The sequence below is a fragment of the Helianthus annuus genome, chromosome 11, assembly GCF_002127325.2.
Source record: "Helianthus annuus cultivar XRQ/B chromosome 11, HanXRQr2.0-SUNRISE, whole genome shotgun sequence".
NCBI lineage: Eukaryota > Viridiplantae > Streptophyta > Magnoliopsida > Asterales > Asteraceae > Helianthus > Helianthus annuus.
In genome coordinates, this window is record NC_035443.2 from 135,343,510 (window position 1) to 135,415,598 (window position 72,089).

A 72,089-nucleotide genomic window follows, 5' to 3' on the forward strand; every position below is an offset into this window, starting at 1 on the left:
TGTCAAGAACTCTTACGATCAATCTTGGATCCCAAGACGACTCACACACTCTATGATGGACAATGGATGATGGTGGTGGATGATGGTGTTGTGATGGTGGTAGGTGGTGGGTGAAGTGTGAGAGAGGTGGTGTGCCAAGGGATGCCTTTGAAGTGAACCAAGCACCCCTATTTATAGCCTGCACAGAAGCCTGGACACGGCCACGTGTCCACCCTTTTTGTCTTTCTTCATTAATTACAATTTGTCTTTAGTAGCTCCACACGCCCCCGTTTCCGCTGGGCACGGCCCCGTATGCAGAAGCGTATCTGTACTATCAGATTTGGCAAGATTCTACGTATCTTTGCGTTGACCACGGCCCCGTATCCGCTGGGCACGGCCCCGTGGTGGGCGTAGAAGCTTCTACAGGTTTGTCTTTTGTGCCAAGGCTGACCATGCCCCCGTGTTCGCTGGGCACGCCTCGTGTTGAGCGGGACACGCCCCGTGTTGAGCTGGGCACAGCCCCATGCTCAGCTGGGACAGCCCCATGCTCAACTTTCTTCTTATTTTTGCTTTGGGAGATGCTGTCGAGGAGTCGGGCATGCCACGTTTCTTCCTTTTCTTTGTATTTATGTTGGTTTTGGCTGTGTATTTGTTCCTTTTATTTGTTTAAGCTCATTTGACCCTGTAAATTCAAAAGGAAGACAAAAACACACTTCATTAGTACTAAAAAAGGGTTAGTTTTATGCCTTATTTGATGTAATTTATATGTTGCATTTTACACACATCAAATACCCCCACACTTGAATCTTTACTTGTCCTCAAGCAAAACTCTTTATTATGTGGCTTACACACCCAAATGGAATGGGTAGAAGAGAAGGTTTGGGCTTGTCTTGAGTGCCGGGAATCCAAGATCTTTATTGGGTTTTATTTTTATATTATTTACAATCCTATTCGTTATGATTTATTTAGAACGTTTCATAAGAGAAATTACTTATTTGGGCATAACATGCCTCTTTAAAATTCCAGTTATATACAAGTTCACATACCTCACGGGAGATCACTCAACACTCGGCCGAAAATGTATTTTTGTGAAACACTCGAGAGCGGCATGGAACTTACTCCTACCATATGTTTGCCAAGCAATCAATCCTCCCCCTTTTAACTATATACCTTTGTAAATATCAAGAGGACTTTTGGGGTGAAGGGTTAGGCTTGGGTTAAAGGTAGGTGGTTGGGTTAGTGGTTAGTAGAAAAGGGCGAAAGGCGTAAAAAGCATCCGTTTGTCCTCACGGGTTGGGTTATTTTGATGAAGCAATTCTTCAAACAAATTTTTTATTGATAAACTTGTTTGTGTATTTCTTTTGGCTTCATCATTATCATTTTTTTTATAAGGAAGTCATAAGAAAAACCGAGCTTTGTTACTAAAATAAAGGGTTTAAAATGAAAAAGGTTTTTGGTGGGTAAAAAGGGTGTTTGTTTTGTGGGGTTTAGAAATGAAAAGGTTTAGGCTCAAAGGGGTTAACTAGGGGGATTTTGGGTAGGTGGTAAAAAATGAAAAATAATGGTGTTGAAAGGAAAAAGGGATAGTCCTAATGCCTCCATCACATACTTACTTGGGCTTAAGTTGGTAAGGAATGGGAATGTATTGTCATGGCAAGTTCTAGAGTCGTAAGAACCAAGCGGCTATTCACACAAGAAACGAAAAATGAGCATTTAGTTAAAAGTTATGTATTTGTATGCTCAATAAAGGCTCAAAACTCACTTGTTGTGGGAATGGGTTTATAATGTGATCAGGTATATATAATCAAATTTTAATTAGATTTGTCATGCCTTTTCATAATCTTCTTATTTGGTTCTTTTTATCACGACGCTATCGGTTGTAAATTTATAAAAATATAACCTTTTTAGAACTTGTTATTCCCAAATTAAACCAAGACAAGTAAAAAAAATGAAAATTTTTTGAAAACATTTTGGGGTGATTAGCTGTTCCAATAGAGTTTTGTGTAAGGCTTGTTAATAGGACTTGCAAAATTCAAGGTTTTAGCATCCCTCCGCACTTAAATTACACATTGTCCTCAATGTGTCCCAAAAATAAGTTTTTTCGATTGATTAAATGTGTAAAAGTGGGTTAAAAACAAGATTTTATGTTACTGGGTAGCTGAACACGGGGTGGTGTTGGCTGAGCACGGCCTCGTGTCCAGACTGCCAGTACCAAAAGTAAACAGAAGGCTGGGCACGGGGGCGTGTTCAGTGAGCACGGCCCCGTGTCCAGTTACCTGAACTGGGCATTTTCTGCAGAACCTCGGGCACGGGGCGTGTTGGGGTGTGCATGGCCCCGTGCTGAACTTGCTGTAATGAAGAAAAATTGTCGGGAGGCTCTGTTTTTGTGCATGGGGTGTGGGTTCAAGTTTCCCTTAGTAACCTCCACCATTTCGAGTGTGTTTTATTCCTGAAAAGTAAAACTAAACTAGAAAACATAAAAGTTAATCTAAACTAAAACTTAGGATAGTTCCGCGGAATGCCTCCGTGGTACGCCACGTTTATAAGGGTCCTTGGCTAGACCCACCTTATCAGGTGGTTCTGGCTCATCTTCAATTAGGGGGTCGTCATTGCCGATTGGATATTTCATTGATCGCTCAAGATTGATACTCTTTTTAAATGCCCCTAATTGAATGGATAGATTATTGTACCTCCGGTTTTTCAAAGCTTCGTGTGTTTTTACAATAGGTCGTCCCAACACTACAGGAGCGTCATCAAGGATGACAAAGTCTGTTGGGATTACCATTTGATTTGTTTGGACCAAGATATCCTCAACTATACCGATTGATTTTATTATTTTCCGATTAGATAGAAAAATGGGTATTTGAAGTGGAGAAAAAATCATTAATACTTAATTTTTTGAAAATGTAGTTTGGCATTATATTAACACAAAGATCTTTATCAATTGTAATATTACTAATAAAGGAGTTTTGAAAAAAACATGGAACTGGTGTAATGTTTATTTCAAATGGGTCTTCTTTTATTAGCGAAGTTTGATCATTTGTTAAGTTAATGCTTACCGTTTCGTCAATTTTAGTGCTAGTGTTTAACTCTTTTAAAAACTTAGCATGAGTGGGAATTAAACAATGATTTTCGAAAGAAGGTGACAAGAGATTAATTTCTTGAAAATTAGACACTTCTTCAATTTTTACGTTATTGGACTCACCTTTTTTGTTTTTTAACTCATGTGTCGGTTTTTCACTTATTTGTTCTTCCATTTTCACACTTTCAATTATTTCTTCGTTATTATTTCCAGTTAATTCTTCTCTTGATCGGGACTCCTCTTCCCTTGCGCGAGACTCTTCTTTTATGCAACGTTCGATAGTTTTAATGTGTTCTAATATCCTATGGTCACTTCGGTGATAGAGAAAGGATCGGGATCCTCAAAGCTTGAATCCGGTTGTTCGATCCTTTGTTCCTCATAGTACTCATATGAAGTAGATGGTTCATACCATTGTTCTTCATTGTAAGCATATGATGGATAAGGTCATAATTTTGTTCTTCATAGTACTCATATGAGGTGGGTTGTTCACGCCATGGTTCCTCATAATAAGAGTATGAAGGTGGTGGCTCATATCTTGATTCCTCAAAGTATGAGTATGAAGGCTCATACCTTGGTTCATGAAAATATGAGTATGAGGGAGAAGGTTCATACCTTTGGTCTTCATAGGTTGTGTATTAAGTCGATGGCTCGTACCTGGGCTCCTCATAATAGTTGTATGAAGTGGATGGTTAAGATGAGTTGTAATATTGAACCGAGTGCGGGTTACCACAATTAGTGCAATAGTTTCTCCTATAATCATCCTCCTCATAGGTGTAGTTGTAGCCTCCTGAGTATTGATCCATAAGAATCACTCAACAGACCACAACAGAGTCTCGGGACCAGAAAATAAAAATAAAGACGGAAACAGAGGCTGGACACGGCCCCGTGTTCAGTTGACACGGCCCGTGTTCAGTATCTGTATCTGGGTGTTCTAATTAAAGTTACTGGTTTCGTTGAGCATGGGGGCGTGTTTAGTGAGCACGACCCCGTGTTCAGACTCTGTATCTGGGTGTTTTATCAAAAATATGCAGCACGGCCCCGTGTTCAGTGAACACGGCCCCGTGTTCAGGCTACTGTAAATGCAAACTAAACCAAAATGTAGAAAAATGTGCGCGCGTTTTGAAAAGGTTTTGAAAAACTGATTAGGCCGTCGATTTTAAGCTTTCTTAAAATCCTTGTGTCCCCGCAATGGCACCAAAAACTTGATGCGTGTGAAGTATAGTATATTTTAGGTGTATATTTTAAGCCCTTTTTACATTTTTTACCCAAGTTTTAAATTTATAAACACGATATTCACTAACACTAAACACACATATGCGCAAGTGCACCCATCATGGACGTAGTATATTGTTGGTAAGATACCGAGGTCGTCCAAGGACACAAGAGCTTTTAGTACCGGTTTATCCTCAACATCTAATCAAATCAAAAAGTTTGAAAAAGGTTTTTAAACTAGAAAAATAAAACTAACTAAAATGCTGAAAAGTAAAACAAAAGTAAAAACAGATAGACAAGATGAATCACTTGGATCCGACTCGTGTGTAGTGTAACCTTTGATTATTTTCGCACTTTTGCACTTGTTTAAGAGATTATCTTAGTTATTGTAGTAGGCCCCTCTTTTGAAGGCGACGTTACCCTCAACCCAGTAGTTTGAGTCAGCAAGGATACAATCCAAAAGGGTCGGATTATTGAAAGATAATTAATTAAGTTATTAATGCATAATGTGGTACGCCCCTCTTGTGAAGGCGACGTTACTCTCGGCTAAGTAGTCTGAGTCAGCAAGGATACAGTCCTAAGTAGTCGGGTTAAAGTTTTAATAGTAGTTTAACTTATGAGTGGGTCAAAGAGTTTGGACTCCCGCCATCCAATACCGTTGGGTATTGAAGGAGGTCCTAATAAATTTGACCCAGGTCCTTTGCAGGATCTATACACTGAACAATGGCAAGACTCTTACCAAACCGTTCCCTTAACCCCCGACCAGGTAGCCAACATACCCCCATATAGACCGTGGAGATATGAATGGTGAAAATCTTATATTTTATATAGACAGTAAAATAATGCCATGACACCACGGACAAATGATAAGGAAGAATCACCTTCAACATAAGAAACTAGTTATTAAAGTCATTAATACATAACCAATTAAAAAGTGCAAAAGATTAAAAATAAAAAGTATTACACTAAACACTTGTCTTCACCAAGTGATGTAAGAGACTTAGGCAAACATGGCCTTTGATTGTCAAGAACTCTTACGATCAATCTTGGATCCCAAGACGACTCACACACTCTATGATGGACAATGGATGATGGTGGTGGATGATGGTGTTGTGATGGTAGTGGGTGGTGGGTGAAGTGTGAGAGAGGTGGTGTGCCAAGGGATGCCTTTGAAGTGAACCAAGCACCCCTATTTATAGCCTGGACAGAAGCCTGGACATGGCCCCGTGTCCGCTGGACACGGCCCCGTGTCCACCATTTTTGTCTTTCTTCATTAATTACAATTTGTCTTTAGTGGCTCCACACGTCCCCGTGTCCACTGGGCACGGCCCCGTGTACAGAAGCATATCTGTACTATCAGATTTGGCAAGATTCTACGTATCTTTGTTTTAACCACGGCCCCCTGTCCCCTGGGCATGGCCCCGTGGTAGGCGTAGAAGCTTCTACAGGTTTGTCTTTTGTGCCAAGGCTGACCATGACCCTGTGTTCGCTGGGCATGCCCCGTGTTGTGCTGGACACGCCCCGTGTTGAGCTGGGCACAACCCCATGCTCAGCTAGGCACAGCCCCATGCTCAGCTTTCTTCTTGTTTTTGCTTTTGCTTTGGGAGATGCTGTCGAGGAGTCGGGCATGCCACATTTCTTCCTTTTCTTTGTATTTATGTTGGTTTTGGCTGTATATTTGTTCCTTTTGTTCATTTAAGCTCATTTAACCCTGTAAATTCAAAAGGAAGACAAAAACACACTTTTTCCAACATTAGTACTAAAAAGGGTTAGTTTTATGCCTTATTTGATGTAATTTATATGTTGCATTTTACACACATCACGTAGCCCATTGCGTAAATGGCTGGGCTGCATGACCACGGGTCACCAGCTCAGCCCACACTTTTCAAAATTGCTGATTGGACTGGGTGGTTTAAGGATTGAGTCGGCTGAGTTAATTTGAATCATTAATATGCGCCGCGAACTATGTTAATCATATAGTGGGCCGCACAAGTTAAAGAGGGAGGGATTACTGATTTGTATATGGCACACTTTCGGACATTAACGGGTTAACTGTTGCGTGTTCTGTACATATGAATTAATGTGGCAGACCGGCTTATGAACTAAGCCTATGCTAGAGACTATTTGATTGACAGTTATGGCTTGAACTTTATGTGTGTACTACATGTACGTTAGTTATGTGTTATGTGAATAAGAAATGCGAGAATTAATTGTATATGAAATATGCAATTTGTGTGCACATAAAAACTGATCGTTACTAATAACCATGATAGGACGCGTTTGATCACTTTTGTTAAACGAGTAACTAATCATACCGAGCAAACCAAGGTGAGTTCACTCTTATTTTTCAAGCATGCATCCCGGGGAGGGATATCGGGTAACGTTCCAGGGAGGAATGTCAAATTATTGGCATGTTTGTTATTATTACTCAGTTTATATCATATAAGACCCCTTACATCTACCGACAGTTGCCGGGGAGGCAACAAGGTTATTAGTTGATAACGCTATTAGGTTTGGCACCTTCACACCGTACCGGGGAGGACGGGCGTGAACAAATTTCCTTAAAGCATGACCAATGTTTTGATAGAGACATTGGGGTTGGGCAAAAACATCTTGTAGCCATCTGCGGTAATCGAGTTAATAACAACATCAAATCGAATTGTTGAACTATTGAACTGTTTTATACACATACTTGGTAACTAAACGTATTAACAAAACTTTAAACTCACCAGCGTCATCTGACACACTTGTTTGCATGCTTGTAGGTTGTTAGATGTCTTGCATTGGAACTTGCTGTCTGGAGTAGCTGGAGTGGTCAGGGGTCGACTGGAGGGATTCATGTTATTGATTGGTTTTGAAATTGTTTAACTTTGCTTCCGCTGAACACTTTGGTTTTCACTTAAACTTGTTGATGGTATTTCTATTAATAATTGAGAACTTTATTTTCAAACATGTATGGGTTCAATGTAATTAGTGGCTCGTTGTTGGTACGTCACACGCCTAACAGGGACATTCCCTAGGGGTATTTTGGGAGTGTGACAGGAATGGTTATCAGGATTAGGATTACCAGGGTTTGGTTGATTATTATGTAACCCCATATTAACGCCAGTAGTTACTTGGGTAATAATTGTAGGAATTGCGGCCTGAAGTTGTTGCGCTATTAGTTGGGCTATGTCCACCTCGGACATCACATTAGCTCGTTTTGGGGCTATTTCTAAAATCATGCAAACACACATTGATTGGTATCGTATCAACCCATTTGCACATGTTTCACACATAACAACCGCATACATGCCAGCATATATGTCAAACATAGCAACCATGTGCATCCAAAACATAGCAAATATGTGCATCCAAAACATAGCAACAACGCATATATATAACGCATAAAAGAAACCACTATCATACATAGAAGCCGCTGTACATGACAAAATTCGGTATACGACTGTAATCCACTAAGGATTGCAAACAAAAGCTAGCCACTAAGGCATCGTACATACAAGATCACTAAGATCCGAAAAGGAAATATAATATATATAGTATCCCCAATCTCAACATAGGCATGCAAGCCTAGTGCTTGAAAGGGTGCAAAAGATATATATATATATATATATATATATATATATATATACGCATATGCTACCACTGTCTACTGTCCCCCCGTACGCATAACCAACCACATCACCAGCGTCACTACAATCGCTAGTACACCCATGCAAAGCTGCATCTGCCCGTCTCTACGACCATCACGATAAACTAAAAATGACATAGACTGATGCATCAATATAACCGCCTGCTGCATAACTATAATGTAATCGTAGATCTCATTCCTAAGGTGTATCTCATCAGCTAGAGCTATGGTGTTCTCTACCACTCGATCAAAAAGGAACCCTAACCATCCAATCCTAGGTGGCGTAGGAGCTCCAGTTCTCGGTGGCATAGGGATACCTCGAGCTACGTAGGATAGCTCTCCTCTCTCATAGGCACGTGGGGGTGGTGAGAATGTAGGGATAGGTGTAGGAACCCTACGATGTGCAGTCTGACGAAAATACCTACGTGGTGGATTGGGTTCTCTAGGTGGAGGTGACCTATGTGCCTGACTCAGTGTACGCTCACTACTGGTATCCTCATGGGAAACTATGTCATCACTAACATCATGGGCATGACTAGATTGTCGTGTAACAGGTGGGTGTCGGGGAGGTGGAGTACCACACACATATCCGGATAAATCCAGAGAATATCTAGGGATAACCTGATCACCCTCCTCCTCATATCCTTCCTCCTACTCCGGATCCATCATCGGCTTATCCTCAGATCCACTACGACTGTCAGACATGATATCTGCGAAAGGACACTAATGACGACAACTTCTAACAGCCACTAAAACAATTAACAGTTTTATACACGTATGCATGTTCACACAAACAATCAGATTCATGTATATGTATATGCAAATTCATGTTATCTAATAATCCTCTCTTAGTGACGTTCACAAAACTCTCAAGTACAAGCAGATAAGTTATTACGTTCCGGACCATAATAATTTATTTTCTCGACCAGATCATCCCAATAATAATCACATTAATAAGCAATTTTAATTGGTTGTGGCCTTGTTGAGCTAATGATTATATTCTAGGTTTTCTAATGACAACCTCGTTCTTTATAAACAATGGCTCTGACACCATCTCCTGTCACATCCCGACTAGCAGCGGAAACGATAAAAAGGATGCAACAGACACTTCTGGTTTGAGTCATTGTTATAAAGATACTCTATTAAACATTAATTAAACAATATGATACATCATTGTTTTACGTATCGCTATTACACATTACTGTTGCATATTTTAGCTAGATACTACGCAAGTTTTCATGAACCGTTTTATTTAGCTAAGTAGCATGCCTCTATCCACATAGTATCGCACATAAACTTCACAAGCAGCTAACACAAAGGGGGTCGTCACGTAGTGTCCAGGTTACCTGAAAAGTTAATTTTTAAAAGAAAAACATTAACAAAAAAGCTGGCGAGTTCCACAAGTTTGTTTGTTTTCAAAATATATTTGAAAATGTTTTGTTGCACATGTGATGAAATCTCTCTAAGTTACAAGTTAAGCCGAGACTAGTATCCAATCACCGTGGCTGTAACGACTGCAAAAATGTCCCTACACGACCTGTAAGTGAAAACCCGAACCCCTGAAACCTTAACGTACATGAAAAATCAAGAAAACAAGAAATATGGTCCTCTCGCAGGCCGCGTAAACCATAAGCAGCCTTTACGCGGGCCGCGTCAACCTTAAGCTGACCGGATAAGCACGCCGGACCAGGTGTCTCACTCATGGCGACCCTACTCGTGACACATATGCCCTACACGTAGGATAGGTGGCCACGCGGGCTGCGTAAGAGTTATGTATGGGTTTATGCGGGCCGCGTAAAGCCCAAATTCAGGTTATAAATAGCCTGTGCATGGGACTTTCATTCTGTGTCAAAAACTTTTCTCAAAAACGAATCACACTACCTAATTTCGAAGATTTAAGGTATTGAAACGCTGCCACGATACCGGGTGTTAACTCGATCTCTATTACGATTCAATGTCCGATCGATTGGAACTATCCAATGGATGTTTAAGTGTTGCACATATTAGGGTTATACTTTGTCATTCGTCATGAATTCGATGGATGTTAAGTATCGCACTTTGTCATTTGTTGTGAGGGTTTGTATCTCGTGAGTTATCGTAAATGTTGTATTAGTTACTAACCTAGTTCGTGTGCATTGTTGTTTAAACTAGGTTATCAGGCTTATCAGTAGGCAAAACTCTGCCCGTATAAACTTGCAATGTGAGTCATTCTCTTTTATCAAAAGTATTTTACAATACCTCAATTTATTTTCAAAGTTATAATTACAGGGATTAAGTCGTAGTTATCTTGAATCACTGCCTAGTGGGGTATTGTGCACATTACTAATTTCTCATAGTTAGGCTAATCAATCCTAACAGTGATAATCATCACTACTTGGGTGAAAGGACCCAATAGTGGTATGACCATCGTCACACGGCTATGACACGGCGCCAGATAAAAATAAGATAAAGGTCATTGTAATCGCTCTTATGCTGTAATTAATAGCTATGTGTCGTTTTATTAAAATTGAATGATTCACCAGTATTTCCCCGCTGACAAAATATTTTTAAAAACATGTTTCAGGCGACCTCCTGTGAATCAAGGAAAAAGTGCTACGAAGCATTAATTAAGCTTGAAGTGGTGGCTCAGTAAATAAATAAACATGTTTTGTAAATCAGGGAATTTCCTCGGGAAATTCCTCTATTGTAAATTACGGGGTTCGTCCCAAGTGATGAAATAAAATAATCGGGCATTTTCAAGTTTAAAAGATCCTGTTGAAATCTTCTACTGCCAAATCAATTAATAAATACCACGAGTTTTCTGCCCCATGGCTCCTGGACCGGGTAAAACCGGCATAGGGGCCGTGACAGAAAAAGGTGGTATCAGAGCCACTGATTTAAGCCAATTAAGTATTTAAAAATACTTAATTCTTCTGATTGCCATTCTGTGATTCTGTGAAATTTTAGTTACAAAATTTTAACTTAAGGTTGTGTGCATCTTCGTGTGTGCTAACAGCATGAATGAACTAACAGAAGCCCTTCAAAACTTTACTATCCATACTACAGATATGGATACTACCACGGGCTATCAGGCTGATGTTGAGGAACAAATGGTATTCCGGGCTCAACCCGAGGATAAACCAAAGGTGAAAAAGAGAAGAAGGTTTGTTGGTTGGAGGCGTATGCGTAGGAAGAAATCAACGATACCGAAGACGAAAGTTAAAAAGGTCGAGGATCCCAAGGATAAAGGAAAAGGGATAGAGATTGGGGAAAGTTCTAAGCAACCCCAGGAAATGCCGCCCTGGGAGGAGTTAGATCAGAAACTGGCACTTAGTGACCTCATCGGACCTGCCGATGAAGACTTTTTCTATTACCCCGTTGGATCACAACTCCCAGTAAATTTGGAACCTGCTATCCCAGATTCCATTGTGAACCCCCAACCTCTACCCGCAGAACTGGAAGAATGGTGGACCACTGACTGGGAATTTCAGAACCTTTTGAATAACCCTAACACCTTTTTCCCTCAGTTCGACCCGGAGCCTGCACCAAACCCACCAATGAGCAATGAGAACTTAGCTAAACTCCGCCACTATGGCAAGGAGTTGGTGGATGCAGGGAATAGAATTCGGGAAGTGGGAGAACAGATCTCCTGGAAGTACGACGAGAGGGAACGTCGTTTCTGAAATACCAGCTGACGGGGAAAGTGTGTGATGGTGTGTTTGTTTAATAATAATAAAATAATAAATAATATAATCTTGTAAAATATCTAAAATAAAACTTCTGTAAGATATTCAGTGTGTACGGATGCATACTATTCAAATATATAAAATCGGATAGTCGCAAGGTCGACAATTTTGACTGTACGTGTTAGTGTGATTATGTGTTTTTCTTTTTTGTGGTATTTGACTATTTGTTAATTTACAGTATGGGTAAGCAAAGAATTTCGGACATCTATCACCAACTAGATAATTCACCAAAAGATAAGGGAACCTCATCTCAATCAAATTCCTCTAGATACTCAGCAGATACTAAGGAAGGAATATTTATTCGTAAGGCACAGTTTGAGGAACCACTTACCGCTAAGAAAAGACGTCGGATTATTAGGAAAAGTCAAAAAAAAGAAATGATAATTAATAAGGAAACTCAGGAAATAAGCAATAAACCCCCATGGGAAGACAAATTGGATGAAAAATGGGCAGATCTCTTTATGTTAGCCACTACAGCAGTAAATGTCAACCTTTAATTAAGTTAAACTTGCCAAATTTGGACCGACCAATAAAATTTGATCTCAACACCCTAACCCAGTATTATTACCCATATTATCTATGAGCCAGAAACTTTGCCCACTATATAAGCAACTTAGAAAAAGGAGATAGAAGCACGATAAGAATAATATTCCTAGCTAGATTAAAATAATAAATGCATAAACCCTAGTATATGTTGAAATTCAGTTGTAAAATGTAATAGACATGTATATAAATAAAAGTCGGAAATTTTAGATATACCTGTTTTGTGTAATTTCATGCAATTACTTTAATTATATTTGATAGTATTTATTTATACCAATAACTTATATACATATATATTGTTAGTTATCAGATGGAACATGCCGTGAATGAACCAGTTAATGAAGTTAATCAATCGGAGAACCATAACGAGGATCACTTCTTAAATCGACAAGATATAGAAAACATTGTCGCTTAGGGAATAGCTAACGCTATTCCGGCAATCGTCATTGCGGTTAAAAGTCCTGTTGAGCCTTCGCAAGCTCACCCTAGGAAAAGAACGCGCGATGATAATTTCAGTAATAGTGTTAACGGAGGAGGCAATGATGACAACTTAATTCAGGCCCCAATACTCAAAAGAATGAAAGCTGCAACACCTGGTTGCACTTACAAGGAATTGCTTGCCTGTAAACCAACTGAATTTGCAGGCAATGAAGGGGCGACTGCTGCACTACATTGGTTAGAGAAAACTGAATCGGTAATTAAAATAAGTAAATGCGTGGAGGAAGATAAAGTCATGTACGCTTCTCACCTTTTTAAGGAAGAAGCATTAGAGTGGTGGAATACGGTACTGCAAGCCAAGGGAAGTGACTTGGCCTATGCTATGAATTGGGAAGAATTCAGACAAATGGTGGAAAGAAAATTGTGTCCTGAATATGAGAAGGAACAATTGGCAAACAGGTTCCTGAGTCACCGAATGGTGGATGTTAACTGTCGAGGTTATACTTCGAAATTTTTCGAGTATGCCAGGATCGTGCCAACTCTGGCTTCGCCAGAACCAGTACTTATTTCTCGCTACATTTGGGGTTTGATTAGCGAGATTCGTAATATCGTCAAAGCTGCCAGACCTCGCACAATTGATGATGCGGTGGAATTAGCCAATACCTTGACAGATGAACTAGTACGCACGCGAGAAGAAAACAGAAAGAAGGACCTGGCTCAGAAAATTTCCCAAGGATTCCGAGGAGGTAATGCTAGTAACAACTTCAGGAAAAGAGGAACTGGGCAATCCTCCACTATCCCATTTTGCAGGATTTGCAAAAGAAAGCATTCTGGAAAATGCAGAGGGTATTGTAATTTCTGCAAAATTCCAGGGCATCAAGAAGAAGATTGCAGGAGGAAGAAATCGACGATCTGCTTCAACTGTGGAGAAGCTGGACATTTTAGACCAGACTGCCCTAAACTGGTCAAACCAGCTGATAATAAGGCTAAACCTGCAGAAGGAACGACCAAGAAGAATGCAAGAGCCTTCCAGTTGACCACACAAGAAGCGGAATTGATTCCAGATGTGATAGCAGGTACGTTTTTAGTTAACAACGTTTATGCGAAAGTATTATTTGACTCTGGTGCAAACCAAAGTTTTATAAATACTTCGTTCTGCCAAGCTCTTAAGTTACCTTTAACCAAACTTAGGCAAATTTATACAGTAGAAACAGCCGATGGTAACTTTGTTAGTATAGATTAAGTCTTGCAGGAAGGAAAAATAGAACTTTCAGGCTATAAATTTTCTGCAAACTTGTTACCCATGAACCTAGCTGGATTCGATGTTGTGTTAGGCATGGATTGGTTAGTAGCCAACCATGCTCGAATCCTTTGTGACAAGAATTCCATAGAAATTCATACAACCACAGAAGAAATAATTATGGTTACATGGGACAAGCCACGAAAGCCAATGAAATTCATTTCAGTCATGAAAGTGGCCAGTTATTCCAGAAAGCAGGGAATAGCATATATGGTTTCGGTAGTTATTAATACCAAAAGTAAAGAACTTAAGGACATTCCAGTAGTATCGGAATACTCGGATGTATTCCCAGAAGAACTACCTGGATTGCCACCCGATAGGGAAGTAGAATTTAGGATTCATCTAAATCTAATTCCTGGAACTACACCGATAGCCAAGGCACCTTATCGGTTAGCACCCACCGAAATGCTAGAATTGAAAAAGCAGTTAGATGAATTACTAAGCAAAGGATTTATACAACCTAGTTCATCCCCTTGGGGAGCACCAGTGTTGTTTGTGAAAAAGAAAGATGGCTCAATGCGAATGTGCATCGATTATAGGGAATTAAATAAAGTTACAATTAAGAATCGATACCCATTACCTAGGATTGATGATCTTTTTTATCAGCTTCAGGGAGCTAGATATTTCTCTAAGACAGATTTACGCTCCGGATACCATCAACTGAAGGTACAAGAAGAAGACATACCTAAAACCGCTTTCAGAACTAGGTATGGTCATTACGAGTTTACAGTCATGCCTTTCGGATTAACAAATGCTCCTACAGCATTTATGGATATGATGAATAGGATCTGTAAACCGTATCTGGATAAATTTGTAATTGTCTTCATCGACGATATACTTATTTATTCCAAAAGTCAGGAAGAACACTGTCAACACCTGCATGCACTCTTAACTTTGTTAAGAAAGGAGAAGTTGTACGCCAAATTCTCCAAGTGCGAATTTTGGCTACAGGAGGTGCAATTTTTAGGGCACATGGAGAATCATGAAGGTATTCACGTAGATCCCTCCAAAATAGAAGCAATCACCAAATGGAAGGTCCCACAATCAGCTATGGAAGTTAGAAGTTTTCTAGGATTAGCAGGGTACTATAGGCGATTCATTAAGGATTTTTCTAAGATAACTGTACCATTAACTAAGCTAACCTGCAAAGCGGTCAAGTTTGAGTGGGGACCTAGGCAAGAAGAGGCTTTTAAGATTTTAAAACAAAGGTTAACAAATGCCCCAATTCTTGCCTTACCAGAAGGAACTGAAGATTTTGAAGTTTATTGTGATGCTTCTAAATTAGGATTAGGATGTGTGCTAATGCAACGCAAGAAGGTAATTGCGTATGCCTCAAGGCAATTGAAGAAGCACGAGGAAAATTATACGACTCATGATTTAGAGTTAGGATCAATAATTTTTGCCCTTAAAATTTGGAGACATTATCTGTATGGAAGTAAGTTTACCGTTTATACGGATCATAAAAGTTTAAGATATATATTTGGGCAAAAAGAATTAAACATGAGACAAAGGAGATGGATGGAAATTCTAAGTGACTACGACTGTGATATTCAATATCACGAGGGAAAAGCAAATGTAGTCGCGGATGCTCTCAGTCGTAAGTATCATGAAAAGCAAAAGCGAGTTCGTGTTCTTAGATTAAATCTTCAAGTAGATTTAATGGAACAACTAAAGAATGTTCAAGAAACAGCAATCAAGGACGATGCTGAAGAAATGAAAGGAAGGATAAAGGAGTTAGAGCAAGGAGCTGATGGAATTTGGAAATTCCATAAGAAAAGAATTTGGGTACCTAAACAAGGAAACTTAAGAGATAAGATTTTAGAGGAAGCCCATAAATCTAGGTATACCATGCATCCAGGAAACAATAAGATATACCAAGATTTAAGAAATAATTTCTGGTGGATAGGAATGAAAAAGGATATAGCTAGATATGTATCTAAGTGTCTAACTTGTTCGCAAGTTAAGGTAGAACACCAGAAACCTTCAGGGTTACTCCAACAATTAGAAATGCCTGTTTGGAAATGGGAACTAATCACCATGGATTTTGTTACTAAGTTTCCCAAAACCCGAAAGGGTAATGACGCGATTTGGGTAATAGTGGATCGATTAACCAAATCAGCTCATTTTCTACCCATCAAAGAAACCTTTAGCATGGAAAGGCTAGCCAAATTGTATGTAGATGAAGTAGTAACCTTACATGGAGTCCCACTCTCCATTGTATCGGATAGGGATAGTCGTTTCACTTCACATTTCTGGACAAGTTTCCAAGAAGCCATGGGGACGCGATTAAATTTAAGTACAGCCTATCATCCCCAAACTGACGGACAAAGTGAAAGAACGATTCAAACCTTGGAAGACATACTCAAAGCATGTGTAATCGATTTTGGTGGTAACTGGGATAACCAACTACCATTAATTGAATTCTCCTATAATAATAGTTATCATTCAAGCATTGAAGCTGCCCCGTTCGAAGCATTATATGGACGCAAGTGTAGAACTCCGGTTTGCTGGGCAGAAATAGGAGAAAGCCAATTATCAGGTCCTGAGATTGTGCAAGAAACCACTGACAAGATAACTCAAATCCAGGAAAGACTAAAGACGGCTCGAGATCACCAGAAAAGTTATGCAGATAATCGACGTAAGCCGTTAGAGTTTCAAGTCGGAGATAGGGTACTCTTGAAAGTTTCTCCTTGGAAAGGAGTAATTTGGTTCGGTAAGAAAGGAAAGTTAAGTCCAAGATACATAGACCATTCCCAGTAATTCAGCGCATAGGACCAGCTGCCTGTCATTTACAACTACCAGAAGAGTTAGCCGGGGTACATGACGTATTCCATGTAGCTAATCTCAAGAAATGTTTATCGGATGAATCCCTGGTAGTACCTCTTCAAGATATACAAGTAAATGAAAAGCTGATGTTTGTTGAGAAACAACTTCAAATAGATGACAGAAAAATCAAGTTTCTTAAACACAAAAGGCTGGTACTAGTCAAAGACAAATGGGATTCAAAAAGAGGACCCGAATATACTTGGGAGCTGGAATCGGAAATGAAGCGAAAGTATCCTCACTTATTTCAATAAATCTCGAGGACGAGATTTTAAATATGGTGGGGAGGATGTAGGGACTGCAAAAATGTCCCTAAACGACCTGTAAGTGAAAACCCGGACCCCTGAAACCTTAACGTACATGAAAAATCAAGAAAACAAGAAATATGGTCCTCTCGCGGGCCGCGTAAACCATAAGCAGCCTTTACGCGGGCCGCGTCAACCTTAAGTTGACCGGATAAGCATGTCGGACCAGGTGTCTCACTCTTGGCGACCCTACTCGTGACACATATGCCCTACACGTAGGATAGGTGGCCACGCGGGCCATGTAAGAGTTATGTATGGGTTTACGCGGGTCGCGTAAAACCCAAATTCAGGCTATAAATAGCCTGTGCATGGGACTTTCATTCTGTGTCGAAAAATTTTCTCAAAAACGAAGCACACTGCCTAATTTTGAAGATTTAAGGTATTGAAACGCTGCCACGATACCGGGTGTTAACTCGATCTCTATTACGATTCAATGCCCGATCTATTGGAACTATCCAATGGATGTTTAAGTGCTGCCTACATTAGGGTTATACTTTGTCATTCGTTGTGAATTCGATGGATGTTAAGTATCACACTTTGTCATTCGTTGTGAGGGTTTGTATCTCGTGAGTTATCGTAAATGCTATATTAGTTACTAACCTAGTTCGTGTGCATTGTTGTTTAAACTAGGTTATCAGGCTTATCAGTAGGCTAAACTCTGCCCGTATAAACTTGCAATGTGAGTCATTCTCTTTTATGAAAAAAGTATTTTACAATACCTCAAATTATTTTCAAAGTTATAATTACAGGGATTAAGTCGTGGTTATCTTGAATCACTGGCTAGTGGGGTATTGTGCACATTACTAATTTCTCACAGTTAGGCTAATCAATCCTAACAGTGATAATCATCACTACTTGGGTGAAAGGACCCAATAGTGGTATGACCATCGTCACACGGCTGTGACACGGCGCCAGATAAAAATAAGATAAAGGCCATTGTAATCGCTCTTATGCTGTAATTAATAGCTATGTGTCATTTTATTAAAATTGAATGATTCACCAGTATTTCCCCGCTGACAAAATATTTTTAAAAACATGTTTCAGGCGACCTCTTGTGAATCAAGGAAAAAGTGCTATGGAGCACTAATTAAGCTTGAAGTGGTGGCTCAGTGAATAAATAAACATGTTTTGTAAATCAGGGAATTTCCTCGGGAAATTCCTCTATTGTAAATTACGGGGTTCGTCCCAAGTGATGAAATAAAATAATCGGGCATTTTCAAGTTTAAAAGATCCTATTGAAATCTTCTGCTGCCAAATCAATTAATAAATACCACGGGTTTTCTGCCTCGTGGCTCCTGGACCGGGTAAAATCGGGATAGGGGTCATGACAATGGCCAACATCAACCACAACCAATAACCAAGTACCCCATGTGGCTATGCCTAACACATCATAGCTCGTTATGAATATGTGCGACCGCGTGTTTGCGCAACTGGCATACAGCCTTGTATTCAGCGGTCTAGGCTTGTCGGGCCAAATAGTACTATCCATAGTATTCACCGGCATTGTATAACTTGCTTGTGGGGATTTAAGCATGTTAGGTGTCTACTCAGATAAATAGCATCAAACAGTTTGCATGTGCATAAGTGTGTTAATCAAATGGACCCTCTATGAAAACAATAAAACATGTATTAAAAAGAGAGGGTTAGTGAATCATAGATTGCACAGGTACTAGGCAATCAAAGCATGCTACTCCACACCTAATACCAGTATCATACGGTTAATGTCTGTAGGCTAGGTTAGACTAGGTTTCAAGGTCTATGAACAAATTAGGGTAATTAGAACATGAAGTTGGACATGGTCGGCGTTTTGAAATCAGGTTTGGACACCGGACACTGTTTACCGTGTCAGACAAAGTTGTTTGTTCGAGGTGTTCGGATAATGATATGTTTAAACAAAGTATACTTTATTGTAATATATGAAAAATGATTAGTTTTATATTTAGGGAGTTCGGGTGTTTGGAGGGTCTAGGTCGCCCAAATAAGCGTTTCCGTATTTAAAGTCGGTTAATTACCGGATAAGCGTGTAGTATACCTGTGTTAATCCAATTTAGTCTGGAAGGGCTGGGATTTATTCTTGACCTTCCAATTATTGCCAAATATCAATTTAGTGGTATAATACTTTGGCGGGTTCGTTACGCGTTTAAATTTTGTCGATTATTATTTAAAAATAATAATTAAACGCGTAATTTTATAAAAATAAACTCGCAATTTATAAAGTTTCAAAAATTTTTGCAGATATTATTTCTGATATAAATTTCTCAGATAAATTATTTTTATAATTTTTAAACATTATTTATTAATTTTAATCAATATGGTTTATATCGTATATAATCCGTTTAATTTGGCGAACCGACCATCCAAACTTTAAAAATTCCAAAAATTTTACTAAACACTCTCTATATGTATATAAACTCCCAGTAAAAATTTGAAGTTCACGAAATGTTTCTAAACCCGGTTTTAAAATACCGAAAACCTCGTAAAATATGCGATTTTAAAACTGTAGCTCGGGTTATCCATTGAGCCCAATTTTTTGTAAGGCTTACCCATAGTATGTGTGATCATTCTGCAATAATTAGGAATTTATTGAAATAGTTTACTATTTTCTTCGATTTAATTGCGTTTAAACGTAATAAATTCGCCAAATATTCCTCGTTTGGCCAAACATTCCCAAATTTTGCCGAGATCATTTTTATGTAGTCCCAAACCATGTCCTAAAATCTCAAGTTCAAATAGTACCCCCCCGTCCAAATCTGTAGGCAAAACAATTCCTATAAATCTTAAAATTTCGCTTAATTATTATACCTTTCCGCGTATTACTCGTTAGGCCTAGATTCCGAGATCCGTTTGCGCCAAGTTGCTGGGTATAGTACCTACACATGTACAAAACAACCATGCAACTGGAATCGTAAATTAAGCCCGCTTAGTATACATTTTCTATTATTTTTTGTTAGACGATTTCGGTGTCGTATAATTTCCGTTTTTGATGCAAAACTCTATTTTTTCACCCAAACCAATTTCAAAACTCTTTGTGGCATAAAAACCACTTGAAAACAGATTATATGGCCATGAGGTTGGCCTTGTATGGATCAAAATAAACATAATTATGGTATAATAAAATAAAAAGAAAAAGAAAAGAAAAGCTTACGAAATTTATGTTCTTGAGCTTTGTTGTGCAAAAATTCTGCTCTAATGAGATTGTGTGTATTATATAATTGATGTTGGTGATATTGGTGGTTAGAAATAAGGTGATGGAGGTGTATGTGTGTTTGGTTTGTTGTGTGGAGATTAATCAGCCACAAAGGAAGACTTTTGTCCCAAAGTCCATTTTCCCACCAATTTTGATAAGGTTAAACAGATTTTTAGGCACAGGTTTGTTATCGGGTCTTAAACGCTCCCCGGGTGCGGTAAAAAATCGTAAAACGGGGCGTTTTTATAGGCGTTTTTGCGCAGAAAAATAAAACAAACCCAACCGACGCAAAAGATCGAACACTTGGACGTTATTACTCAAAACATCTTGTATTTAGGTTATATTAGTCTTTTTCGAGCTTAACTGACATTACAACGCATGTTTGGATTGTACAGTGCGAGTCAAAATTAAAGGCGTTCCGCTAACCGGAAACTGTTTTGTTTAACGCGTTTTCTACCCAATAAAGCATCAATGATCCTATGTTATAGTTTACGGATCACGTCTGAGCATTTCTGTACTCCTTGGTTCGCTTACGGCACCTACGACAGTTTTAACCCGTTAAAACCCCAGTTATCCAGAGTTTCTTCGGTTTGATCGGTTTTCTGAATTCAATGGCCCCAAGGTAAATGTTTTTGGTCCTTTTTCTCATATGCTATGTATAACGTGCCTTTGGATTCAACCGAGGCATAATCAGTATCAGTTTGTTAATCGTGTAAGCTGGGTAATTCAAATTAGGATTTACCTGGTTTTGTGGCGAATGCACAGTTTACGTCTAGCCTCTTTGAACAAAGATTTAAACAATCTTTTGTCGGACACTGCTGCAGTTATCAGTTTCTCACTGCCTGCTAGGGTGTATAAACGAAGAAAAGTCATCAGTAGTTCTAGTTCTTCTATTCAGACTTTGAGTTCTCTTCCAGTTGTGACTGCAGCTGTTCTAGTTGAATCCACATGTGTTGCTTCCTCCATAGCTGCTTTACCTCTAGTTTCATCCTCTCCTATTCCTTCTACACCTCTATTTAGCTCGCTTCGCACTTCTATGAGTTCTAGTAATATGTTTATTGTTTCAGAAAGTGCAAGCTTGCAGCCATTGCCATCGGATTTTTTTAACAGGTCGTAGGTTATTCAAAGTCCTTCAGGTCTTCGAATGATTATGCCAACTTCAGCAATGGGTGCAGCCTCGTCTGGTGGTGGTCGCCCGAAAACTGCTTTCGGTTCTCGACCTCCCACTTCTGCTCTGAGACCTCGAGGTACAACGAGTGGTAATGGTGCACAGAGCTTTCCTGAATTCGTCCGTCAATAGTTTGCGGATGTTCATTTAGTTATGAAGGAACATCGAGATCTGATCCAGCTTCACAGGAGAGAGATTGCTTATTGGAAACGGAAAGATGAATTGAAGTCTCAGCAGATAACTCATTTGTTTAGTCTGACAAAGGAACAAGGCTCTCAGTTACGTTAGCTCAGTAGAAAGGATGCTGCTACAACGGCCAAACATGAGAATCCAGTTAAAGCTACTAATCAGCTACATCAGATCATTACGGATCTTGTAGAGCCCCTCGCTGCCCAGGGGGAGAATTCAACTCTGCAAGTGCAAGCTCAATGCAAGATTGATGAGCTTAAGAAAATTCGTGATGATTTGGACAAAGACAAGGATCCCGAAGCCGCTAGGCAGGGGGAGCAGCCAAGGAGCTCACAACCATCTGAAGCTGCTACCATTGCTCAGGTTGAGGGGGAGTCTGGTTCAGGAGCTGCGGCTGGACAAGACATGGGTCCTTCTGCTGCTGATGATTCTAGTTCTCTTTCTGATCCTGATGATCATGATTTTTCTACTAATGTGATTTTGGATGAGGGTGATGTTCTGATTGGTCCAGTGGAAGAGTGGAGGACAGATGATGAGATTGTAGATAAGTTTGCTTATGTTGAAACTTGTAACGGAAAGAATATTGAATATGACTTCGTGGGTGTGAATATGAATGATCTAAGAAGCTATGTTTTTGGAGATGCTCCTCCTGACGAAATTACATATCCCATACAAATTCCCGAAGAGATCCGTTTGGCGTCTCACAAATGGTTCAAATCTCTTCCAGATCAGACTCAAAAGAAGAGGTATGTGAACACAAAAGGGGAATACACGGGTCAGATAATAAGTTGGGATTTCGACGAACAACATAGTCTGGTTATGATCAAACGAACGGATGCGGTTCAATATTTCAGGCCGTGTGCCATAAATTCTTGCAAACCTTACCTGCACGTGATCTTCATCATCTGGCACAGTTAGATTTAAACAACCATACCAATGTAGCCAACATTAGAGGTTTAATTCCTCATCTGGTAGCTGAAAGCCGCGAAAGCAAGTGGAAGACTTTCAAACCTGCAGTCGGCCGAGCCGTCAAAACCAGAGTTAAGTTCACTGGTAAACAGGTTTTGAAGATGGTTTATCCACCAGCCAAATGCCTACGTAAAATTCCTATGCGCAAGTTCGATCTTGACAAGATTCAGGGAATTGGGGATTGGTATTATGATGGGAAAACTGACGAAGTAGTTATAACAAAAAAGAAGCTGACTGAAGATATCTTTCGGATTTTGGATCCGATTTGGCTAGTAAGTCTGAAGATGGAACATCTGAAAGTCTTTGTCGTCTGCCTCTGCGCTACAATAGAGAAGATCGTCCTTTAGCAGTTCATTTCATCAAGGTAGTGCAGTTCTGTGTGAAGAATCAGGTTTGTGCAGGCAGCGATTACTCAAGCATTAACGAAGAGAAGATTGCAAGCTTTGCATTGAAGATCCTTCACTGATCAAGGGGGAGTCTGTAAATGCACTGTGGGTGATAAGTGCAGGCTCTCAAATCTTCAATGGTCTTTTATGTAATTTGTTAAAAAGTATTATGTTGGTCAGAATTTATGAGGGTTTCATGATCAGGACTTAGTTCCTCTACTATAGTCCGAATTTAGGCATTTGTTAGTCAGGGTTTGTATTATCTTGGGCTTTGGGCCTTTCTATGTCCTGACTTGAGTAGTCAGGACTTTCCTTTGTATATAAACTCTTAGTGAAATGTTATACATGGCGATTTCTTTTGTGGAAAGTTTGTTCTTCAAGAAACCCTAATCATTGTCACTGTGTGTGAATTGACGGCTACTGTGTGTGACGTCATTCATCATCTTCATCATTCTTGTTCTATACTTTCTTGATCCAATACCATACAGTAGTGATTGCTAGATGGATTCCACACACCTGGTGATTGTTGTCTGAGTGAGATCCTTAGGTAGGAGACCTTACACATATATTGTTCAAATGGTCAAACTTTTGTTACATTAATATAAAAGATAGATGTTTATTGTAGCATTTGTACCATATTTATGAGATATGATTTAACTACGTTTTTTTATGTAACTAGGAATAACACCTGCGCGCGTTGCGGCGCGGGCACATTTTAAACATCGAATAGATTAATCTAAACGTTATGTGATGCGTTAACCATATGAAAACGTGCATTTCGACATATCTGATCGAACTCAATGTAACCTATAAAGCATGGCGATTAGATCAAAACATAAAGTAAATCAAATTTATACCGTACAATCATAACGTATTATATAGGATCCGACTTATACATAGAAAACGTAACGGGTATAACGGAAAAGATGACACCTATAATCAAAAGAGATTAATTAGAACTTTTGAAAAAAAGAAACCACAATTTGACTCCACTCGATTTGAAAAAAAAAATTAACGAAACATTAAAATAAGCACGGAAACAGATTATATTTGACCTCACTCATTTCCCAAAAAAAGTTTACGTTGAAACATATGTCAACTCGAATTTATACCGAAACATACATAAAATATGCACATAAATATGTTTTTTTGAAACAAAAAGTATTATATTTGATCTGACTCGTTTCCAGAAAAAAAATTACGTCAAAACGTAGAGCAAATCGAATTCATATCGACACATACATAAAAATATGCACGTAAAAATAGGTTTTTTTTAAGTAAAGGAGGTATAAGGGTGAACTCGAAACAAATTATTTTTAGTAAAAAAATTAATAGATTAAATACGTTTGTAAAATCATGCCAAGTATCCCCAATGCCACACAACCAACAACAAAAGAGCTCGTAAGATAAAATAAAAAAAAGAAAAAAAAACACTGAACGAAAAAACATATGTAAAATCGTTGAATCACGCACACCCGTTGCGGTGTGTTAATACGAAGAAATTAAACCAAAACGTAAAATGTAGAAAGAAAAAACTAAGTTGATTTAGGGCCCCATGCGTTGGAACGAACTTGCCAAACGTAGAATAATAGACATGTTGCAACGGGCCTGTCAAACGGGAAAAACAGACAAAAAACGTTGAACCACAGAAACACAGTTGCGGCGTGTTAACTCACGAAATTTTATACGAAACGTAAAACGCAAAACTTGCAAAAGATGAAAAGTATAGGGGATCAAAGTTGAAAATAAAAAAGTGTTAGGGATTAAACTGAAAATAATGAAAACTTTGAGTTAAAAGTTATAAACTTAAAGGAATAAAAATAAAAAGATAAAAACTTTGGATTAAAAATGAAAAATCAAATTTTTTTTTTGAAACACTCCCAATGCCTATAGTACAACATCAAAAGCAACAAAATGTTGCTTATTTATATGTGGTAATTATCCCCGTATTTATGAGAGTTGTTCAACTTAAATGATATTACGTATATGTTACATAATCATTTAGATAAAACTCTTACGTACCACATTTACTAGATATGATTTGACTATGGTTTTTTAATTATTCCCATGTTTATGAGAGCTATTTAACTTGACCACTTGAATGATATTGCGCACATGTTATATTTTCTTTTAAATGCCAACTCTTACAATCAATTTGGGATGAATATTATATTATCATTATCCTATATATTAAAAACACAACCTTGTGAATATAATATATTAAAAATACAACCTTGTGAATAGTCTTTTGTTGACTTTTTTTCCCTATACCCTTTTTAAGTGTGTATATATATCCCATATATTAAAAACACAACCTTGTGAATAGTCTTTTGTTGACTTTTTTTCCCTATACCCTTTTTAAGTGTGTATATATATCCATTTTCTTTAAAATTAGTTAGATTATTGATCATGATGGAGTGGTTTTGTGGTTGTATGTGTTTTAAGGAATACTCAAGTTCAAATCATGGGGTCTTTTTTTTTTTTCCATTTTATGCTTATAGTGTAATTTTGTGTTCAAACTAAAGATTATACCGTGCTTATCCCTACCGTATCGTACCGAGCATTTTCGGTGTCGGTACCTAATTTCGATGATTTTCATGATCGGTACTTTCAGTGCCATTATCGGTATCGAGCTCATCCAGATTTTAACGTGTTAGTACCATAACAACTGAACTGAAAACAACCAAATTTCCAACGTGTATGACATGTGGGTGCTACTATTATATATTAGATTATTTAAAATCTTTTTTTATGACGGAGTGACTATCGTTACTACGTCATTTTTATCTATGTTTTGATATTCAGTATCTGCTTGCTATTGTCGGCACACGTTTTGCAGACACTGGATCCCCGCCGCAACAGGCGGGCGAAAATAACTAGTTCAATTAGTTTCACACAAATTACAGTTTTACTTTCAAATGAGTGTTGGTAAAAAAAAAGTATTTATTAAAAAGAATAATTTGAAAAATATTTACTAAAACTGATGTTTTACTTTATTTATTTCTTTATTTTCTTAACTAACTAGTGTTTTTTAATGACGCGCGTTGCGCGAAAGGCATTGGTGTTTTCGACCGACATCATCCTGCAACTCTTCTTTTAACTGTTTCACTTCTTGCAAAGACTGAACGTAGACCTGACGGGTGGTCCGTAGGACAACCCTTAAAAGGCTTAAACATAACGCACATTCTACATTTTATCCGGTTATTTGCGTGAATTAGGTAATCACAAGTTTATGATGGTGCAGGTGTTAAAGTGTACAAAATGCGGGTTTAAGGAAGCTTGAAGGATGCGAGAGGCTGGCGTGATCGAGATGTGTGGAAATCAAGGAAAATGAAGGAATCGGAAGCAAAAGATCACTCAGAGCCGTAAGCTACGCCACCAGGCCGTAGCTTACGGCCCCTATAACCCACAAGAAATAAGCACCGTAAAACAGGAGCGATGAGGCGTATGGAACAACTGCTCACCGTAAGATACGGCCACCTGCCGTATCTTACGGCTCTGACTTGAGTCCGGAGCAACACTGATCACCGTAAGCTACGGCAGGTGGCCGTAGCTTACGGCGCCGATCGAACCAAAAATGTAACTGACACATTAAAGAGCATTTTTGAAGACACTTTATGATGGCTAATCATGCTAGGTCGGTTACCACTTGAGGAAAACGAGTGGGGGACTATTTAGGAGGCACTTGGGAGTTAAGAAACACATCTTTGGCTTGATCTTTTCACTAGAATTTGGGGAAACAATCTTTGCACTATATTCTTGTCTTTGTTGGTGATACTTGTGAACTTGGTTTTTATTTCTTGTTTATCATGATGTTAGCTAAAGCCATGAGTGGCTAGACACTTTAATGACTATCTTGTGGTGAAGGTTTGTTTAGACTTTTGTGTTTTATTTGCATTTCTAGAATATCAATCCTTTTCATTTGAATTGATTGTTATGGTGTGTAATTGATTGCTAGTAACAGGTTGATTCTTATTTTAAAACTAATTAGAAACCATACGTTCTTGGTGCCGTTGGCAATCGAGATATCATGGGTATAGTTAGGTTTGGGTAAGGTTTGATTGATCATCGGGTGATAACCTCACGTTCTCGGAATCTGAGTACTTCGTCCCCTTTCATCACTGCAATTGTTTATACATGAACTATGTCTATGTAGTTCTTTCTAGTTGAATAATTAACACAAAAGTTGAAGCAAACCAGACACACAAGATAGTTGTTTATTTCTCAATTGTTTACAACTTCAAAATTTTCAGTTTGCAAATTAGTTAATTAATCTTAGTTTTTAAAACCAATCAAATCAAACCAACTCTTGAATTTTACTTTTTCTTGCAATTAGTTTAATTTTAGTTAACTTAGATACACTTCTAAATAACACATTTTCCACAAACTCCCTGTGTTCGATACCCACTTGCCACTATTTACATAGTTGTTTTTGGGATTAAATTTGCGTGACCACGACATCACGTCAAATTTTGGCGCCGTTGCCGGGGAGTAGTGCGCAACGTGTGTTATTTTTGTTTTTGCTTTAAGTTTGTTATTTTTCTGGTTTACGCGAGGTGTGTTAGTGTGCAGGTATTTACAGGTGCATGCGTACTAGGAGCTCTCACAAGCTATCACCTTTGGCGTTTGATCCGGAAATCGAGCGAACTTTGCGAGCAAACAGAATTTTGCTAAGGGAAAATACAATCAATAGTTCACCAACAACACCAGTTACACCAATTCGATACATGGATCCACCACCACCACCACCCACTACGGGTGAATTTACTTCATCATTCATACCAACATCCACTCAACCTTCACCTAACACTACCATTCCACCAAATACTACCGAACCCACCATACCTCAACAGGTTACACCAACCAACACCACACAGCCCATTACTACCCAAGAAGAACCAACCGTCACCTTTAACCCTTCCACTACTATACCACCATTATCCCATTTTTTCCCGGGTGCAGGTCCATCATATTCGAGCCATACTATGGCACCAATTTCGTCTATTGTCCATGCTACACCGTATCGACCACCAAATCAATCGGGTTTCCAATACTCGACTATTCCATTTGGGCAATCATCGGGAATTCAAGGAGATGGGTATGATGAAGGTTATGAGGAATTTGAAGGTTTTGATGAAGAAGGATACGGTTATGGGGGTGATGGAGAGCAAGGGGAGTATGGTTATACGCAAGGCCAAGTACAAGTGATTCCCAATGTTGGTGGGGTTCAACAACAACTCATACCTCAACATATTAGGCCAAGGCCACAAGGGCCGCAAATGCAACGCCCGGTTCCTTTGCAACAAGTTCGACCACAACAGGTGCAACCGCAAATTCAAAGGCCAATTCAACAACCAATCGTACCACAAGGGCCCATGCAAAGGCCAATGGGTCAAGTTCGTCCAAGAGGTCGATTTGGTGTGCCAAGGAGGCATCTTAGGGAAAATGCAAGGGGAATTGAAGCACATTTTAGACCGGTGATAACGCACAATCCTTCACCGGTGGTTATTCCTCATAACAACCAAGGGAGAACTTTTGAAGTAAGAACCAATTCGTTACAAAGTTTGCCGAAATATAAGGGGCTAGCAACGGAGGAGCCTTATTTCCATTTGGAAGCCTATGACTCAATTTGCAATACTCTTGGGAGTCAAGGTTTTTCGGCCGATGATATCAAGTTGGTACTATTTCAATTTTCTTTGGAGGACAAGGCAAAGAAGTGGTTCTACACTTTGCCTTCAGCATCTATTTATACTTGGGCGGAGATGCAACAAACATTCTTAGACGAATTCTATACCGCCCAAAAGACCAATGATGCGAGAAAAGGATTGAGGAGCTTTCAACAACAACAAGGCGAAATGTTCCATGAAGCATTCGAGCGTTTGAACATGATGATTAAAAATTGTCCACATCATGGGATTGAGCTTTGGGAGTTAATGAACGCTTTTCATGAAGGGTTGTGTGCCGAAGATGCACGAGATTTGATGTCCATCACAAATGGAACTTTTGGCACAAATTATGAGTATGAGGATTGGGAATTTTTGGAACAAATGGCGATCACCTCAAAGAGAAAAGCTCAAGCTTCAAGGAGAGCACGACCGGCCGTTACTCGAACACAAGTGCACGCGGTTGATGACGGTAATATACAAACTTCTAATCAAATTTATGACGTTTGTGCATTGTGTAATGAAATAGGTCATGCGGCGGAAAATTGCCAAGGAATGGTTGAAGGGCAATTTGAAGAAGTTCATGCCATTCAAGGTCAAGGAGGGGGTGGTAGAAATTACAACATGAATTCTAACACTTATCACCCCGGGTTGAGAAATCATCCGAATTTTCGTTATGGGAACCCTTCGAATCAATCAAACCCGAACTTTCAAGGTAGCCAAGGGAATTATGGTTCGCGCCAACCTTACAATAATCAAGGTGGATATAGAGGTGGGAACAACCAAGGATACCAAAGGCAATACCAAGCGGGTCAAGAAAAAGGGGGGTCTTCGGGTGGAAATGAAATGATGGAAATGTTGAAGAGTATGCAAGCGGAGATGCAAAAGAGGAACCAAATGGATGACGCACGCATACAAAAGGATGAGGCGCGAGACAAAGCAATCCAAACTTTGACCACTCAAATGGGTCAACTTGCAACCGAAGTGTCCGAATTGAAGAAGGGTAAAGGTCAATTACCAAGCGACACTAAGGTAAATCCATCTCACGGTACGTCAAGAGGTAACAATGTTAATATTCATCATGTGAGTGTTTTGAGAAATGGGAAAGAGTATAAAACCAATCCTTCACCGGATTTGGTTGAAGGGGTGGTTGAGGATATAACGGGTCAAGAAAGTGAGGAAGAAAACGAACCACCCATTGTTTCTTCTAAAAAACCCAATTTTGAAAAACCCGAAATTATTAAAGAAAAAGAAAAAGTAAATGAGGGTGAGGGGTCTAGTGAAGTACCGTTTCCTTCGGCTTTGCTAGATCCGGGTAAAAAGAATTTTATTTCAAAACGGGGTCCTCAAAAAGAGGAAATGTGGGATGTTTTCAAACAAGTTAAAATTAATCTTCCTCTACTTGAAGCTATTAAACAGGTACCCGCTTACGCCAAATTTCTAAAGGAATTGTGTACTCAAAAGAGGCAACAAAAAGTGCCTAAATTGGTAGATTTGACGGAGCGGGTAAGTGCGGTATTGAAAGGAGACCTTCCTCCTAAGTTACAAGATCCGGGAACGCCCTTAATAAATATTCAAGTTGGAAATTTTCAAACCACAAGGGCATTGTTGGATCTTGGAGCCGGAGTAAGTATCCTACCGGGGGGGTTATATGATCAATATGATTTTGGTCCATTGAAGCGGGTTGAAACAACGGTTGTATTAGCCGACTTGTCTCATAAGCTTCCCCGGGGTATCGTACGGGATGTTATAGTTAAAGTTGATGAATTTTATTATCCCGTTGATTTCCTTGTGCTAGATTACTCATCCGCGGACCCAATTCAACAACAAAATGTTATTTTGGGTCGGCCATTTTTGAACACCGCACATGCTATTATTGATTGTCGTTATGGCACAGTTGACATGACATTCGGTAATAGAAAAATGAGGTTGAATGTTTTTACTAACGGTACTAATGTGTATGGTGATGAGTGTTTTTTGGCAGATTTTATAGATGGCTATGACCCGAAGGTGTTCGAAGAAGAAATTTTGGGCTCTTGTGTTTGTGATATGTCTTTGCAGGTTCATACATGCGAGTTAGAGGTTGAAGAGAAGGAGCAAGAAGCTCTCGCGGTGAAGGAAGGAAGTCCACCATGGACTTACCAAACGGATACATTACCGGTGGAAATCGATTCGGGCACCAAGCCTTCTTTGGAAAGTCCACCAAGTGTGGAGTTGAAGGAGCTACCAAAGCACTTAAAGTATGCATTTTTGGGGGAGAATGATACCTTACCGGTAATCATTGCTTCCAACTTGGAGGTAGCTCAAGAAGAAGAATTGATGCGGGTGTTGAAGGCTCATAAGGCGGCGATTGGGTGGACGATAGCCGATTTAAAGGGTATTAGTCCATCCATTGTGATGCACAAGATTATTACAAGCGAGGATGCAAAGCCGACCCGTGAAACACAAAGAAGGTTAAATCCGAATTTGAGAGAGGTGGTGAAGAAAGAAGTCATCAAGTGGTTGGATGCGGGGATCATTTACCCCATTTCGGATAGTGCATGGGTAAGTCCGACACAGGTAGTGCCTAAAAAATCCGGCATCCAAGTAGTGAAAGATGAACAAGGTGAGCAAATCGCCACCCGCCCGGTAACCGGGTGGCGAGTGTGTATTGATTATCGCAAATTAAATGCGGCTACCTCAAAAGACCATTTCCCGTTACCTTTCATTGACCAAATAATTGAAAAACTTTCCGGTCAAAAATATTATTGCTTTTTGGATGGGTATTCGGGATATAATCAAATTGCTATTCACCCGGACGACCAACACAAAACCACGTTTACATGTCCATATGGTACATTTGCTTTTCGGCGAATGCCATTTGGATTATGTAACGCCCCCGCCACATTCCAAAGATGTATGATGAGTATATTTTCGGACATGGTCGGGGAGTCTCTTGAAGTGTTTATGGACGATTTTTCCATTTTTGGTCCAAGTTTTGACTCTTGTCTTAATGAATTAGAAAAAGTTTTAAAAAGGTGTGTTGAGACAAACTTGGTACTAAGTTGGGAAAAGAGCCATTTTATGGTTCAAGAGGGTATTGTTTTGGGGCATGTCATTTCGGACCGGGGGATGGAGGTAGACAAAGCAAAGATTCGGGTAATTTCATCTTTACCCCCACCAAAGAATGTCAAGGGGGTGAGATCTTTTTTGGGACATGCGGGGTTTTACCGAAGGTTTATTAAAGGCTTTAGTGTGATCACAAAACCTTTATGTAACTTATTATTAAAAGATGTTCCCTTTGATTTTACTGATGAATGTTTGCAAGCGTTTCATGTGTTGAAGGAACAGTTGGTGAAGGCTCCCATTTTGCAACCATCGGATTGGTCAAAGCCGTTCGAGATTATGTGTGATGCTAGTGATACAACTATTGGAGCGGTTTTGGGGCAAAGGGTAGATAAAAAGCCGGTGGTGATATACTATGCAAGCAAAACATTGTCCGAGGCGCAACTTAACTACACCACAACCGAGAAAGAATTATTAGCGGTGGTGTATGCCTTGGACAAGTTTCGATCTTATATTTGGGGAAGCAAGGTGATAGTGTATTCGGATCATAGCGCGGTCCGATATTTGATGGAAAAGAAGGATGCAAAGCCCCGGTTGATTCGTTGGGTGCTTTTACTACAAGAATTCGATCTTGAGATTCGGGACAAAAAGGGATGTGAAAATGTTGTTGCGGATCATTTGTCCCGAATCCCGTTAGAAGGTGTCGATGACCCAAGTGAAATAAATGAACGGTTCCCCGATGAAGACTTGTTGGCCGTCTCCACTTATGTTGCACCTTGGTATGCCCATTATGTCAATTATTTGGCTAAGGGTGCAATTCCAAGTCATTGGACTAGGAAGAGACGACAACAATTTCTTAGTCAAGTGAAGCAATACATATGGGACGAACCCGACTTGTTCAAAATCGGAGCCGATCAAGTGATACGAAGATGTGTTCCCGAAACGGAAGTTCTAGAGATTTTGATTCATGCTCATTCATCGGCGTGTGGTGGGCATTTTAGTGGGAACAAGACGGGTTATCGGGTGTTATCTAGTGGGTTTTATTGGCCCACGATTTTCAAGGATTCTTGTGAGTATGCTCGGAATTGCATCAATTGTCAAAGAATGGGAAGTATTTCGAAACGTGATGAAATGCCGTTAAACCCGATTTTGGTAGTAGAAGTATTTGATGTTTGGGGAATTGACTTCATGGGTCCTTTCCCAAACTCAAATGGGTTCTTATACATTTTGGTGGCGGTCGATTACGTGTCAAAATGGATTGAAGCTATTGCCACAAGGACCAATGATCACTCCGTTGTTTGTAAGTTTGTGCAATCTAACATTTTTGCTCGTTTTGGTGTGCCTAGGGTGATAATAAGTGATGGCGGGTCACATTTCAAGAACTTCAATTTTGGGAAGTTACTCAAGAGATACAATGTGAACCACCGCGTTGCTACACCATACCACCCGCAAACGAGTGGTCAAGTCGAAGTATCTAACCGGCAAATTAAAGAGATTTTAATGAAGACGGTGAGAACAGATCGGAAGGATTGGTCAAGCAAGCTTGACGATGCGTTGTGGGCCTACCGAACGGCTTATAAAACTTCACTTGATACCACTCCTTATCGGATGGTTTATGGGAAAGGATGTCATTTGCCCATGGAGTTGGCACACCGGGCGTATTGGGCAATTAAGACGGTAAATGCAAACTACGATGAAGCGGGTCGGGCGAGAAAGCTTCAATTGAATGAAATAGAGGAAATAAGAGATCAAGCCTATGAATGTGCATCCGCGTACAAAGACAAACTTAAAAAAGTTCATGATGCGAAGATAAAGAAAAAGAACTTTGAAGTGGGTCAAAAGGTGTGGTTGTATAATTCAAGGCTGAAATTGTTTGCGGGGAAACTAAAAAGCAAGTGGATGGGTCCTTACGTTGTCCGAAGAGTGGGAAGGTTCGGAGATGTTGATATTCAAGACGAACGAACAAACAAGCAACAAACGGTTAACGGGCATCGCCTCAAACCGTACTTGGAAGGGAATGATATCAACAATCTTGAGCTAGATAAAGTGGGCTACATTTTACGCCCAGTGGATGATGAGGAAACGTGAAAGAGGCCCAGGTTTGGTTTTTGTAAATATTTAGTGTAGTTTATTTCGTTTCGAATAAATCTTGTTCAAAACCGGTGTTCGAAACAAGTGTGGGGAAATTTTCACGAATTTCCCGAGCATAGTGTTGAGGACAACACGGGTTTTTAACGGGGGGTAGGGTAAAAGTTATGTTTTTCTTAAAAATTATGAAAACTCAAAAAAAAAAAAAAAAAAAAAAAATAATTACAACAAGTTTTTCCAGCCCCCCTGAGCCCAGTACTCGCCGTAAGCTACGGTGGGGGGCCGTAGCTTACGGCACCCATTCAACAAACAAAGCCATACGGTAAGCGGCCCCTGTCTTACGGTACACCATATTTTCCCAGTGGTCACCGTAAGCTACGGCGATGAGCCGTAGCATACGGCGACGAGCGAATTCTGAAGGTTGGCTTTTGGTCGCTGCTTATATAAAAAAAAAAAAAAAAAAAAAAAAAAAAAAAAACAACAAATTCCGAAAAATAATAATAATAATAATAAACCCTTCTATTAACCCCAACCACACCTTTTCACTTATCCCCAACCACACTTTTTCTTATTCTTCTTAACCACACCTTCTCTTCTTCTTTTTCTTCTTCTCTAGAACCTTAAGAACCCTAATTTCACACTTCCATATCTCACCCAAAACAAGTCCGATTTCGGTGATTCTTGGGACCATTTTGGGTGGAATTTCACAAGGAATTCAGATTTAGTATTAAATCTTGAAGATTCCTTAGTTTTCTGGGTCGAATTTAAAACCCTAGGTGCCGAAAATTTGGGGCTTTTTGGGGGTTTTTGTGTGAACTTCAAGCTTTAGTGATTCTCATCTTCTACAACACCAAGGTATGCAATTTTTGTTCATTCTTTGAAGTACATTGAGGTTTGTAAGTTTCCATCATGTTTACACACTTGCTTGTATGAGATAGATGATAGAATTTGTAAACCATTGATTGTTATTAGTATAAATGTGTTGATGTTTTATAAAACTTTGTTGGAAAATTCTGATTTTAGGAGACATCATGCCAAAATTTTGTTTGAAAAAATTAAAATTTTGGGTTTTTGCACATTTATATCTATAACATGAAGCAAGTGTGGGGAAGATGGGATAAAAATAACTAACTTGAATTGTTTGCTTGGTGGTGAATGTGTGTAGGTATGGCATCTAGGAAAGGAAAGGGAATTGCAAGTTCTTCCCAAGGGGATGCGGCACAACAGAAAAGGAGGAAATTGGCTCGGATTGGTGACCCGGATTCGGAGGAGGATGCACCGCCAAGGGGGCCAAAGCCGGATTGGACAACCGGTTCATTGTTAGACCAACCCGCGGAATGGAGAGAGTAACTTTTTCACGATCAAATGAACAAGTTAAAACAAAGGGGAGAAGCGTTTATTTGTGAAAAAGAAATCCGGGAGGCGGATTTTGCCCCGTTTGGGATCATCGCCAAGTTTAATGCGTTGGGTTGGGGAGCGGCCACAAAATGCTATGATGGTGAGACGAAGAAAATGTATGACAAGCAAATTCAAGAGTGGGTGGCATCACTCGAATGTCCCCCATTCAAGGCTCCGAACAAGATGCGATTAGTTGGGAAGTGTAATGGTGTAAAAGTGGAAATGTCATATGATTCTTTGCGCCGGGTGGCAAAGTTTGATGATGGGCCGGCCAATGAATATATCTACCCGAGTCTTAGGGATCTTTATCATGAGCCCGCGAAACATGAACAATGGCAAGCCATGCTTGATTACCTCTTCCTTCCGGGCACAACACATGGGAAATTATATAGAAGAAATTTAAGGATGGAAGCAAAGTTGTTATTGACGTTGTGCATGTACAATGTCATGCCTAGGCGGGGTGATAAGATGGAGGTGCGGTTTCAAGAAGTACCAGTTTTGTATATGTTGATGAATGGGTCACCCAAGGTTCCCTTCCGATTTTTGGTACTAAACAACATTTGGTTGAGCAAGATTAGCGGGGAAAGGAAGATTATACCCCATTGCCGGTTGATTACGGCATTACTCAAGAAGTATGGGGCAATCAAAGGAGATGAAAGAGGTTCTTACAAGAGGTTTAGACCATTCGACCTTAAGAATCTTGGGTCGGATTGGACGTACACCGAATCGGATAGGTTTCATAAGTTGAAAACGGATGGTAGAAGGTGGAGAGCGTTAAAAGTAGATGCGAGACCGTTACGACCGGGGGAGGAAGAGGAGCCCGAGTCAACGGATGATGAAGTGAGTGGGGATGATGATTACCGCGAAGACACATTCACGGTAGATGCTCAAGTAAGAGGTGTTGGTCAAGCGGGGGTTCAAGGAGCCGGTGTACAATCTGGCTATGTGGGGAGTGCATTTGACTATGCACAACAGGCGTATGACCCGTATTGGGCCCATTCGGGGGATATGGGTCAAATCATTCAACAAAGGCGACCACCCACATTCGGTGATTGGAGTGAACCGAACCAAGTGTTATTTGATCAACAAACTTTTTTGGGTGCTAGTGCGGAAAGGGCTATCAAAAGAAGCTATGATAGGAATGAGCAATTGAACCGTGCTCATAGATATGCCCATGAAGAAGAGATGAATAACCGTTACTTGGATGATCGGCAAAGGCGCATGCACGACCAATGGCATGCGGGGCAACCGGTTGTGGGAGATCCACCCGTTGTGGACTACACCACACTTCCACCATATGATGGTAGTGTGTCATACCCCACCCCACCATTGCACCACTCTCAATGGGTGGATCCGCATGCTATGAGTTACCAACAAGCAAACCCAAGTAGTGATCAAGGAAGCAGTAGTGGCGGTGGAGCATTTGGTTTTGGTGAATGGACGGATGTGATGACATCCATCTTTGGGCCTCCACAGCCGAAGTATTACTAGCCAGGTCGTATTTCGCTCCTTTGTACATTTTTGTATATATGTGTATGTGTTTATGTTTATGTTGCGGATGGGAGGTTGGGTGGTGTTTGTTGGAGTATGTTGTTGGATTGTGAGAGTCGGTGGAGTTTCTAAAAAAAAAAAAAATAAAAAAAAAAAAAAAATATTTGGGTTTGAGAATATAAGCCATTGGGGATGTTTTTGTTGAAAGCGATCTTTCCCTCAAAACCATACATTGGGACAATGTATCCCAAGTGTGGGGATGGGGGAAATTTTTGAGTAAATTCAAAAATTTTTGCAAATCCAAGCGAAAGTGTAAAATTTTGAACACTTGATATTGTTCCATTTGACACACCGACACCCATCTCTAATCCTTTCTTGGTGAGAATTGAGCCACGCATGATTGTTAGTGATATTACCTTGTTTGAGTGGCGTTGTGTGTTGTGTGTTAATAGAACTTGTGTGTGAATACTTGTTAAATCATAGAGTCAACATGCTTTTGAAGATGATAGGGGACTTCTAGGATGCCTCGTCTAGATGAGTGCGAGTGTGGGATTTGGGGGGTTGGACCTCATTAATTATATATATGAGCATGGTTGCAAGAAGGGTGGGGGTTTGGACATTTAGTTGCCCATTTTGTGCTTAAAGCCTATCATTTGTTACCCCATAGTTAGTTACCTAAAATTTACCCGATTTGACCCGGTCTTATAATATTAGTGGTTGTTTAGTAGTTTGTGATTTAGTTGTGTTCAAAAAAAAAAAAAAAAAAAAATAAAAATAAAAATAAAAAAAAAAAAAAAAAAAAAGAGAAAAAGCAATGAAAATATGAAAAAAAAAAGTGATGTTTAGTTGTTTTGTATATAGTAGTTAAGTTTGATAGTTGTGTGTTTATTCCATTGTGTAATAAAAGACCGGGTAAAATCCTTCGCTACTACATATATATTCCTTTTCCTACCCTTGCACCTAGCCCCATTACAACCCGTAAGTTTCCTTGATTCAAAAGCATGCTAGACATTGGTTAGGAGGCAACTTGATTTTCATACAAGCTTATTGTCGCACACACACATATACGCATTGAGTGGTTTAGCATAAGTTGCTAGTTTTTCTTGTCACCGAGAGTTTGTGAGGGGTGTGTCTTGTGGATTGATAAAAAGCTAGTAAAAGGATGGCACTTTGGTTTGGTTTGCATGATTGGTCGCTTATGGTTAAAACAGTTTTTGAAGTGGTTGCTTGGGACAAGCAACGGGTAAGTGTGGGGATGTGACGGGTGGTCCGTAGGACAACCCTTAAAAGGCTTAAACATAACGCACATTCTACATTTTATCCGGTTATTTGCGTGAATTAGGTAATCACAAGTTTATGATGGTGCAGGTGTTAAAGTGTACAAAATGCGGGTTTAAGGAAGCTTGAAGGATGCGAGAGGCTGGCGTGATCGAGATGTGTGGAAATCAAGGAAAATGAAGGAATCGGAAGCAAAAGATCACTCAGAGCCGTAAGCTACGCCACCAGGCCGTAGCTTACGGCCCCTATAACCCACAAGAAATAAGCACCGTAAAACAGGAGCGATGAGGCGTATGGAACAACTGCTCACCGTAAGATACGGCCACCTGCCGTATCTTACGGCTCTGACTTGAGTCCGGAGCAACACTGATCACCGTAAGCTACGGCAGGTGGCCGTAGCTTACGGCGCCGATCGAACCAAAAATGTAACTGACACATTAAAGAGCATTTTTGAAGACACTTTATGATGGCTAATCATGCTAGGTCGGTTACCACTTGAGGAAAACGAGTGGGGGACTATTTAGGAGGCACTTGGGAGTTAAGAAACACATCTTTGGCTTGATCTTTTCACTAGAATTTGGGGAAACAATCTTTGCACTATATTCTTGTCTTTGTTGGTGATACTTGTGAACTTGGTTTTTATTTCTTGTTTATCATGATGTTAGCTAAAGCCATGAGTGGCTAGACACTTTAATGACTATCTTGTGGTGAAGGTTTGTTTAGACTTTTGTGTTTTATTTGCATTTCTAGAATATCAATCCTTTTCATTTGAATTGATTGTTATGGTGTGTAATTGATTGCTAGTAACAGGTTGATTCTTATTTTAAAACTAATTAGAAACCATACGTTCTTGGTGCCGTTGGCAATCGAGATATCATGGGTATAGTTAGGTTTGGGTAAGGTTTGATTGATCATCGGGTGATAACCTCACGTTCTCGGAATCTGAGTACTTCGTCCCCTTTCATCACTGCAATTGTTTATACATGAACTATGTCTATGTAGTTCTTTCTAGTTGAATAATTAACACAAAAGTTGAAGCAAACCAGACACACAAGATAGTTGTTTATTTCTCAATTGTTTACAACTTCAAAATTTTCAGTTTGCAAATTAGTTAATTAATCTTAGTTTTTAAAACCAATCAAATCAAACCAACTCTTGAATTTTACTTTTTCTTGCAATTAGTTTAATTTTAGTTAACTTAGATACACTTCTAAATAACACATTTTCCACAAACTCCCTGTGTTCGATACCCACTTGCCACTATTTACATAGTTGTTTTTGGGATTAAATTTGCGTGACCACGACATCACGTCAAGACCCTAACTCTTGTTTCACCACTTAATCATTGTAAAAATTACAGGATTCATGTTTGGGGCATGGGTTGACACGTGGACTTCGAGCCTCCCCGCTGGTGAGTGACGTGTTGGGTCGGTTAAGACAAAAAAAGCCTAAAGCGTTAGGTAGATTTCGAAGAGGGCGAGCTTGTCAAACGGCTTCCGCTCCTTGCCCCGGAACTCGATGTTGGCCACAGCCACCCGGTTTTCGTGACTTATATCACCACCTGGGACGCTATCGTAGTAGGCTTTAAAACGTTCGAGCTTCGTTCGTAGCTCGCGCCACTTGTGTTGGCACACGTTTAAATTGTGCCGGTCGTTCCCCACGTTGTGCCGATAGCTAGCGAAAGCTTCCGGCCAGTAACGGGTCTCACCGGGTTGGCGGCCCTTCATCGCGTTGTGCCGGTATCAAGTGTGGGTAGTGGGTTCGGGTAGGTGGAGTGAAGGGTTGGGGTAGCGATGTGGACAGGAGTTGGGGTTGGGGGGTTTTATAGTGACTTGCCAAACGGTTATTTTTTAAAATTTTAACCTAGCCGCTATGGCCTAGCCAACCAAGCCAATGAGAGCCGGCCACGGAGGACCTAGCGCAAAACGGTTATTTTTTTAAATTTAAACCTAGCCGCTATGGCCTAGCCAACCCAGCCAACGAGAGCCGGCCACGAAGGACCGCTAGGCATGCCCAACGCCCGGGCTGAAACTCCCGCCCAAGGGGCGACGCCGAAACCCAAACCCACCCGGGGTGGTGACTTGGGCATTCGTACCCAAACCACGGCCCAACCCTCGCCCCATACCTCATAGTCTAATAGTCTAATAAATGAATATAATGTATTGCTCAATATTAAAATTTTAAGCAAGCCGTTATGGCCTAGCCAATCAAGCCAATGAGAGCCGGCCACGGAGGACCTAGCGCGAAACGGTTATTTTTTAAAATTTAAACCTAGCCGCTATGGCCTAGCCAATGAGAGCCGGCCACGGAGGACTGCTAGGCATGCCCAACGTCTGGGCTGAAACTCCCGCCGAAGGGGCGACGCCGAAACCCAAACCCACTCGGGGTGGTGACTTGTGCATTTGTACCCAAACCACGACCCGACCCAACCTCGCCCCATACCTTATAGTCTAATAAATGAATATAAGGTATATCACATAATAAATAAAGGATTAAAAAATAAAAACTGAATGACACTGTTCATTCAGTTTTCATTTTATCATATAGTAATAATTCTCATTCTCATTCTCAACATATACAATTCCCAATGGCGGGAATAGTTGTTGGCAACCATATTGGCTGAAATGGGCGGTCGGCCCTCCCCTATTGAACCAACCAGTTTATTATTTTATACACGCTTTAAAATTACATTTCGCCCCGAAATAGTGTTTCCCTGCCATTGGTTCAAATGGGCGGCGAGCAATACCCATCGGACCAACCAGTTTATTATTTTCTACCCACTTTAAATTTACGGTTTTGCCGCCCGTTAAAAAATACGATTTTGCCCAAACTTCAAAATACATTTACCCTTTTGACTCAAGCTCAAAAATATGATTTCGCCCTCGGTAAAATTACGCTTTTACCCTCAGCCAAAACTACGTTTTCGCCCCAGTTCAAAATAAAATTTTGTTTTTCCCCTGGCTCAAAATTACGATTTTATACCTGTTTATTATTTTATACCCACTTTAAAATTACGGTTTTTACCCCAGTTTAAAATTACGTCTTTGCCCGCAATTCAAAATATAATTATGTTTTTGCACCCAGCTAAAATTTATGATTTTCACCTCGGTTCAAAATTACGATATCACCCTCAATTCAAAAAAAAAAAAAAAAAAAAAAAAAAAAAAAAAACTTTTGCCCCCAATGCAAAATAAAAATATTGTTTTCTCCTAACTAAAAATTACGATTTTACTAAAAAAATATATGACTTTGCCCCTAGCTAAAAATCGTGTCAAGGAGCTGCCTAACACTCGCTCATTAGTCCTTGCAAATCACTGTTTTTTTCCTATGCTCAAAATTACGATCTTGTCATCGTTTTACTTTTTCTTTCTAGCAAAACTATAGTACTGCTTTTTTATTGATTGAGAATTATTCGGTGATCATCCCACAACGCGAGCGGGGCATCACCTAGTATGTTATAATTCTTTTCTTTTATTCAATAAAACTATTATCATTTTTTTCCTCACTCAACTCAACATAGTTTTTTTTTTCTTTTCATTTTAACCAACTAATTATAATTCTAACAGCGTTGCCCCTCTTGATTTTTTGTATCAAACTTGTGACGTTTTTGATAAAGTTAGATTTTTGGATCGGATTGTTGTTATCCCTTCTCATTTTTTCGATCAGTGTGTCACCATATTTTCGATTAGTTTTCTGTTAGATGATGAACAATTGATTAGTCTTCTTCAGATAATGCATTTCTTTTACGGTGATTTTGAAAAATGCAACGAAAACATATTCAAAGCCATTAAAGCTATTGTTAGTGGACTTGAATCAGATCAAAACTTATATCAAATCAGTGGACTTAAATTAAATCAAAGCTAAGCATCACACAGTCTGCAGCATTCGTTTGTCTGATAACGAACCAACCATACAACTACTCGAAGTGTGTGTTCGAAGGCATGAAGAGGAATGTCATTGGTGTGCGAAAGGATAAGTTTTTTATGTATCCCAGGTTCTTGCAGATGATCTTCAACGCTCATTATTCGGATTTGGAGAGAACTGGTAACACTTTGGATCTGAAACCAATGGGTTCGTGTTTTGTTGCTCTAACTCCTAAGAAGGGTACTACAAGCAAATTTGAAGGAAGAATTGGACTGGAGAAGTTTGGTCAATTTGCTGAAACGGAAGAAATGTGCTAGTTAGATTTTGTGATTTTTTTAGTTTTATCGTGTTTATGAGATTGCACATCTAAAGGACTTGATAGTACCAACTTTAATCTTTTCAACAACGGAGTTCAAAGTGTTGATTTCATTTCTAACAAGCTTGCTCATTTCTTTATATCACGGGTCAAGTTTTGATGTTTGCTTACTTTTATTTATTTATTTTTATGTGTTTTACATTTAATTTCTAAAATTTAATTCGGGTGATATTTTTAGTTGTGTTTGACATGGTTTTAGGGCCGGCCCGAAGGGGGTGTAGGGTTGTGATGGCTCAGGGCCCAAACCCTCGGAAGGCCCAAAAAATTTTTTTTTTTAATTACGTTATGCTGTAGAACTTAAAATACATAAGTGCTGAATTGGAAAATGACATGATTAGGCATATGGTTTGGTGGTTCCTATGTCACTGTATTAGCAAGCAGACCTTTTGTTCTAAGACCTTTTGTTCTAATGCTGATAGCTTTATTTTTAGTTGAATTTTTAGGAAAAATGTTACAGAATGGTAACCAAGTTTTAAAAGTGTTCTAATTAGGTCACTCATATCGTTTTTGTCCCAATTAGATAACTTAACATTAAAATCAAGTCATGTCCTTTTTCTATGTGTCAAGAAAAAAAATGAAGCATAAGATGTTGGAGTCGGATTATTTTAATATATGAAATTATATTTATTAAAAACAAGAACACTTTAATTACATTTTTTTTTGAACGGAAAATTTGGATCACTGACGGACCACTGGAAGTTAATTACATAGAAAAAACAAGTTACAATCCACGTCCTCACTCGAAGTTAACATCAAATAAAAGCGAAAAAAGAAACAAAAATCCACATCACTATGGTTACTTATGAAATAGACAAAAATGCCCTTAATTTTAATGAAAATTGAATGTTGCTTGACCTGATTGGAACATTTTTAAAACTTGAGTGACCTCATTGAAACACTTTTAAAACTTTGATACTATTCTACAAAGTTACCCCTTTTTTTATGTTTGTTACTATGCATTAAATGCAAATGACGTTAATTGAATAATTTTGTGTTACACTAAATCAATTGGAATCATAGTTTTTTTTTTATTTTTTTTTAACAGCAAACTCACTTTATATATATATATATATATATATATATATATATATATATATATATAGAGAGAGAGAGAGAGAGAGAGAGAGAGAGAGAGCCAGCCAGAGGCTGAGAACAAAACTAAAAGGAAAGCGACAGAAAAACAAAAAAACGGAACAACGAGACAAAGCACAAAACAGATTACAACATAACTGAAATGTTGAACATCCTCCAGTTTTCCCGGCTGGCCTGGATCAGTTTTGACCGATTGCTAATCCACAAATAAGCGTCTTCTTTCACCTGCTCCACGATAATGCCGACCGGAATGAAACGACGCTCAAAAACCATCTCATTTCTAGCTTTCCAAATCCACCATACAGTCGCCAACGCAACGGTGTAGACCACCCGTTTCCACTTAGAACTCCCCGGCCGATTCTGGATGAATCCAAACAGATCTTTGATATTAGAAATCTCAACCGGGAAATTGATTCGCATCCAAATTAACATGTTCCACCAGACGCTACGCGACCAAATACAATTAAAGAATATGTAGTCCGGGTCTTCCGCATTCATACCGCAGCGAGGACAGGAGCAGTCCAGAAGAGGGATACCCCTTCGAACCAAACCAACTCTAGAAGCGATCTTACCGATTAGAGCTCTCCATAGAAGATAGTTGACTTTCGGGGGAGGCCAACTGTTCCATCCGAAAATGAAGTCATTATTATCAGATTCCACGCTTGCCAGCTCCAAATCCAACCGGACCTGTTTAATTGAGAAAGCCCCATTAAGATCCGACCTCCATTTCCACGCTTCACCGTTAGCCATCAGATTTTCTTTCAAGTTTACCTCAATTTTCTCCAAAGCTGATTCGATCGAGCTAATATCTTTCCAAAAACCCGGAATAGATTTTTTTTACCGGAATGGAAGGCGGCACTGAAGAACCATTACCCCCATGAATCGCATTCACAACCAAAGCCCACAAGTCGTTCGGATTTGACACGTATCTCCACCACCATTTGGAAAGCATGGCAAGGTTGAACTAATGAATCCTCCCTAACCCCATTCCTCCCAGTTTCTTCGATTGCATCATAAAATCCCACCGGATCCATCTCAACTTGTGGCTCGACACAAATTTACCCCACACAAACTCTCTTCTAATCTCTTCCATCTTTTGAATAATACACTTAGGGGCAGCGAATAAAGAAAGGAAATAGGAGGGGAGGCTATCGAGAACAGATTTTGCAAGAGTCATACGGCCCGCGAAAGAAAGATGTCTCGCTTTCCATTTGGAAAGCTTAGCCGAAAATTTGTCAAGCACCGGCTTCCAAAATTTAGCTCTTTTCATATTAACTCCAATGGGTATGCCTAAGTGCAGAAGAGGAAAGGAACCCGCCTCGCAATTTGCCACCCCCGCTAAAGCAGAGACCTCAGAAGGCGAAACACCCACTCCATATAATTTACTTTTGCTCCGATTAACTTTAAGACCGGTAACTAAGCTCAGCCATCTTAATAAACAGTTTAAAGCTAAGATATTTTTTTCCGACCATTCCCCTATGAAGAGGACGTCATTCGCATAGCAGAGATGAGAAATAACTGGGCCTCTATTAGGAAGCTTACACCCATGAAAAATACCCAAGTTACACGCCCTATTCATAAACATACTGACTATCTCCATAGTGTAACACCCTTATTATTATTTAAAGGTTTTCGCATAATTTACGAAAATAAACGGGTAATTATGATTTCAAATACATTAAAAATACGGGTTTATTAAAACTTTTACAGAATTAGAACTATACAACATAACATGTGTGAGTTTCGTCATTTAACATAACAACGATACATAGTGCGGAAGCTTGTAACTTAATCGTGTTCGGTTCTTCGTTGAGCTTGATCATCCTCCGGTACTGTAAATATACCTACAATCCATAAAACATGAATTGAATCAGTCATATGTAGTTTAAAACGTGTCAAAACGAGTCCAGGAAGCTGAACTGATTGAAATACAAATTTTTCAACAAAAACGGGTTCTTTCACGCCACGTGACGGCGCCATGTTGCTCCCTCGCGTGGCGTGGGGGAGGCACTTTTCCAGCAGGTCTGCAGCTCAGTTTCAGCTATGCCAGTTTTCACGGAAACGGCCATAACTTCTTCGTTATTGATCCGTTTTACCCTATTCTTTTTCCTACGAGTCCGTAATTTAATCCTCCATCTTATAGAGTTAAAATCCTACATCCAACATAAGAAATTTTGAGACTTCTAAGCCTTCGACTCGTTACCTTTTTACCGAATTTTTAACCCGTTTATGCATTTTATCAAACAAATGTATTTGTTTGATTCCTATATCTCATACATTTCTTCAAATTAATGTTACCTACCATATTAGGTACTAATCATAGGTTTATTACACAATTTAAACCCGTTTTCGCTCGTATGCTTATTTTGACCCGTTAAGGGTATTTTAAGCACTTTAAAGCATGAAATCGCTTTCATTCATTTCTAGCATCTTATTCCTACATTTCTTATCAAGTAATCTTCCACTACAACTATATATGTGTTGGGTTTAATGTGGATATCTATATATTCCGAGTTTTACCCCTCGGATTATCATTTTACGGCAAAGATTCATATAAAGTCTTTCGACCCAAGAATTTACATCTTTCACTACTCATACTCATTCTAAGCATTTATTTTATCCTAAAACTCGTTTCCAAACCACCTTTAAAGGTTGTTCGTTCGAATTAGCTTACAAGGGCAATTTGGTCAATTTTCACCCTTCTTTTACTACAAGGACCTTTAAATACTTGTTTGACTCAAAATCCGACCTTTTAACTGTAATTATTGTTTGTAAACTCATGTGCTTCTAAAACACTATATTCTTAACTCAATTTATTCGGTTTACCTAAAAGATAACCGAATATCTATATTTTAACCTTGTCTAACTCTTATTGAACACCAAATTCTACATGATGAGTTGTGTTATTATACATACCTGGCTCGGATCAATATATTGACCCATTTCAATACCTTGCCTTAGTGGAGGCTAAAAGATAACGCCGTAAACATCCATGTGCTATTTATTCCCTAAAATCATACCACTCGACAACCCGTTAGTCGATATTGTCAAAGGGTGATAATTTCACCTTTTGACCCGTTTGGTCTAAATGACCGATTATATTAGCGAGACGACATGTATTTTCATCTCGACTATATGACTCGCTCCGATTCACATCGTGCGGTCATTTTACCTAAAATTCATTTCTTAACACCTTTTGGCCTATTAAGGCTTACTTCATAAGTGTCCTTTAAGACCAATAGTTATGGTCAATGCGTGACCAATTACCGTTTTACCCTTATTGTTTGTTTTGGTTTACCCTATAAGGTAACCATTTAAAAGTTCATTTTCCATTTGTCATAAAATGATCGAATCACCGATTTAACTCCTTTTAAACCATCAACATGGTTTCTTGTCATGCTCGACTATCTTGTTCCGTACGTCTACTCCGGGAACATCATACCTCAACTATGTATTTATCTTATTCGTAACTAAAACGATAAGAGAATATTCTAAAATATAAGACTAGTGTAAGCCATACTTACCTTACTTCCAAATTATGCCTTTCCGTCATTCCTGCTTCGTTTGACCTGCTTCGTTTCCAAGCTTTCACCTAGCTTGTTAATCGTCAAACTATCATTGTAAATTGTAAGATGGTTAGATTAGTCATAATTATTCACGACTATTCCATCTCACTTATTTCATATGTCGAAACTACTATTCGACTTCATGATTAGTTAACTTAGCTTATTAAGGTTAACTACTTTAAATCACAAGGTTTACAACATTAAGTCTAAATCAACACAATATTTAGAACCCTTATCACTTCATATTACGCGTAATCGCCATATCATTCAAATACGCGTTTTCGCTCTAATTTCAACACTTTAGTTTTCATTTAGGCATTTTAACAAACTCCTAGTGTGCATAATTTGACATATTTACTAACTAGTTCATAACTAGTTATCTTTACCATGGTTAACATCAACACATTCAAACCTCAAAGTCTAGTGATCATGAATTACGTCTAGAACTTATATCATAACCTCAATACTTATCAATCTTACATTCTAATCTGAGTGTTCATCATATTAACATAAAACCCACTTAGCACATAATAAGGTAATTACCAAATCCCTAGTTTTGACAACAATTCATCAAATTTTCTACTAGGGTTTGTTTCTAAACCAAGATATAATCACAACAACACTCATAAACATTCATTCCAGAATTTTGATTATGATTGTTCATCATAATCTCAAAGTATCACCAAATCATAAAATTCAACATACCTTGTAATCCCCATGACTAGGTGATCACGAATTTGTAAACATGCAGACGATTTGGGTTTGATTTGAGCTTCAATTTGAGAGATTATTTGGATTTAGGGCTAGAGCTCCATGGGGCCATCCTACGCACGCACACACACACTTTTTAGTGTGTGTTGTGTTATTATTTTTTTTTTTTATTAAAACCATTTTCAAGATATCTCAGTTTGGTCCCTCATATTTGGTTAGTTATTAAGTAGGCCACAATCTAACTATTTCTAACACTACTCCCACTTATTAACTAGGTTAAATATTCCTAGTTAACTTAGTGGGTTCGGGGAATTATGACTCAGATTATTTTAAGTCCCGTTAATTCAGGCTTCTTATAAACTTTATTTCCTTAAAAGCATTTACTCTCGTTTTATTGAATATTAGGTTTATTTATTTTAAATCCTAATATTTACCGGGTTACCTTTACCGCTAACGGTATTTTACCCGTGTTTAAGCATTAACAGAGTTTGATTACCAAACCCGTTTTCGGGGTGTTACACATAGCAATGACAAAGAGGAACGGGGAAAGAGGGTCACCTTGCCGTAAGCCTCTCTTATATTTGAATTCTTTAGTGGGAGAACCATTGACAAGAATGGAGCCCATCCCCGAATTCAAGCACCCTTTAATCCATCCAATCCATTTTAGGGGGAAATTCATCTACTCCATAATTCTCCAAAGGAACTTCCAATTAATAGTTTCATACGCCTTTTAGAAATCCACTTTGAAAATTAAAAATTTCGACTTCATTTTCTTTGCCCAAGCCACCGTTTCCCCCACAATAAGAAGGCTATCCAAAATATCCCGACCACAAATAAACGTAGATTGGGTCGAGGAAGAAAAATTATTTATAACAGATTTCAGACGATTTGCCAAAACTGTAGCCAGAATTTTGTAAACCGAGCCAACAAGTGAAATCGGGCAGAAATTCGATAAAGCTTGGGGATCACTTATTTTAGGGATAAGAGCCACGAAAGACGAGTTACAGCCTTTGCTGAATTTACCCGAGATAGAACTCATTCATCATCCCCAATATCCATGGTTTTAGCTTATCCCAAAAAACCTTAAAAACTGTAAGGAGAAACCATCCGGGCCAGGAGATTTGCTACCATCACAATTTTTTATAGCCGAAAAGATTTCTGATTCGGAGAACCGATCATACAGAAAATATCCCGTCTGCTCTGACACTCTAGGGAGGCCGAAACTATCGAAATTTGGTCTTCTCTTGATTGGTTCCGAGAATTGTTTTTTGAACCAGCTTCTTATCTCATCTTTCAGAGCTACCGGGTCCGATATAACCGAACCATTAAAATTCAAACTATTAATCCGGTTACTGGCAATGTTCAACGAAACCACTTTATAAAAGAACTTACTATTCTCGTCACCAAACTTTAGCCATCTTATCCTTGCTTTCTGCTGAATGTCTTTCGCCTTAATTAATTCCAACTTGTTTACTTTGACTTTAAGCTCAATTCTGTGCTTCTTTTCCGCAGCCGAGAGAGGACCGAGAGAGGCTTTGGATTCCAGACGATCGATGCTTTCTAACATATAGTCCAGGTCCTTATTTTCATTGAGTTTTATCTCCAACCTCCATTTTTTAATTTCTAACTTCAAAGCTTTTAACTTCCCCGCGAGAGCAGCGTCCCACTTAACCCCTGCCTGAACCGAACCGAAGACTAAATCCACCATCTCATACAATTTCTTATCCCCAAACCAGGAATTAAAGAATCTAAATGGGACAGGGCCAAAATCGGCAGAGAGGCAAGTCAAAGAAACAGGGCAGTGGTCCGAAAGGCTTCTTTTATGCACTTCCACAATTGCTTTAAGCCAACGAGACATAAAAAGATCATTAACCAAAAATCTGTCTAATTCACTCAATTTTACTTCCTCATGACCCGAAAAGAAAGTGAAACTACCCCCCCTACCATAGAATATTCCAATAGCCCCGAATTATTAATAAAACCATTCAAAGCGTCAGCAAGACCATAATCAAACCTGGAATTAACACGTTCGCATTCCGCCCGTACCTTGTTAAAATCGCCCATTAGCACCCAGATCCCCTCCTGGGTAATCACTTCAGTAAGATCTCTCCAAAAAGACCTTCTCGAGGAAGCATCATTTGGGGCGTGTAAATTTATAATATTAACTATTCCTTCAACAACCGAAATATGCCCCGAAAGAATAAGAAAGCGTTGATTTTTAGTGACATGCACAACACTAAAAATCACAGGATTCCAGATCGCAGCCAGACCCCCAGCTCTACCGAACGATTCAACAACATCATACTCCAGCTTAGAGTTGTCCCAGAAACTGCGAATCACTCTATCCGGCACCACATCGAGATGCGTCTCCTGCACAACAATAAAGTCCACTTTCAATTTCTTTTTCAAACTCCAAATCCACGGACCTTTACAGGAATCGGAAACTCCATTCAAATTTATGGTGATGAAATTCATTTGGAACCAGTAGGCAACGCTTCCCCATTAACAAGTTTTTTGATGTGGTTCTCAAAACCATCCACCTTGATACCCGAACAAGATCCAAATTCCATGGTACGCTCAACTTTAAAGTCAAAAGGAGAACGATCCAGCTCACCATCCAGTCTGCCGACCGGCGATTCCTCCATCTTTGACTCATTCTCACCACCCCCCTCTTGTTCACGCTCCTTCCTGAATATAGCTTCGATGTTGAAAGGGTCTGAACCCACTGAGTTCTCCGCCTCCAAGTTTAAATCAGGGATTGGAGTCTCCTGGGCCTGATTACGTTTACAAGTCATCCGCTTGGGCCTAACAGTTATTAGACTGAGCCTAATGTCCTCTTGTGGGCTCCCATAAAACTCCTCCTCAGTAAAATGATTTAACCTTTGCCCCACACTTTCTCTCTCATCATAACTGTTAGACAACGGCTGATCCTGGTTCCCATGCACAACATTTGTCACACCCCAACCGATGGCGGAATCATCAGGGCATGGCACTGAGCGAAACAGATTGTCCAGAAGTTTCCATAATAACTATCATTACTATTCAATTTATATAATACGTCCCATACCGTACCTCAAATAGCAAACAAATTATTACAGATAAATATCCAGGAAAACATTCTGTTCCGACAACTCAAATTTATATATAAATATCGTTTATATATGTCTAAAGACTCAAGCTGCAAGATTTACAGACAACTATGCTCTAGACTCTTATTCTAGCTTCGCCTTCCTAGCAGATAAGCATCTTAAACACCTGTCACATACGTTAAAAATAAAGTCAATACATAAAATGTAAAGGTGAGCATACAAGTTTGATATATAGCATATTTGAGTTCGAAATAGTTTACGCATAACCAGCACGTACACAGAGGAAAACGAAGCATGTTAATTATCGACATGGATCTATCGATACCAATGACTGCGGGTTGATTACCTGAGGGAGTTCGCAATACATGATTACTACCGTATTCCATGCAAGTAATTGTCCTTAACAACCCCCGTGTAAACGGGTGCTGAGTCCAAACTATAGTACTATCGTCGTTAAGGCAGGTAGTCAGCATTCCACGTGTAAACATAACAATAAGCATTCATTTAGTCACGTATTACATGCGGCAACGGTTAGTGTTTAAAGAAATTGAGTAGTGTGTTCGATTGTGATTTTGAATAAGTAACGTATGTAACACCCAAAAGTGCTAAAGCAAAAGGGGTTCGAGTATACTTACAGCGATTGATGGATTGAAGGGAGCACTTGAGAGTAGGGTTAGCCTGAATAGTTTGATAGTATAACGATAAGCAACGCGTAAAACGGAAAACAAGTGTTGGAGGGTCGGACAGCTGGTCGATCGGACGGTAGTCCAATCGGACGGCTGACCGTTCGGTTTGCAGTCCGTTCGAACAGCTGTCTGGTCGGTCGGTAGGCCGATCGGATGGCTGTTCGAGTGGATTGTTTCCTTCTTTGAGAAGGATGTGTTTGTGTATGATGGTTTGACTTTTGAAGTTTTCGTTGTAGCATTTGAAAAAATTGAAGTATCTTTACCTTTCAGGTCGATCGATCGAACGGTCGTTCGATCGGCCGGCTATCCGATCGGTTAGGTACTTCAGTAAATGGGTTCTCAGCAGGATGTCGCCTGATCGGACGACTGTTCGATCGGGTGGCACTCCAAACGCGTTGAACATGTTGAAAATCGACTAAGTGTTGAAGCATAGTATCTCATGATCCGAAGAGTAATCCGATCTGAACGGTTGTCCGATCGAACAGCTGTTCGTTCAATACTAGTCTTCAAAATAATTGATTAAGAGTGGGACCTTGTGCTAGCCGATCGGCTGGCCAGTCGATCGGCTGACTGTCCGTTCGGCTGGCTGTCCGTTCGGACAGCAGTCCGATTGGTCAGCATCCTGACCTGGTCAGCCTGTTCAACACTTGGCTGTTCTGGTTTGTTTTTCGTTATATCAAGGTATTTTGACAACAAGTAGAACCATAGAACCCTCGTTCTTACTGGTTTCTCCTGCTCGGACAGGAATCACCCAAATCCGGCCGGTGAACTGTTCGGAACAGAGTTTAACGTTTAACCCGAAATCGATGAACCTCGTCGATAGGTTCCGGATCTTGAACCATGTAACCACAGGAATGATTAGGAAGTCGGCACAAGCTCTGTTTCTATCGGTTCTGAAGGCATTGATGTCTGTCGTTATGGACATGCAAAACCGAAATAAACTAGTAGCTAGAGTAAGTCGGATATCGAACCAGAGGAGGATTGTGGAAAGTGTTATTATGCTAAGTATTGATTAACTATTACTAGAAAAATAAAAATCAATTGAGAGTTTGATTGTTTGAGAGAATTGTCTAAGTTAACGAATAAAAACTAAGGTTTAAATCAATAGGTGAGAAAATGGTTCCTCCAGATTTCAGGTTTTACAGCTAGATTCAATTATGTGTTTAATCGAAACACTCACATAGACATAAGTGTTTAAACTTAATTCACCAATTGTGATAACCAACGACTAAGTACTCCGGTCAATACATAACGGGAGGTTATCGAATGATTATCAATTACAATTTACAAACCCTAACCCCATGTCAAATATATCCCAATTACTAGAACTCTCGGGAACTGAATGCTTAGAAATTAAGGTTTAAATAAATGCAATCGTTTACAATCAAAAAATCAAATCGAGGTGAAAAGCATCGAATGCTTAGATCACCAAGTTACACGATTGTCACAAACACATAAAATTGTCTAACTTACAAAAAACCCTCCATCCGGAGGAAACCATAAAAGACTAGCCGCTCATCACGCAAGATTGATCTTCGTAGGCTTGAATAGTAATTAAAATCATCATCTCCTTATAATATAATATAAAGAAAGATAATGAAATTAATATAAATCAAATCTTGATATGTGATATCCTGCCGTCAAGTTGTGATGGATGATGATGTGATTGTTTACTTTAGGAAACCTTGTATGTCAGTTCCTTCTCCTCCTCGTCTACGTGAGATGATGATGTTATTGATGTGTTGTCTTCCGTGAAAGAAGGTTGCCGTCCCCACCAGTGTTGATGATTGAATTCTTTTTGCTTTCTGCCTCTATCGAAACCCCAAGTCAGCCCTTACAAAACCCATATGTCGGCCCAAGTGTATACATATTATCGGCCCAAATAGAAGTCCATGTGCCGTCTACAGGTGATGATCAATAAATATTCCCTGGTCGTAAGCTACGAAAGGAAACTGTAGCCTACGAAATTAAAACTCTGATCTCATGTTAACACTAAATCGTAGCTTACAGTTTATAAACCGTAGGCTACGGTCGTTTCTTCCTAGGCACTTCCTTGCTGCATATCATAACTCGTAAGCTACGAGTCATAACTCGTAGCTTACAGAACAAAAGTTCAGTCAACTTTCAATTCCATCAACACCAACTCGTAAGCTACGAGTTGCAAACCATAAGCTACGATCGAATTTCCTTGTGAATATCTCCTCTTCACACCAACTTCCATCAAATGACACTTTGGCCCCTCTACTTTAATTCTTCATTTCCCTCACATGTTTAAGTATAAAGTAACTTTCAATAAAGTGCCAATCAACCCCTGAACTTTATACCTCTTTGATTCTTGCACATGTAAGCTTCACATAACTTTCACAATATACCAAATTGGTCCCCAAACTTCACTTTTTCACACTTCTTCCACTCGTGAGCCCTTATATCACCCGAACAAGCTTAAACCTCTATCATCAAGTTGCAACATCCCATCCTATGCTCACAACTTCATCTTTAACCCTCGTAAATGCACCGATTTACGTACTTTACCTGCAAAACACCAAATTCTCATAGTCACTTCATTCCAAACAAATAAACACATCAAATACACATAAATCATTATATTTAAGTACTCTAAAGCTCGGTTTCACCCTCTCCATCACATTCCCACACTTGCCTTTGCTTGTCCCCAAGCAAACCAACTAGAACTAGTCACCATAGCAACAACACCTCTAAACCTCTCAACCGATTCAACCTGTTCAGTCCCAAGTCATACCCATCCCATAGACTGACACAATCGAGATTGACAGTTTGACAAGTAAATGATGCAATTTCAAAAACTCAAGACTTGTCTATCTTAAACTAACATGTTTACAATTAGACACATGCTACACACCCCTCACAATGTACTCTCCTCTCAGGTTAATATCTGGACTAGCGTGTAATGAGCTAGTATATTAACACTCAAATAAGCACACATGAAATCCTGCAATCATAGGCTTGTATAACAATCACACCTTCACTGTATCATCTAACATGGCACATATCAAAAGGACTTTCGGGTTTTGGGCTTAGGTTAAAGGTAGGAAATTATTTTTAGGTTCTTTTTCTTTTCTAATTGGCTCACAAACAATAACCAAACCGTGATAACTTTATTCAAACACAACTTATACCTTTGGGTTGGTTTCTACCCAAGAACATGGACGATATTCTCAACACTTCTGTTTTTTGTTCTTTTCTTTTTCAATTTTCACATATTTTTCTATTTTTCTCTTTCTTTTGTTTTTTTTTCTTTCAATTTTTTTTAACAATATTATCACGGCCGGTTTTTCACGATAGACAATGGGCGAACAAACGAAAGGTAGTTAGGCTCAACAGGGCTACTAAGGGAAATTGGTGAATAACACAAATGAAACACAAACACAAAAGGGTGTAATGGGAAATCCTAATGCCTTTATCACATACGTGCACATGTCAAACCCACAGTCTCAGCGTGCATCGAATCATACAAGTTCTAACACAGAATAACACGTATCCTGCACTCAACAAATGAATTCATCATATAATGTATCCTATCCGTCTACAGGCTCAAGATCTCACCAAGAAAAGGTAAAAAAGTTGACGACATGTAGCATATGCAATTAAAACATGTTACCCCTAGATAGACATCTCTTTTCACTCGTTTCCTATAAAACACTTGTCAGACCTACTCTCATGAAACTTAAAGGGACAACCATGACACGGGACTAATCTAGTCTACTACCAGCAAGAAGCCTATTAGTGATTGAAACTTTAGGTTTTCGTATCCAATTAGCTTGTTTAAGGCGATGAAAATTTTAAAATTTTCAAAATTTTCAATTTTTACCAAATTTCATCGATTTCAATCGCTTCAAGCTTTATCCACAAATCCCTTCCCGGGCTCCCACATCCCCACACTTGAGATACATTGTCCCCAATGTATGGTGCTTTTAAAATATAAGCCCGGGAAAGCAAACCAACAACCCTATATGAGCGGCTAACTCATAACAAAACAACCAAAACACATCCCCTAAACAAAACAATGGTTCACACCACCAAAAACAACAAAACACACCAAAAACAAAGTAAGATAGATAAACACACGCACCTGATCAGAAAACGAGTGTTTGTAGTGGTGTAGCTGCTGCGATCTAACCGGAACATACGCCCCTCATAGATTCTTTGAGATCTCACCGGGGATGTTGCCAAACATCCCCACACTTGATTCATTGCATCCTTGAAGATGGAACGTAGAAACCTGTCAAAACACAAACACACCAAAACGAAACCAAAACAAAATACAATACTCTACATCCTTGGGCTGCCTCCCGAGAGCGCTAAGTTTTAGGTCTTCAGCCAGACCGTACCTGATATTCAGGGTGGTTCAGCTGCACGTTTTCTCTCCCATTTCTCTCCATACATCATCGTCCAATCTTGTGGAAGGTTCGCAGCTCCACGCCAGTTGAGTTCAACTTCAGCCTTGTTGCCCCACTCACTCCCGCCATCGGGTGGTTTTCCTGCAATTGCTCTTCCTCTCACAGCTGTCTTGTTCACCTGCCTTCCATCATTCGTTAACTCAGACCTGCAAAAATTACCTCCACTCGAACCAATCTCATTAGTAGCACCTGTGGGACTCACATCATTCAGAAGATCATAAGCAATAGATTTTAAAAATATATTGAAATACAGCTTACGATTCTTGTAACTTAAAATTACCATCCCATTCCTGCAGTCGATTTGTGCATTTGCTGTATACAGAAACGGGCGACCCAAAATCACCTTCGGTTGTGCGTAGGTCGGTGCGGGTGCATAATCAACCACCATAAAATCGACTGAGTAGTAGAATTCGCCGAGCTGAATTACCACATCCTTTACAACCCCTCGAGGTTGCTTTAAACTCGCATCCGCAAACATGGCCATTTGATCAATTGCGTGTAACGGACCAAAGTCGTACTGGTCATAAAGGCTACCGGGAAGAACACTCATCCCAGCTCCATAATCCAACAATGCCTTGTGGATTTTGAACTTTCCCACTCGAATCGGGACGACCGGCTCTCCTGAGTCACACCCATCTCCATCCTCATTTGCACCACTTAAACCTGCAATCACATGGGAAACAGAAGAAGTTAAAAATTTATCATTCAAATTGTTTTTAGGAACAAAACTTACCCCGCTGACTGGTATATTCTTCCCGTGCTTGGGGTTCGTTTGAGTGTCACTGGGAAGCTTCCCGTTTTGCTGTTTCAACTCCTTCACATCGGTTGCAAGTTGGGCCATTTGTGTGGTTAATGACTGAACGACTTTATCTCGCATCTCATCCTTTTGAGCAAGATTTTTCAATTCAAGCCTTTGATTTTGTAAATCAAGTTGAATTGCTTTCAACATCTCCATCATATCATTATTCACTGACCATTACCTTGATGGTAGTTCCTTTGATAACCGACGTTATTTTCCCTCTGATAGTTATTTTGATTTCGGGGCTGGTAATACTGATTGTTGCCTTGGGAACCCGAATACCTGTTCCCACTACTTTGCAGCATATTCACATCATCCTGCTTACCAATTATATTAGGGCACTGGTCAGTGATGTGCCCTATATCCCCACAATGACCGCACAACGGGTATTGTCCACTAAAATCTGGTGGATTGTCCACCGCTCTCACTACCGATTGTCGTGTACTTCTAGAAGATTGAGCCTTGCGCTTTGACGCCCTTGCGGTTCTTTCCAAATATTCCCAATCATCCTCTTCGTAATTCATTCCAAAAGTACCATTGGATATTGAATTTACATCCCTGGCATCTTCATCTGTTAGACCTTCGTGGAATGTATTAATAAGCTCCCACAAATATATCTCATGATGTGGACAATTCTTGAGCATCATTTTGAAACGATTGAACGCTTCGTGAAATAACTCACCGGGCTGTTGTCGAAACCCTCGAATATCCTTCCTTGCATTGTTAGTACGCAGGTGAGTATAAAATTCGTCTAAGAATTGTTGCTGCATTTCGCCCCATGTGAAGATCGAAGCTGACGGTAGCGAATGAAACCATTGTTGTGCTTTATCTTCAAGTGTGAATTGGAAAAGTACCAATTTCACATCATCAACTGAGAAACCTTGGCTGCTGATTGTGTTGCAACGTGCATCATATGCAGCAATGTGTAGATATGGTTCTTCATGTGCGTGACCATGAAACTTAGGCAGACTGGATATTGATTGTGTTCGTACTTCGAATGACCGCCCTCCTTGTAATTGCGGGATCACAACCGGTGATGGGTTGTTAACTATAGCAGGTCTGAAGTGGCTCTCTATACCTCGAATTGGACCTTGATTATTTCGTTGTGGAATTCCTTCCGGTAAAATCACCGGTCGGTGTAGGTTCCGTGGCAGCGGTGTTGCCTGACCCTGCATCTGAGGTAACGGTGCTGGTAATGGAATATCCACCACCGGCCTTCTCGGAACAGGCTGCTGATTGACTGGGTCAGGTTGATTATATTGATGTTGTATCGGTATCGGTTGCACCTGCAGTTGTTGATATGGAACTTGTTGTTGCTGCAAAACCGTTTGATAACCCAAAACATTCTGATTCCCCTGTTCTAATACTCTCGATCCCATATTCCCTTCGTAATTACCCAATTGCATTCCTTGACGCTCACCTTGATTACCCTAATTATCATACTCATCGTAATCATCCCCAAAATCCCTTGAACTATTCCCTTGCTCAAGTATTGAAGGTCTGAGAGAGAACCGTTGATGCTGAGCTGGTTGGTAATGGGATGGTTGTGTCGGTGTCGGGGTGAATTGAGTTTGTTCAGTTGAAGTTTTGGGTTGTTTCTCGAGGTTGCTTGAATTCTCCATTGCTTTGAGATTCGATGTTAATGCTTGCACTACTTTATTTTCTCGTTGCACAACTCGGGTGTGCCTAACGGTTCTCTCGATTTCCGGATCAAAAACTAGTGGTGAAGTTTTTCCGGAATTTCTCGTATGATGCATACAAATATGAGATCGCCTGCGCAACACAAACAAACAAAACCTCGCGTAATTCTGAACAAAACAAAATACACAGAAACTTTTTTTGGATTTTTTTTATATATTTTTTTTACTAAACTAGAACTTAACACTAAACACTTTGCGCACGCCTCCCCGGCAACGGCGCCATTTTGATGTATGTCGTTATGGACATGCAAAAACCGAAATAAACTAGTAGCTAGAGTAAGTCGGATATCGAACCAGAGGAGGATTGTGGAAAGTGTTATTATGCTAAGTATAGATTAACTATTACTAAAAAAATAAAAATCAATTGAGAGTTTGATTGTTTGAGAGAATTGTCTAAGTTAACGAATAAAAACTAAGGTTTAAATCAATAGGTGAGAAAATGGTTCCTCCAGATTTCAGGTTTTACAGCTAGATTCAATTATGTGTTTAATCGAAACACTCACATAGACATAAGTGTTTAAACTTAATTCACCAATTGTGATAACCAACGACTAAGTACTCCGGTCAATACATAACGGGAGGTTATCGAATGATTATCAATTACAATTTACAAACCCTAACCCCATGTCAAATATATCCCAATTACTAGAACTCTCGGGAACTGAATGCTTAGAAATTAAGGTTTAAATAAATGCAATCGTTTACAATCAACAAATCAAATCGAGGTGAAAAGCATCGAATGCTTAGATCACCAAGTTACACGATTGTCACAAACACATAAAATTGTCTAACTTACAAAAAACCCTCCATCCGGAGGAAACCATAAAAGACTAGCCGCTCATCACGCAAGATTGATCTTCGTAGGCTTGAATAGTAATTAAAATCATCATCTCCTTATAATATAATATAAATAAAGATAATGAAATTAATATAAATCAAATCTTGATATGTGATATCCTGCCGTCAAGTTGTGATGGATGATGATGTGATTGTTTACTTTAGGAAACCTTGTATGTCAGTTCCTTCTCCTCCTCGTCTACGTGAGATGATGATGTTATTGATGTGTTGTCTTCCGTGAAAGAAGGTTGCCGTCCCCACCAGTGTTGATGATTGAATTCTTTTTGCTTTCTGCCTCTTTCGAAACCCCAAGTCAGCCCTTACAAAACCCATATGTCGGCCCAAGTGTATACATATTATCGGCCCAAATAGAAGTCCATGTGCCGTCTACAGGTGATGATCAATAAATATTCCCTGGTCGTAAGCTACGAAAGGAAACTGTAGCCTACGAAATTAAAACTCTGATCTCATGTTAACACTAAATCGTAGCTTACAGTTTATAAACCGTAGGCTACGGTCGTTTCTTCCCAGGCACTTCCTTGCTGCATATCATAACTCGTAAGCTACGAGTCATAACTCGTAAGCTACGAGTCATAACTCGTAGCTTACAGAACAAAAGTTCAGTCAACTTTCAATTCCATCAACACCAACTCGTAAGCTACGAGTTGCAAACCATAAGCTACGATCGAATTTCCTTGTGAATATCTCCTCTTCACACCAACTTCCATCAAATGACACTTTGGCCCCTCTACTTTAATTCTTCATTTCCCTCACATGTTTAAGTATAAAGTAACTTTCAATAAAGTGCCAATCAACCCCTGAACTTCATACCTCTTTGATTCTTGCACATGTAAGCTTCACATAACTTTCACAATATACCAAATTGGTCCCCAAACTTCACTTTTTCACACTTCTTCCACTCGTGAGCCCTTATATCACCCGAACAAGCTTAAACCTCTATCCTCAAGTTGCAACATCCCATCCTATGCTCACAACTTCATCTTTAACCCTCGTAAATGCACCGATTTACGTACTTTACCTGCAAAACACCAAATTCTCATAGTCACTTCATTCCAAGCAAATAAACACATCAAATACACATAAATCATTATATTTAAGTACTCTAAAGCTCGGGTTTCACCCTCTCCATCAGGCATGGAGTGTAAAAGAGTTGAAAGAAAGTTGGGAAAACCATTTTTCAATCCTTTTCACCGTGTAAATGTTTAGGTCTATGAAAGATCTTTATTTGTTTATGTGGAAATCGGCCTGATTCAAGTTATTCTTGGTGGATTGAGGCCAAAACATGAAGTTCTTCAAGAACACTATGATGACATCATCCTAGAACACTTGAATCTTGATGATTTCATGGTTAGAAATCAAGATTTGAAAGATAGAAAGGTGTAGGAGTGCGTGTAGATCAAGAAAGTACAAGATTTAGGAAGAAATCTTACCGGAATCGGGAGGAATCTGAGAAAAAGAGGGGAGCACGAGCTGGTCGGTCAGAGGTTTCCAAAAGTAGAAAGTTTGAGAATGACAAGGGGTATTTATAGGATGCCATAAGAGGAAAGGGCTGGCCGATCGGCTGGTAGCCTGATCGATCAGTCGCCTAATTCGAGTGTTTGATGCGACGATTTTTGATATTTCGATTTCGATTGAGGACGATGCGAGTACGATAGAGTTTCCTATTCAAATTACTTTTAATCCCAAGCACTATATCTAACATACAATCATCTATATCTCGTGCTATCTCTTCTCCACCAATTATCCTGATTCGATTTCGATTGAGTTCGATTGAGTTTCGAGTTTCGATTCGATTGATCACCACACATAACATAAAGTAGACACGCACAAGTAACACATAAGGGACACACACGTATATTAACACTAAAATTCGCGTAATTCGAGTCTCGAGTTCGATGATGATTAGATTAGCTTGACTATTGATTAATTGACTTTATCGCATTGTTACTTCCTATTATTCACAGTCGTAAAGCGGTTCGCATCGATAAATATACTTTGATTAATTCGATTGTACTTAATTACTCCTCATAATACAACTAACGTAACATAAACATAAAATAGGCTAACTAAGGTCAAAGGAGTCAATCTTGACTTTGACTTTCGAAAACACGGGGTGTTACAGCCTCCCCTTGTTTAGGGAATTTCGTCCCGAAATTAGGCTGAAAGCTGCACAACACCGTGAATCACCTTTTGCTACTTTCTCTCTCTAGACTTTCACTTAAACAGCTTCGGGTACTTCGCCTTCATGTCACTTTCGAGTTCCCAAGTGAACTCTGCGCCTCGTTTGCCTTCCCATCGGACTTTCACGATAGGAATGCGCGAGCGTCTGAGTTGCTTGGTTTGGTGATCCATGATTTCCACTGGCTTCTCCATGAAGTGTAGCGTTTCGTTTATTTGAAGGTCGTCGAGAGGTACAATTAGGTCATGCTCAGCCAGGCACTTTTGGAGGTTTGACACATGGAAAGTCGGGTGGACGTTACTAAGTTCCTCCGGTAGTTCGGGTCTGTAGGCGATTTTTCCGATCCTTTCCAGAATCTTAAAAGGTCCAACATATCGAGGCGCTAGTTTCCCTTTCTTGCTGAATCTGACCACCCCCTTCCAAGGTGATACCTTTAGGAGTACGTAGTCGCCAACGTCAAATTCCAGGGGCTTGCGTCTTCTATCGGCGTAACTTTTCTGTTTACTTCGAGCTTTCAACAAGTTGTCTCGAATTTGGAGGACTTTGTCAGTCGTTTCTTGCAATAGCTTAGGACCGGTTAATTGCGAGTGACCGATCTCGTGCCATACAATAGGCGATCGACATCTTCTTCCATATAGGGCCTCGAATGGTGCTATCTGGATGCTGGTATGATAAATGTTGTTGTACGAGAATTCGACTAACGGCACATATTTATTCCAATTTTCCACCGAAGTCTATGACACACGCACGGAGCATGTCTTCAAGAGTACGGATCGTTCTTTTAGTCTGTCCGTCGGTTTGAGGATGGAATGCAGTACTTACGTTAAGCGTCATACCAAGAGCCGCTTGAAACGTTTCCCACAATCGTGACGTAAACCGGGCATCACGGTCAGAAATAATGTCACGAGGCGTACCATGATTACAAATAATCTCATCGGTGTAGATTCGGGCTAATCATTCTACCTTGCAGTCTTCCCGAATTGGCAAAAAGTGGGCTGATTTGGTCAAACGATCAACGACAATCCAAATGCTGTCATGACCTGATGACGTGGGTGGAAGCTTGGTTATGAAATCCATAGCTATACTCTCCCAATTCCATATAGGGCTTGGGGGTTGTTCGAGTAAGCCAGAGGGTCTTTGATGTTCAGCCTTGACCCTTGCACAAGTCAGGCATCTTCCGATATAGAGAGCGATATCCCTTTTCATGCCCGGCCACCAGTACTTGTAACGAAGATCCTGGTACATTTTATCGGCACCGGGATGAATAGAATACCGGGATTTGGGGGCTTCGTCCATTAAAATCTTTCGCAATTCGGTCCGCTTAGGGATCCAAATTCGGTCCAGAAAATAGAAGATCCCATTCGATTTGCTTACAAGCTGAGCTCCATCGTGATAGATTCTCTCCTTCTTCAAGGCGCGTTCATTAAAATAAGCATGTTGGGCTTCGCGGATAAGGGTTTCGAGATCGCGTTGGGCTTGGGTATTACGTATGCTGAGCAAATAACTCCATCTGCTGAGCGCGTCGGTAACGACATTTGCCTTGCCTGGGTGATAACGAATCTCACAGTCGTAATCGTTGAGGAGTTCTACCCATCGGCGTTAACGCATATTGAGTTCTTTCTGATCAAAGATGTGTTGTAAACTCCTGTGATCGGTGAAGATCGTGCACTTGGTACCATACAGGTAGTGTCGGCAAATCTTTAATGCAAAAACAACCGCGCCTAGCTCGAGAACATGGGTTGTATAGTTCTTCTCGTGGATTTTGAGCTGTCGAGAAGCGTAAGCTATAACCTTGTCCCGTTGCATGAGAACACAACCAAGACCAAGGTTAGAAGCATCACAATAGATAATGAAACCGTCATTCCCGTCGTGCAATGTGAGAATAGGAGCATTGCAAAGCTTTTGCTTGAGGGTTTGGAAAGCAGACTCTTGTTCGGTTCCCCAAACAAAAGACTTATCTTTATGAGTAAGAGCGGTAAGCGGCACAATGATTTTTGAGAATCCTTCGATAAATCGTCGATAATAGCCCGCTAATCCGAGAAAAGAACGAACTTCAGACGGGTTCTTTGGCGTAACCCAGCTCTTAACTGCTTCAATTTTCGCAGGATCGACATGGATACTTTGACTATTCATGATGTGACCCAGAAACTGAACCTCCTCCAGTCAAAATTCACACTTGGAGAACTTGGCATAGAGTTGATTCCCCTGGAGTAACTCGAGAACCAAACGTAGATGTTGCGCGTGTTCGGCCTTCGACTTGGAATAAATCAAGACATCGTCGATGAACACGATGATGAAACGGTCCAGATAGGGCTTACACACGCGATTCATCAGATCCATGAAAACCGCGGGTGCTTTGGTTAAACCAAAAGGCATAACAACGAACTCATAGTTGCCGCAACGAGTGCGAAAAGCGGTTTTAGGTATATCTTCTTCCTGAATGCGTAACTGATGATATCCTGAGCGTAGATCGATCTTCGAGAAACACGAGCACCTTGTAGCTGGTCAAACAGATCATCGATGTGAGGTAGGGGATAACGGTTCTTCATGGTTAACTTATTCAATTCCCGGTAGTCGATACACATCCTGAACGACCCATCCTTCTTTTTAACGAAGAGGACTGGTGCGCCCCAAGGAGAGGTGCTCGGGCGAATAAAGCCTTTTTCAAGTAATTCCTGGAGTTGGTTTGAGAGTTCCCGCATTTCGGATGGCACGAGTCGATAAGGGGCTTTGGCTACGGGGTTAGCTCCAGGAATGAGGTCGATACGGAAGTCGATATCACGACTTGGCGGTAATCCGGGAAGATCATCAGGGAACACCTGAGGAAATTCACGGACCTCGGGAACGTCTTTGACTTCTGCCTTCCTTTTCTTTTCCTTCTCCGCTACTACAATATTGGCCAAGAAAGCTCTGTATTCCTTGCGGAGATACTTGCTAGCTTGGAAACAAGACATGAGCTTGAGACCTTTCGAAGCATTTTCGCCATAGACACATAGTAAATCACCATTCGCGAGCGAGAATCGAATCATCTTGTCGAAGCACACAACTTAAGCATGGTTTTCGCGAAGAAAGTCCATGCCCACTATGACGTCAAAACTTCCGAGTTGCATTGGAATAAGGTCGATTGGGAAGATGTGATTGTTGAGCTCGAGAGTACAATCACAAAGAACAGAATTAACGGCGACAGTTCTTCAAGTAGCGACTTGAACTTCGAACGACGAGGGAAGATAAGAGCATTTACGACTAAGGAGCTTCTCGAATTCAAACGCCACAAAGTAGTTATCGGCTACAGTATCAAACAAACACGATGCATAAATACCATTCACAAGGAACGTACCATTAACCACGTTGTTGTCAGCCTGGGCTTGACGAGCATTGATGTTGAAGGTTCTGGCGCGTGCTTCTTGTTGCTGCTGCTGAGGTTGCTGCTGCTAGGGCTCTTGCTTCACAACCCTGTTCGGGAACATGTTTGCAAAGTGGTTAGGATCACCACATGCAAAGCAGACTCGAGCGTTGATCGCGGGTGTCTTAACTGCGTGTTGGCCTTGCGGGGCTGGGAGTAGAGCTTGATGAGCAGTGGCAGGAGTTGCGGTGTTACGGGGACCATAGCGACAGTTGGCAGTGAAATGACCGTACAAATTGCAATGAGCGCAGAAATGACAGGCGAGACCCACCGGATGATGATATGAGCATGTCGGGCAGAGCGGGTGGGGACTTGTGTAAGCACGCTTTGCTGGCAGTGCATTTGTCACTGGTGCTGGTCGATGGTGAGACTGCTGCTGAGCCGGTACGGCTTGCAGAGGAGCAGCAGTGGTAGTGACAGCACAGTTCTTGTTGCTGGAGCTGCTGTTTTTGTTGTGCTTCTTCTTGCGGCGTGATGACTTGGATGGTTGAGCAGTGGCGGTTTCGGCGGTCGGTGCAGTGGTGGCTTGATGCAGAGACTTGCAGGGCTTATCCCAGAAACCAGCTTTTACCCGCTTGTCGTTGATCTCGGCAGCAAGCAAGTAAGTCTCTTCAATTGATGAGCTCTTCGCGGCATGAACAAAATCGGCAACACAATCGGGTAGAGCTCGAACGTACTTCTTGATGGCCATGTCTGACGTCTTGACTTGATCGGGATAGATGATGCTGAGCTGTTTAAAGCGAGCAGTCATGGCAGCGTTATCTCCATCCTTCTGTTTAATGTTCCAAAACTCGTCCTCCAGCTTTTGGCGTTCATGGGGAGGGTAGAATTCATCCATCATAATGGCTTTCAGCTCTTTCCAAGTCAGCTCATAAGCTGCATCATTCCCGCGTTTGTTTCGCTCAGCCGTCCACCAGTCTAGAGCTCGGGACTGGACGACGCCAGTTGCGTTTATGGTACGGAGATTTTCTGGACAGCCGTTTTGGCGCAGAGTGACTTCGATGGAATCAAACCATTGAAACATAGCTGTTGGGCCATCTTCTCCGGTGAATTCCTTTGGTCCGCATGCCTTGAACTGTTTAAAGCTGAAAACAGTCTTGGTAGCATCTTTGGGAGCTTCAGTTCTCGACTCCTCAAATGATTTGCTGACGTTTTCATAGACATCGCTCACAGCCTTTGCTACTTATTTGGCGATGATAGCAGCAAGACGTCTGTCTTTCTTGGCGAGTAAGTGGGGTTCGGTGTCTAGATGACGACATTGTCTGCAACAGACATCGTCGTAGGTCTCAGACACATCCAAATCGAATCTCACCTCACACGTCTACTACTTACCAAAGCTCAGGAACACGTTGAGGCACGTATCACATAAACACGTAGGCACGAAATCACAGATTCACATAATCACAGAAGCACATAAGCATGTAAGCACCTAGGGCACATAAGCACATAAACACATATGTATTTAGTCACAGATGCAGTCAGAATACAGAAAACTATCATTCAAAGCTCGCGTGTCGATTGCGTATAATATATCGAATAGTATAGTATAGCGTACAGCATAATGTCTTTCTTGTTGTAGCGACTTGTTAACGTTTTGAGATAGGAGAGCAATGCGGGTTGTGTGTGTCGATCAAAGTGATAGCAAAATCGGATAATTTTCCAAAAATTTAAACATGTAAACAAATAAATACACATAACATTCATAAAATTGACGAATTATCAGTCAGCAGTTGCGGGCTCAAAATCGAAACACGTAAAAATCGAGGAATAGATTGTCTGCGGCTATTAGACATTGACTACCCAAAGTGATTCGACTATTCTCAAAAACTTGTCATCACATTCCGACCTTCGGAATCGGCCTCTGCCTCGATTCTTGGGCATTCGGCGCACATCCCTTGAGACATACTTGTAAGTTCAGGTCGTTGGAGTCCGTCGAGGCTTTGGTGAGAGTTTTGGTAAAATCTATGGACAAGTCGTCAAGGTTAGGGTTTCACCCCTGGCTTGACAACTTTACCCTGATTATAGTAAAATAGAGGAGATTATTCATCAAAATATGGATTTCACTCCTAATTTGGTATAATTCCCCGTTGAGCAAAGCGTTCGTCAATGAAAAGAATGAAGAAGTTATTGATAAGTTGATAAAAATAGCATTGATCCAGCAATTTAGTCGAGAGTTTGCGATTTCCACACCTAATCTTGACTAAATCGCCTTCTAATTATTGAAAATTCGAGTGCGGTGATGCTGCAGTGTAAACGAAAAATAGCAGGATATATAGCACATAAGCTCGGTCTGTTGGTTCCTAACTATAGTCTAGGTCTCTAAGACATGGACCCGGACTAGGTCGAGTCTTACCTAATTCCCTATAGTTATGGCTCTGATACCAATCTGTCACACCCAAACCGATGGCGGAATCATCGGGGCATGGCACTGAGCGAAACAGATTGTCCAGAAGTTTCCATAACAACTATCATTACTATTCAATTTATATAATACGTCCCATACCGTAACTCAAATAGCAAACAAATTATTACAGATAAACATCCAGGCAAATATTCTGTTCCGACAACTCAGATTTATATATACATATTGTTTATATATGTCTAAAGACTCAAGCTGCAAGATCTACAAACAACTATGCTCTAGACTGTTATTCTAGCTTCGCCTTCCTAGCAGATAAGCATCTTAAACACCTGTCACATACGTTAAAAATAAAGTCAATACATAAAATGTAAAGGTGAGCATACAAGTTTGATAATATCATATTAGAGTTCGAAATAGTTTACGCATAACCAGTACGTACACAGAGGAAAACGAAGCATGTTAATTATCGACATGGATCTATCGATAGCAATGACTGCGGGTTGACTGCCCGAGGCAGTTCGCAATACATGATTACCACCGTAATCCATGCAAGTAATTGTCCTTAACAACCCCTGTGTGAACGGGTGCTGAGTCCAAACTATAGTACTATCGCCGTTAAGGCAGGTAGACAGCATTCCACGTGTAAACATAACAACAAGCATTCATTTAGTCACGTATTACATGCGGTAACGGTTAGCGTTTAAAGAAATTGAGTAATGTGTTCGATTGTGATTTTGAATAAGTAACGTATGTAACACCCAAAAGTGCTAAAGCAAAAGGGGTTCGAGTATACTCACAGCGATTGATGGATTGAAGGGAGCACTTGAGAGTAGGGTTAGCCCGAATAGTTTGATAGTATAACGATAAGCAACGCGTAAAATGGAAAATAAGTGTTGGAGGGTCGGGCAGCTGGTCGATCGGACGGTAGTCCGATCGGACGGCTGACCGTTCGGTTTGCAGTCCGTTCGGACATCTGTCCAGTCGGTCGGTAGGCCGATCGGATGGCTGTTCAATTGGATTGTTTCTTTCTTTGAGAAGGATGTGTTTGTGTATGATGGTTTGACTTTTGAAGTTTTCTTTGTAGCGTTTGAAAACATTGAAGTATCTTTACCTTTCAGGTCGGTCGATCGAACGGTCGTTCGATCGGCCGGCTATCCGATGTGTTAGGTACTTCAGTAAATGGGTTCTCAGCAGGATGTCGCCTGATCGGACGGCTGTTCGATCGGGTGGCACTCCAAACGCGTTGAACATGTTGAAAATCGACTAAGTGTTGAAGCATAGTATCTCATGATCCGAAGAGTAATCCGATCGGTCTATTGTCCGATCGAACATCTGTTCGTTCAATACTAGTCTTCAAAATAATTGATTAAGTGTGGGACCTTGTGCTAGCCGATCGGCTAGCCAGTCGATCGGCTGACTGTCCGTTCGGCTGGCTGTCCGTTCGGACAGCAGTCCGATCAGTCAACATCCTGACCTGGTCGGCCTGTTCGTCTAACACTTAGCTGTTCTGGTTTGTTTGTCGTTATATCGAGGTATTTTGATAACGAGTCGAACCATAGAACCCTCGTTCTTACTGGTTTCTCCCGCTCAGACATGAATCACCCAAATCGATGAACCTCGTGGATAGGTTCCGGATCTTGAACCATGCAACCACCGGAATGATTAGCAAGTCGGCACAAGCTCCGTTTCTATCGGTTTTGAAGGCATGGAGTGTAAAAGATTGAAAGAAAGTTGGAAAAACCATCTTTCAATCCTTTTCACCATGTAAATGTTTAGTTCTATGAAAGATCTTTGTTTGTTTATGTAGAAATCGGCTAGATTCAAGTTATTCTTGGTGGATTGAGGCCAAAACATGAAGTTCTTCAAAAACACCATGATGACATCATCCTAGAACACTTGAATCTTGATGATTTCATGGTTAGAAATCAAGATTTGAAAGATAGAAAGGTGTAGGAGTGCGTGTAGATCAAGAAAGTACAAGATTTAGGATGAAATTTTACCGGAATCGGGAGGAATCTGAGAAAAAGAGGGGAGCACGAGCTGGTCGGTCAGTGGTTTCCAAAAGTAGAAAGTTTGAGAGTGACAAGGGGTATTTATAGGATGCCATAAGAGGAAAGGGCTGGCCGATCGGCTGGCTGTTCGATCAGTCGCCTGATTCGAGTGTTCGGTGCGATGATTTTTGATATTTCAATTTCGATTGAGGACGATGCGAGTACGATAGAGTTTCCTATTCAAATTACTTTTAATCCCAACCACTATATCTAACATACAATCATCTATATCTCGCGCTATCTCTTCTCCACCAATTATGATGATTCGATTTCAATTGAGTTCGATTGAGTTTCGAGTTTCGATTCGATTGATCACCACACATAACATAAAGTAGACATGCACAAGTAACACATAAGGCGCACACACACGTATATTAACACTAAAATTCGTGTAATTCGAGTGTCGAGTTCGATGATGATTTGATTAGCTTGACTATTGATTAATTGACTTTATCGCATTGTTACTTCCTATTATTCACAGTCGTAAAGCGGTTCGCATCGATAAATAAACTTTGATTAATTCGATTGTACTTAATTACTCCACATAATACAACTAACGTAACATAAACATAAAATAGGCTAACTATGGTCAAAGGAGTCAATCTTGACTTTGACTTTGACTTTCGAAAACACGGGGTGTTACAACATTCCCTTCCATATTTTCCTCGAGAATTGGAGACCTTAAAACACTCGAGTTCCCCATGCACGTAACCGAACAGTCATCATCATTACCTGACGTTTCTGAACCCCCGCCGTCCGGCGACCCTTCAACTTCCGACGACATATTCGGGGATCCCGGAATAGAGCACTCCTCTTCCAAAAAAAGACGGGCACCACTGGCCGGAAATCTCTTCCACCCATATTTGAATATTATGATCCTTCCAGGAGAGGTTAAATTCCGCTGAGAATTTGTTGCCGGAATTAACCAAAATCGCCAAACACTCTTCTGCTAAATTACCGTTAGACGCCTCCGCTTCAGATTTCACCAAGAGTCTACCACAGCTCTCCCCAATCTTATTGAAAATATGACGATCCTATAGACAAACAGGGACCCCCAAGATTTTCACCCACGCCACTCTTTCAAAGATGGGAGGAACATCTTCCCAGATATATAACCAGGAGAACAATTTTTCCCAAGTATTAACCATATTAAGTTTAAATTCCTCCGCCTCCACAGCAGAGTTAAAACACAGTAGAACCTCAAGGCTCCCAAGTATTTTAGGTTGAGACCATCCTCAGTTATCCCCGATAGGTGCTCTTTCAACTCGTTTAAGATTTCAATATCCTTAGCCTCTCCAACAAGCGACTTGAACTCCATGCTTTTCTTAGCCTCCGTATTCAACGGTGGGAGGGCACGGTTCTATCGGGACTCGCGTTATTCACTCTGTTGAGATTGAACCCTATCAGAGGAACAGATAATTAAAGCCAAAACTGGATCAGAGCAGTGGATCCAGAATAAGCAGATGTTTACATACAAGTCTCTCCCCTTGAAAGTGATTACAACAACTGATGACCTCCTATCTGCTGATCTTGCAAAGTGCTGACCTACAACTGCTGCTCAAGTAAAAGATCTGATGGAAGACTAAAGTCCTGCTGATTCAATCTACTGCTTTGAGTCAAGCACTGCTGATTCGGACAAGTGCTGCAGGGTTCACAGCAGTAGAAGGTTGCAGCTGTTCTAAAGTCTGTTTTGTAAAAGAATGTATTAGAAGTAGTTAACACAAGCAGTGTCTGTATAGATCAGAGGTTAGAGTTTGTTAGGAGGTTAGATGTCACTTTCATGGTGACGTCAGCTAAGATGCTCAGTAGTTTGCAAGTGCCTATAAATAGTTCAGTACTTTGTACTGTTCTATTAGCTCTTTTGCATCATTCGTCTTCTTTGCACGAACAAACAACTGAGCTCTGGCTGAGGGGGAGTTTGCATTCATTCATCAATCATTGTAATCGTTGTTGAAATAAATTCAATCTTTCGGTTCATTGTGTAAAGATGTTTGATCAAAGTATTACTCTCGTTTGATTGTATGCAAAGTTTGTTTTCATCTTAATTCCGCTGCACACTCATCCACTTTCATCTTAATTTCAAACACAAAATACAATCAAAATCAAACTCAGATCCAACAATTGGTATCAGAGCTAGAACAGTCAAATTTGATTTAACAATCATTTTGGCGTAAATAGTTCAGCTCAAAACAGTTGATACTGATCGTTTGTTCGTCGTTGAAAAACAGAGTAAGGATTAATCACCATTAAAGTTGATTTCTCAGTATCTATAAAACAACAAGAATGATGTCACAATCTCAGGACGATAAAAACAAACATCGGCTCGCTTTTTAAACCACCTATGCTAAAAAGAAATGAGTACAACATCTGGCAGAGGAGGATGGGTCACATCCTCGCTCAACAAATCACAGGTTGTTGGAGGTCTGTCGTCTTTGGTCCCCATGTTCCTACAGTGCCAAGCGCTGAAGATGCTAAAGCATCTGTTCCAAAACCTATTGAAAATTATACCGAAACCGATTTTCAAAGGATTGAACTAGATGCAAAAGCATTTAGCATCATAGCATCAGCGCTGTCCAATGAAATATATGCTGGACTGTTACATTGTAACAGTGCCAAAGAATTGTGGGACGCGCTTAAGGAACAGTTTGGGGGTACCGAAGAAGTCATAGAAAACAATAGGGAAATCCTGAACCAACAGTATGAAACATTTTGTCATGTTAAAGGTGAATCACTGACGCAACAATTTGAGCGTTTCAATTGTCTCATCAGTGAACTGAGGCTTGTTAAAACCACTTTTACAAACTCAACTCAAAATAGCAGGTTCCTCAGGTCACTGCCAGAAAAATGGGACACCATAGCTTTTGTCACCCAAAATTCACCTGAGTTCAAGGATCTGACCTTGACCTAACTCCATGGTCGACTCCTGACCTACAAAAGGGAGTTGAACCAGAAAAGGAAGTTACAAGAGTCAGGAAAAACCGTTGATGATTATACATTTGGTAACACTGCTCTTTTGG

At 40.1% G+C, this 72,089-nt stretch overlaps 3 protein-coding genes, 2 long non-coding RNA genes and 1 other non-coding gene across 6 annotated transcripts; 1 reads left to right on the top strand and 5 right to left on the bottom strand.

Moving 5' to 3' along the window:
* Window positions 1-9,022: 9,022 nt before the first annotated feature.
* Window positions 9,023-19,901, bottom strand: LOC110883047. Its single transcript, XR_002560335.2, has 2 exons — window positions 19,841-19,901; window positions 9,023-9,250 (listed from the first exon to the last, which is right to left on the bottom strand). It is a non-coding gene; the product is annotated as an uncharacterized LOC110883047 (long non-coding RNA).
* Window positions 19,902-28,748: 8,847 nt separating this feature from the next.
* Window positions 28,749-28,854, bottom strand: LOC118484487. The gene has a single exon (XR_004873598.1). It is a non-coding gene; the product is annotated as a small nucleolar RNA R71 (small nucleolar RNA).
* Window positions 28,855-34,500: 5,646 nt separating this feature from the next.
* Window positions 34,501-36,652, top strand: LOC110883049. The gene is made up of 2 exons (XM_022130912.2): window positions 34,501-34,588; window positions 34,899-36,652. The coding sequence occupies exon 2, from the start codon at window positions 35,099-35,101 to the stop codon at window positions 36,620-36,622; it is 1,524 nt and encodes a 507-aa protein (XP_021986604.1). The 5' UTR covers window positions 34,501-34,588; window positions 34,899-35,098; the 3' UTR covers window positions 36,623-36,652.
* A 6,706-nt stretch (window positions 36,653-43,358) lies between these two features.
* LOC110882973 lies at window positions 43,359-43,982 on the bottom strand. The gene has a single exon (XM_022130844.1). It carries the CDS (start codon window positions 43,980-43,982, stop codon window positions 43,359-43,361), a length of 624 nt encoding a protein of 207 aa, XP_021986536.1.
* Window positions 43,983-44,196: 214 nt separating this feature from the next.
* On the bottom strand, window positions 44,197-44,832 carry LOC110882974. The gene has a single exon (XM_022130845.1). It carries the CDS (start codon window positions 44,830-44,832, stop codon window positions 44,197-44,199), a length of 636 nt encoding a protein of 211 aa, XP_021986537.1.
* A 110-nt stretch (window positions 44,833-44,942) lies between these two features.
* LOC110883050 lies at window positions 44,943-47,587 on the bottom strand. The gene is made up of 3 exons (XR_002560336.2): window positions 47,504-47,587; window positions 46,757-46,844; window positions 44,943-45,076 (listed from the first exon to the last, which is right to left on the bottom strand). It is a non-coding gene; the product is annotated as an uncharacterized LOC110883050 (long non-coding RNA).
* Between the last annotated feature and the right edge of the window lie 24,502 nt (window positions 47,588-72,089).

Coding starts and splice junctions, on each gene's coding strand:
- LOC110883049 (XM_022130912.2), top strand. CDS start 35,099: ATGAACAAGTTAAAACAAAGGGGAGAAGCGTTTATTTGTGAAAAAGAA.
- LOC110882973 (XM_022130844.1), bottom strand. CDS start 43,982: ATGGCTAACGGTGAAGCGTGGAAATGGAGGTCGGATCTTAATGGGGCT.
- LOC110882974 (XM_022130845.1), bottom strand. CDS start 44,832: ATGGAGATAGTCAGTATGTTTATGAATAGGGCGTGTAACTTGGGTATT.